The sequence below is a fragment of the Dipodomys merriami genome, unplaced genomic scaffold, assembly GCF_024711535.1.
Source record: "Dipodomys merriami isolate MVZ:Mamm:240054 unplaced genomic scaffold, mDipMer1.0.p SCAF_7, whole genome shotgun sequence".
In the NCBI taxonomy this organism is placed as follows: Eukaryota; Metazoa; Chordata; class Mammalia; order Rodentia; family Heteromyidae; genus Dipodomys; species Dipodomys merriami.
In genome coordinates this window covers 35125455-35195000 of record NW_027206290.1, presented here as the reverse complement: position 1 = coordinate 35195000, position 69546 = coordinate 35125455, and the positions used below count along the sequence as shown (strand labels likewise).

At 39.3% G+C, this 69546-nt stretch overlaps 1 protein-coding gene across 1 annotated transcript; it reads right to left on the bottom strand.

Annotated features, from left to right (window-relative positions):
- Positions 1–19625: 19625 nt before the first annotated feature.
- LOC138817094 (guanylate-binding protein 7-like) lies at positions 19626–54879 on the bottom strand. The gene is made up of 10 exons (XM_070007496.1): positions 54821–54879; positions 50102–50298; positions 49119–49246; positions 47159–47268; positions 46732–46958; positions 44593–44759; positions 43941–44153; positions 41816–41918; positions 41318–41511; positions 19626–19707 (listed from the first exon to the last, which is right to left on the bottom strand). The coding sequence occupies exons 2-10, from the start codon at positions 50226–50228 to the stop codon at positions 19639–19641; spliced, it is 1338 nt and encodes a 445-aa protein (XP_069863597.1). The 5' UTR covers positions 50229–50298; positions 54821–54879; the 3' UTR covers positions 19626–19638.
- Positions 54880–69546: the final 14667 nt, after the last annotated feature.

Here is a 69546-nt window from a genome sequence, read left to right as displayed (position 1 = left end):
ACAGAGTTTCAACAAAGAACTTGAAGCCATCAAAGCTGACCAATTAGAAGGAAATGAGATAAAAAACAAAGTAGAAAGTCTTGACAGCAGGTTGGACCATGCAGAAGATCGAATCTCAGGGATTGAAGACAGCCTAGACATTATAGAGAAAGAACATACAACCATCCAAGACAAGTCCAAGAAATATGACAGATCCATACAACACTTGGAAGACACCATCAGAAGGCCTAATCTAAGGATAATGTGTGTAGAGGAGCACCTAGAAACAGAAGTTAATGGTCTAGGAAATTTGTTTAACAGGATCCTAGCAGAGAACTTAACAAACATACAAAAAGATAGGCCTATCCAGATACAAGAAGCTTTTAGAACACCAAATAGACCAGACCAGAATAGGACATCCCACTGTCACATTATAATCCACACAGGATCAACTAAGACCAAGGATAAGATCCTTAAAGCTGTCTAGGAGAAAAGATTAATCACCTATAAAGGGAAACCAATTAGAATCACCTCAGATTTCTCAGCAGAGACAATCAAAGCAAGAAGAGCCTGGAATGATGTATGCCATGCCCTAAAAACAAACAACTATCAACCAAGAATACTGTACCCAGCTAAACTCTCCTTCATAATTGAAGGCAAAATAAAAACCCTTCCATAGCAAAGAAAAATTGAAACAATACATCTCCACCAAACCAGCCCTACAAAAGATTCTTAAAGATGTCCTACACATAGAAAACCAACAAGACCACAATAAAGGCTAAGAAACTGCACCCAAACTGAGAATCCAAGAACCATAGGAAGAACCCAGTTTTCGGAGCCCCCAAGAAAGTGGATAACATGGTAGGAACCCCCAAATACCTCTCAGTCCTATCTCTTAATGTTAATGGATTGAGCTCTCCAATTAAGAGACATAGACTGTCTAGTTGTATTAAAAAACAAATCCTTCTATCTATTGCCTTCAGGAATCACACCTTGCCCGTAAAAACCAACACATTTTCAATGTTAAAGACTGGAACAAAATCTACCAAGCAAAAGGCCCCCATAAACAGGCAGCAGTTGCAATCCTAATATCACATAAAATAGACTTCAAATTAAAATTCATGAGAAGAGATAAAGAAGGTCCCTACATAATAATTAAGGGATCTCCGCTTCAGGAGGATATTACAATTCTAAATACCTATTCACCAAACAATGGAGTGCCTAAATTTGTCTAAGAAACACTACCTTCCCTCAAATCCTACATAGATCCAAAGACATTAATTGTTGGGGATTTTAACACACCACTCTCCCCACTAGATAGATCAACTCAGCAAAAACTCAACAGAGAAACCGCAGATCTAAACAGCTGCATAGATCAACTAGACTTAGCGGATATCTAACGAACATTTCACCAAGCAGAACATGGAACATTTTCTAAAATAGAGCACATTTTAGGCCACAAAGCAAACTTGTCTAAATTTAGAAATATTGAAAAACCTTGCATTCTCTCTGACCACAAGGGAATAAAATTAGAACTCAACACCAAAAGCCACCAAAGAAAGTCTGGTATCACATGGAGGCTGAACCACATACTGCTGAATCACGAGTGGGTCATGGAAGAGATTAGAAAGGAAATTCAAATGTACTTGCTATTCAACAAAAATGAACACACAAATTACCAGCTCCTCTGGGACACAGCAAAGGCAGTACTCAGGGGCAAGTTTATAGCTCTGAGCTCCTACATCAACAAATTGGAGAGATCTAAAACCAACAATTTAATGACACATCTAAACCTCCTTGAAAAAGAGCATCAAGATAAACCCCAATCCAGTAGATGGAAAGAAATAATTAAAATTAAATCAGAATTAAATGAATTAGAATCCAAAAAAACTATAGAAAGAATGAACAAAACAAAGAGTTGGTTCTTCGAAAAACTTAACAAAATTGACAGACCCTTAGCAAATCTTATCAGAAAAAGGAGAGAACACACCCAAATTAATAAACTCAGAGATGAGAATGGAAACATCACCACGGAAACAACCAAGATTCAGAACATTATAAGGGAATACTTCTCAAAACTTTATGCTAATAAGTTTGAGAACTTGACAGAAATGGACCTTTTCCTAGCAAATATTGACATGCCAAAACTAAACTAAATGAGTTAAACAAGCTTAACATGCCCATATCAAGCTTTGAAATAGAAACAGCAATAAGAGACCTCCAAGCTAAGAAAAGTCCAGAAGCAGATGGTTTTACAGCAGAATTCTACCAGGCCTTCAAAGCAGAGCTCACGCCAATACTCCTCCAACTCTTCAATGAAATTGAAAGAGAACGTTCACTACCGAACACATTCTATGAAGCCATCATAACCCTCATCCCAAAAACAGGCAGGGACTCATCAAAGAAAGAAAACTATAGACCCATTTCTTTCATGAACACTGATACAAAACTTCTCAAGAAAATTTTGGCCAATCGACGTCAACAATTCATCCAAAAAATCATACACCACGATCAAACAGGATTCATTTCAGGGATGCAAAGCTGGTTCAATATACGCAAATCAATTAATATTATTCATCACATCAACAGTAGAAAGAATAAGAATCACATGGTTATCTCAATAGATGCAGAAAAAGCATTTGACAAGATCCAACATCCCTTTATGATGAAGGTTTGATGCAGAAAAAGCATTTGACAAGATCCAACATCCCTTTATGATGAAGGTTTTGGAAAAATTAGGATTCCATGGAACATTCCTCAATACAATAAAGGCTGTATATGACAAACCTACAGCCAGCATTACACTCAATGGTGAAAAACTAAAGCCATTTCCTCTTAACTCAGGAACAAGACAAGGACTTCCACTCTCTCCACTTCTCTTCAATCTAGTATTAGAATGCCTATCTATGGCAATAAGACAAGATGCAGACATAAAGGGGATCCAAATAGGGAAAGAAGAAATAAAACTCTCCCTCTTTGCAGATGACATGATCTTGTATTAAAAGAATCCCATAGACTCCACTCCCAAATTACTCAAGATGATTCAAAATTTTGGCAAAGTAGGAGGGTATAAAATTAACCCCCCAAAATCAATGGCTTTTCTGTATGCCAACAATGAGAAAAGTGTGGCTGAAATTAGGAAAGCAACACCATTTGTAATAGCCCCACAAAAAATAAAATACCTAGGAATTAACTTAACCAAAGAAGTGAAGGACCTCTATGATGAAAACTTTAAAATCTTGAAAAAGGAAATCAACACAGAACTTAAAAAATGGCAAAACCTCCCATGCTCCTGGAGTGGAAAGATTAACATCATGAAAATGGCAATACTTCCCAACACTATCTACAAATTCAACAAGATACCTATCAAAATTCCAACCTCATTCTTCAAGGAAATAGAAGAGGCAATCCAAAAATTCATATAGAACAATAAATGATCCCGAATAGCAAAAACACTCCTCAATGGAAAGAACACTGCTGGAGGAATATCAATACCAAATTTCAAACTCTACTATAAACCCATAGTAATCAAAACAGCTTGGTATTGGCATAAGAACATACCTCAGGACCAATGGAATAGAACTGAATACCCAGAAATGAACCTACAGACCTATAGCCATCTAATCTTCGATAAGGAAGCTAAAACAATAGAGTGGAAGAAAGACAGCCTCTTCAGTAAATGATGCTGGCAAAATTGGTTAACTACTTGTAGAAAACTAAAGCTAGATCCTTATATATCACCCTGCACCAGAATCAACTCCAAATGCATCAAAGACCTCGAAGTCAAACAGACACTCTGAAAACATTACAGGATGGAATAGGAGAAACCCTAGGTCTCCTTGGCTGAGGCCGAAAATTTCTGAATACAGACCCGGAAACACAACAAATCAAAGAAAGGTTGGACAAATGGGATTGCATGAAGTTGCAGAGCTTCTGCATGGCAAAGGACATAGCTAGCAAGATCAATAGAAAGATCTTCACTAGCCATACAACAGACAAGGGTCTCATATCTAAAATATACTTGAAACTCAAAAAATCAAATCCCCAACAACAAATCCTCAAAGAAACAACTGCCCAATAAATAAGTGGGCTAAAGACTTAAAGAGAAACTTCTCTGAAGAAGAAAGAAGGATGGCCAATAGAAACATGAAGAAATGCTCAACATCCCTTACCATAAAAGAAATGCAAATCAAAACAACATTGAGATATCACCTCACTCCAGTTAGAACAGCAAAAATCAAGAACTCTAATAACACCAGATACTGGAGGGGATGTGGACAGAAGGGAACCTTACTTCATTCTTGGTGGGAATGTAAACTTGTTCAACCACTTTGGAAAGCAGTATGGCGGTTCCTCAAAAGACTTCACGTAGAGCTCCCCTATGACCCAGCAATCCCACTTTTGGGCATTTACCCAAATGTTTACAAACAAGATCACACTAAAGATACCAGCACAACAATGTTTATTGCAGCATTATTTACCATAGCTAAGATATGGAACCAACCCAGATGCCCCTCAGTAGATGAATGGATCAAGAAAATGTGGTATATATACACAATGGAATTCTATGCCTCCATCAGAAAGAATGACATTGCCCCATTTGTTAGGAAATGGAAAGACTTGGAAAAAATTATATTAATTGAAGTAAGCCAGGCCCAAAGAAACATAGGTCCCATGGTTTCCCTTATTTGCAATATCTAATATATGTATGCATCAAGGGGAAAAGGTCAGATAAGGTGATGTTAGAAAAATGAACCTTTAGATATGTATTTTAATGTTGTTTTCTTTCATGCGATTGTTTCTAACGCATTTATAAGATTATTTCTTTGTTGCTTTGTATGTCCCTCCCCCACAGTATAACCCCTGCTTTCACTATATTTGATGTCAGTATAACTTGTGGAGGATATGGGGAAAAACAAGTCGTTTAAGGATACAGGTGGACCTGTTGCAACAATGAGCAGTACACGTTGTCATGTTGAAAACAAGCTTTACAACGTTGGTGGGAGGGGGGAAGGATTGGGTGGGGTGGGTAGGGGGGAGGCTGGGAAGGGATGTGAAGGGTAAACAAAGGAGGAGGCTACAATGCTTGGTAAGAAATGTATGCATTATCCTGCCCATATTATTGTAACCCCTCTCTACAGTATGCTCACAAATAAAATAAAATAAAATAAAATAAAAAGAAGTAAAACTATCTCTCTTTAAAGATATATTCTGTATATAAAGATTCTGTACTTGATTCGGTATAAAAAGAACCCCATAGTTTCCTCTCCCAAGTTACTTGAGCTGATCCAACACTTATGCAAAGTAGTGGGGTACAAAATTAACCCTTAAAATCTGTAGTGTAACCCATTTGGGGATAAGAACCACAGTAGTATGACAATAGGACAGACTTTTAGGACTGGAACCAACCCAGTGTTTTGTAGATGTATGGATCTTAGGGTTTCAGAGTTATGGGTAGGTGTTTTCCTATTTAGCTCTTTTTTTCTTTGCTTGGAGAGGGATATTGTGGCTTCTGGGTCAAGATTACGTATAGTTGTAACTTATGAGACAATCTGGGTTTAGCTGATAAGTAGTCTGTTCCTTAAAGTTAATGAGATAGATCCCTTGTACTCAAAATAATCAAATAGAGACAATTTTGTAGTAAAAATAGAACCAGCTGTACGTTTGTTGGGCCACATATAAACCGTTAAGGATCAATGGACTTGAGCAGATGGAGAAGAGAAGGGTTAGGATTGGAGAGATATGAATGTAAGTTCAGGGGAGAACTTGGGTATAATGATGGTAGAAGGGTAAGAACAGCTTAGGGGGAGTGGTATATGTAGGAGGAGGAGAATAAAGACCTTGTTTTTGAGTGTAAGAGGTAGAAAAGAATTCGAAGAAAGGTTATGTAGGGAATAGCTTAGAGATCTAGAGGAAGATAAGAAAAAGAAGTCATGTATAAGTGTATTTAGGAGACTTGCTGAGATTAGAAAAAGTTTATTCAGATATTATTGGAAAGTCATTTAATCTAAGATAATGCCTGTAATTATTGTTTACACACATAGAAGGAGGCCTTGCTTTGTGTAGAACTAGACAGGGTAGGTCTGATGGATTAGTAGTGTAATGTAGAGAGAAACTAGAAGGGGAGAGTGAGAAGAAAAGAAAAGAAAAACCTTTCAAATTAGGAAATTGGAAAGTGGAAGAAAAAAATGAAGAGTAATGAAAAATGGAAGATTTAAGTGGAATAGCAAAACCTAAATCAAAATACACATCAGTAATACACAACAAACAACAAATGATCAGACATAAAAACAAACAAAACAAAACAAAAACCAGAATAAAAAACTAAAGGATGGGTTTTTCGGGTTCTTTGGGGGAACGTTAGTCTCCCAGTCCTCCTCAAAGCAGATTCCTGATAGAACCTTGTATGCCTTGTGGCTTGGTTGGGAGTAGATGGCCTTTTGATGAGTGAGGCTCCCTGCTATTTAGAGTCCCACTCTCAGGCCTCGTGGCTGGGGATTTTGAGGGGTTTAGGTTTGTGGACTGCTATCATAGGCCTGGGGCTGTGTTCCCAGGCTTTCCTAGGTAGCCACAGGAGCCTTAGGAACAGAGCTTATGTCAGTGTTCTGTTCTGCTATGGTCCCTCCCTTTTGGAAAGGGGCTTGGGTCAAAGGGTTTTGGGATCCCGCAGGGAATTGCCACCCAGGGAGTGGACCCAGTTGGGTTACTCACGAGGTCTGTAACTGGTGGTGTGCTGGACCACAGAGCCTATTCTGTGATGGGTAGGATGGAGTTGGCAGGTTCTCAGTCAGAGAATCTGGGTGTTGGCACGTCCAGGCGTGTGTGTGTGTGGGGGGGGGTGGCTCTGCTGATGCTGAAAGGTCTGCTATGTGGCATGGGGTGTCCTGGCGCTGGGAGGACCGGTGGAGGCTAGTGTGGACAGGAGGAGGCCATGCTGGTCTGCAGCAGAGATGGTGGGAAGTGGAGGGAGGCAGCGGGCAGCCTTGGGGGTGGCTGGCTGCCTGTGGCTCTGAGCTGTGTCAGCAGAGATCCCTGTGGCAACATGACACTGCAGTGGCTTCAAGAGCCTGAGGTCTGCGCAGAGTGGCAGCAGGAAGGGAGCAGCTCCCTGTAGAGCTCACAGTGGGCAGGGTGGCCGGCCCATAGAGCCAGGGATTGGCTGCGGCTGTGGTTTCCTGGGGGCTGTGTGCAGGGTTGGAAGGGGCCCAAGGGGATCCTGCTGGCGCTGCAGGCACGGGCTGACTTTGGGAGCTTACTGGATGGTGCCAATTTCTGGCGATTGTAATGGTGGTATTGCTGAGTTTGCTTCTTCCCTGTAGCTTCCCTGGGTGGGAGGGGGCCGGTTCGGGGTGAGCTGTTTGGAGGTCTTCCTAACTTCCTAGATTCCTTCCTAACTTTCCATGGGTTTGGTGTTGAGTGCTTTCTTCAGTTTTTGGGTCCTCCTTGAGAGGTGTGGTGCAGCTGTTCCGCAGGGGTCCCCTTCACTGTTTCTCATTTCCCTTTCCTTCTTTGCCTGCTAGGATAGTCTTCTTGTAGTAGAAAAAGTCTTTAGATATTTAGAGTTTGAATGGAGTGGGTCTCTTGAGGGAAAGTGTGCCTGTGCCCCTAGATCTTCTTTTGGTCAGAAACATGTAGTGGGACTGCTTGTGAGAACGCGGCCATCTTCCTCCAATTACTACTGTCCATGGGAGACTCGGGACATTTGGGAGGAATGATGTTTCCACTTGATTCTTTGTGCTCTCTTCCACTTCATGTTCTAATATTGTAGTAAACACCAGTGATCCAGATACAACACAGACTTATGAGCCTTAAATTCTTATCCTTGGTCAAAACAAATGAGACCTGCCATCTGTAAATCTTGTGTTTTCCTAGAGATGACCTAAATCTTCTTTTAGTATGTCCTGATATGTCAACCACACTCATCTCTGACATGCTCTTGGCCTTTTCATTGCTTTTGGTTCTTCCCTCTTTGCATCCAGATGGAGAAAACTGAATTTTTCTCCAGCTTCACTTTTGAGACAGCCAACATTTCATTTTCTTGCTTGGACCAGATGAAAGTGTTGAAATGCTTGACACTTCACCCATTTCTCCACTGCAAAAAAACAGGAGTTATTAATAGTCCACTATAGGAAAATTTTTCTACATTCACCTGTGTGTGACACTAGCTTTCTACTATAGAACCAGTAAACATATCTCCAGACAGGGATGGGGTGGGTTCCTGAGACATTGCCACTTCAAGGCAGACGTTTAGGAGTGAAACTCTGTCAAACTATGTTGAATAATGTACTAGACATGCGGTGTGGAGGCCCAGCAGTCCTGCAGAGAAACTCTCTCCTGGTAGATTCAGTGAGCCATGGTTGTGGTAAAGGTGGCTTTGGCAGGGAAGTAGGTGGAGAACCGGGAAGGTGTGCAATGGTGACCCCTGTGGCAGCCAAAGCTTCCAGACCACTTCCTTCCTCCCCAGTCCATCTTCCTTTCTAATCTCTACTCTCTGGGCTTCTTGACTGAGATAAATCCTAGCTTGCCAGGTGGCTCTTTGTGTTGTCTAACCTCTTACTTGGGTTGATGGCATTGAGTCCTTCAATTGTTTACTCGAGCTCTTAGCACTGACTCAGTCTTCACTCTTGCTTCTGAATTTCTTTTTGAGGAAATTGCCAGGAATTCCCATTTCTTGTAGCATCCTAGCCTGTCTTTTCTAAGTGATGGGGACTGACTCACAATCTCACTAGTGTTCATCCCTGTCTGCACTGACTGCACTCTTGGGGCTCTTGAACCAAGGTAAGTTCTGATTATGACTGTTCCTCACTCCACCCACAGAAGATCTCCCACTTCACCTTGGTCCTTTGAACCCAGTTGTGCTGAAAAATTCAAACTGCAAGTTGAAAGATTTGGGGATCTTTGGTTCACGTTATTAGCTCTGGTTATCAGATACCATGCCAAAGATTTGACCAAGGTTTTATGTTACAATGATAAAATCCTCACATTACACTCTGTCATTCACGAGGCAATTAACTTTTTGAAAACCTACCTGCAGCCATGGGAAGTACTTCATGAAATAGTGGGAATGGGACCTTGGGGTTCTATCGAAGGCCACTGGCACAGTGAGAAAAGGGCAGAATACTCTCTAGAGTTGTCCCAAGGAGGGCAACAGTTCCAGTCCTAGAACAAGGACCAGGGGTCCTAAGCTACTTGGCTTAGGATCCCTTGCTCACCTCTACCTTCTCCTGATTGTCATACTCTAAAGGCACTGAAGATACTGTTTCTAACTATTCTCATGCTAATCAACTCTCACTTTGTGTCTACTCAGAGATTAGGGCTTCCTGTACTAGATCATTAACTGTACAAGTGACTCTTCCAAATAGTTATCATGTTTTTTTTCAAATTCTTTATTGTGATTAAGTGATTACATAATTTCCCAAATTTCACAATAGTGATGCTTAAAGTAACAAACACATTGTAACTTTCCTGGGGCAAATTGTCTATCGTGGTCTATAACATTTATGAGTTCTATGAGCTTTTCGACACAGTTATTTCTTCCACATTGGGTGGTATGTATATTTCTTTTGTTTTGCATAGCATGAGCTGTTCCCTCTTTTCCACCTGCTTCCTCCCTCCCATCGCTGCCATTGAGTTGCTTAGTTTGTTTTTATCCATGTCCAGTGCAGCTGATAGGTCCTGCTGTTGTATGTTTTTCCCTGATTCCCTCTAGTTCTTTGTGGTCCTCCTCGTTTCCCTCCTGTGTGCACATATTTACCATATATGAGATCAGCAGCATGGGGTTTTTTAGTAGTGATTCGACCAGATTGAGTGGAAGACCTTTGTTTCTTAAGACTTGTTAATTTTGTCATATCACTTAACATTTTGGATTTAACATCCACTTATCAGGGAGACCATGTGCTATTTGTTTCTTTGCTCTTGGCTTTCCTCACTCAACATGATTTCTTCTAGCTCCATCTAGTTCTCCATTTGTAATAGCCCCACAAAAATAAAATACCTAGGAATTAACCAAAGAAGTGAAGGACCTCTATGATGAAAACTTTAAAAACCTGAAAAAGGATATGAAAACAGAACTTAGAAAATAGCAATAACTCCCATGCTCCTGGATTGGAAAGATCAACATTATGAAAATGGCAATAATTCCCAACACTATCTACAAATTCAACAAGATACCTATCAAAATTCTAACCTCATTCTTCAAGGAAATAGAAGAGGCAATCCAAAAATTCATATGGAACAATAAAAGACCCCGAATAGCAAAAACGTTCCTCAATGGAAAGAACACTGCTGGAGGAATATCAATACCAAATTTCAAACTCTACTATAAACCCATAGTAATCAAAACAGCTTGGTACTGGCGCAAGAACAAGCCTCAGGACCAATTGAATAGAAGTGAAAACCCAGAAATGAACCTACAGACTTATAGCTATCTAATCTTCGATAAGGGAGCGAAAAACAATAGAATGGAAGAAAGACAGCCTCTTCAGTAAATGGTGCTGGCAAAATTGGTTAACTACTTGTAGAAAACTAAAGCTAGATCCTTATATATCACCCTGCACCAGAATCAACTCCAAATGGCTCAAAGCCCTCGAAGTCAAAGCAGACACTCTGAAAACATTACAGGATGGAATAGGAGAAACCCTAGGTCTCCTTGGCTCAGGCCGAAAATTTCTGAATACAGACCCGGAAACACAACAAATCAAAGAAAGGTTGGACAAATGGGATTGCATGAAGTTGCAGAGCTTCTGCATGGCAAAGGACATAGCTAGCAAGATCAATAGAAAGCCCACAGATTGGGAGAAGACCTTCACTAGCCATACAACAGACAAGGGTTTCCTATCTAAAATATACTTGGAACTCAAAAAATCAAATCCCCAACAACAAATCCTCAAAGAAACAACTGCCCAATAAATAAGTGGGCTAAAGACTTAAAGAGAAACTTCTCTGAAGAGGAAAGAAGGATGACCAATAGACACATGAAGAAATGCTCAACCTCCCTAGCCATAAAGAAAATGCAAATCAAAACAACATTAAGATACCACCTCACAGCAGTTAGAATGGCAAAAATCAAGAACTCTAATAACAACAGATGCTGAAGGGGATGTGGACAGAAGGGAACCTTACTGCATTGTTGGTGGGAGTGTAAACTTGTTCAACCACTTTGGAAAGTAGTATGGAGGTTCCTCAAAAGACTCCACATAGAACTCCCCTATGACCCAGCAATCCCACTTTTGGGCATTTACCCAAATGTTTACAAACAAGACCACACTAAAGCTACCAGTACAACTGTTTATTGCAGCACTATTTATTATAGGTAAGATATGGAACCAACCCAGATGCCCTTCAGTAGATGAATGGATCAAGAAAATGTGGTATATATACACAATGGAATTCTATGCCTCCATCAGAAAGAATGACATTGCCCCATTTGTTAGGGAATGGAAAAGCTTGGAAAAAATTATATTAAGTGAAGTAAGCTAAGCCCAAAGAACATAAGTCCCATGGTTTCCCTTATTTGCAATATCTATTATATGTCTGAGTCAAGCAGAAAAGGTCAGATAAATTGATGTTAGGGAAATGAACCCTAAGATATGTACTCAGTTTTTTTTCTTTCATGCGATTGTTTCTAATGCTTTTATAAGATTATTTCTTTGTTTCTTTGTATATCCCTCCCCAACAGTATAACCCGTACTTTCACTGTATTTGATGTCGGTATAATTTGTGGAGGGGAAGGGGAAAAACCAGTCATTTAAATAAAGATTCAAGTGGACCTGTTGCAACAATGAGAAGTACAAGTTGTTATGTCGAAAAGGAACTTTACAACTTTGGTGGAGGGTGGGCGGGGAGGATTGGGTGAGAGGGCAGGGGGAGGATGGGAAGGGGAAACAAAGGAGGAGGCAATAATGCTTGATAAGAAATGTACTCATTATCTTGCCCATGTAATTGTAACCCCTCTGTACAGTATTTTCACAATTAAAAATATATAAGAATAAAAAATAAATACTTAAAAAAAAGAAGGTCAATAGTTAGCTTTCTGAGGACCCTCCAGACTGCTTGCCAAAGTGGTTGTATAAGTGTACATTCCCCACGAGCAGTGTAGTAGGGTTATTCTTTCTCTGCATCCCTTCCAGCATTTGTCACTGGCTGACTTTAGGATGTGTGCCATTCTGACTGGTATAAGGTGGTATCTCAGGGCTGTCTTAATTTACATTTCCTTTGTAATAAGGGATGATGAAAATTTCCTCTTGTGTTTCTTTGCCATTTTTATCTCTTCTTCAAAGAAGTCTCTCTTTAGTTCCCTTGCCCATTTACTAATTGGTTTGTTAAGTTTGGCAGGGATTAGTTTCTTGAGTTCCCTGTATATACTTGATATTAAACCCTTGTCTGATATATTGCTGGTAAATATTTTTTCCCAGTTAGTTGGTTGTCTTTCTAGCTTGGTTGCTATAACTTTAGCTGTGCAGAAACTTCTTAGTTTAAGGTAGTCCCATTTGTCGAGTCTCTCTCCAATTTGTTATGACCCTGGGACTCTGTTCAGGAAGTTCCTGCCTGTGCCTATAAGTTCAAGTGTCTCTCCTACTCTGTCCTGCAGTAGTTTCAGAGATTCAGGTTTAATGTTAAGGTCTTTAATCCATTTTGAGTTGATGTTGGTGCATGGTGATAGGCTTGGGTCCACTTTTAGGTTTCTGCATATGGCCTCCTAGCACCAGTAGTTGAAGAGGATGTGTTTCCTCCACTGCATGTCTTTGGCTCCTTTGTAGGCTGACTGTAAGTGTGTGGTTTTATTTCTGGATTTTCTATTCTATTCTATTCCATTGGTCTTCCGGTCTGTTTTTGTGCCAGTACCATGCTGTCTTTGTTATTATGGCTCTGTAGTAGAGTTTGAAGTCCGTCATCAAGATCCCTCCCATGTTGTCTTTTCTGCCAGTATTGTTTTGGCTATTCTAAGTCTTTTGTTGTTCCATATGAATTTTTGGACTGTTTTCTGTATTTCAGTGATGTATATCATTGGGATTTTAATAGGAATTGCATTGGATTTGTATATTAATTTTGGCAGTATTGCCATTTTCACTATATTAAGTCAGCCTACCCCAGAGCATGGAAGGTCTTTTCATTTACTGGTGTCTTCTGCAATTTCTTTCTTTATGTTTTTATAGTTTTCATTAAATAGTTCTTTTACATCTTTGGTTAGGTTAATTACTAAATATTTTATTTAGGGGGGAGTTATTGTGAGTGGGGTTGCTTCCTTTATTTCCCTCTCTGCTTGTATATTGTTGGTATACAGGAAGGCCACTGATTTTTGTGGCTTGATTTTGTATCCTGCTACTTTGCTGAAGTGGTTTATAATTTCTAAGAGTTTGGGGATGGAGTTTTTGGGATTGTGAAGGCATAGCATCATGTCATCTGCAAAAACGGATAGTTTAACTTCTTCTTTCCCTATGTTGATCCCTTTAATGTCTTTTCCTTCCTTATTTTCCTGGCTAAGGGTTCCAAAACTATATCAAAGAGGTGTGTAGACAGTGGGTATCCTTGCCTTGTTCCTGGTTTTAGGAGAATTAGTTGTCCTTTTTCCCCATTAAGTATAATACTGGCTATTGGTCTGTCGTATATGGCTTTTAATGTTGTAAGGAATGTTTCTTCTATTCCTATTTTCTCCAAACCTTTTAAAATGAATGAATGTTGTATCTTATGAAAAGCCTTTTCTGTGTCAGTGGAGATAATCATGTGGTTCTTGACCTTGGATCTGTTGATGTGTTGGATTACATTTACTGATTTATGTATGTTAAACCATCCCTGCATCTCTGGGATGAACCCAACCTGGCCGTAGTGTATGTTTCTTTTTATGTGTTTTTGGATTCTGTTAGCTAGAATTTTGCATCTGTGTTCATCAAGGAGATTGGTCGGTAGTTCTCTTTTTTTGTTGGGTCTTTGCCTGGTTTGGGGATGAGTGTGATATTGGCATCTTAGAATGTGTTTGGGATAGCTCCCTCTTTTTCTACTTCTCCAAAGAGCTTGAGGAGTATAGGTATTCATTCTTTTTTAAAGGTTTTATAGAATTCTGTTGTGAATCCATCTGGTCCTGGACTTTTCCTTGTTGGAAGACTTCTTATTGCTTCCTATATCTCGTTGTAAGGTGTCGGCTTATTTATTTGATTTACTTCTTCTTTGCTCAGTCTGGGCAACTTGTATTTCTCTAAAAGTGCATCGATTTCTACTAGGATTTCTTTTTAGGGAGTATAACGTTTGAAAATAGTTCTTTATAATTGTACGGATGTCTTGGGTATTTGTTGTGATTTTTCCCATGGCATCCATGATCTTGTTAATTTGGGTTTCCTCTCTTTTCTTAATTAATCTTGCCAGAGGTCCATCAATTTTATTTATTTTTTCAAAGAACCAGCTTTTTATTTTATTAATTTTATTTATAATTTTCAAATGGTTATCATTTAACAAAACAGGAAATTGAGAATATTTGGGCAGACAAAAGAAGCTCACATAATTAGTGATTTTTTTCCAACTTTTCTCAGAATTGGGTTCAATTTTGCCAGAGCCCCACTTACACACTGAGTAGCAGTTTTACAATCTGAGCAGCTGCTTTTTGGAACTTATGTAAGAATCTTATCTTAGGAGCAACCGATTCCACAAAAGAACAAAAATTCTGTCATTATTATGATGTTTATCTATGTCTTATGGCAGTAATTTCTACTCAAGACTCAATTTCCTATCATCAGTGATCAAAAAAGAGGCAACACCAAACAAAATACAAAACAAAACTCGACACAAAACTTTTGCCAACACGAAACAGAATTTAACCAACAGAATCTCCATGCTTAAACATTGATTAACAGGAGCAGAAAAGCTTTAAAACAATTTTCGTAAAGTGACACCGTAGCATACAAATTGACCTTTGAACACATGGGTGAATGTAGAAGGAGAAACCACGGTAAAACAGTGGGGGGGTCACATGAAAACCCTATGGTCATTGTCTTTTCCTAGATGGATATCAGTCTCCAGAGCCTACAAAAATAATTGGGGGACGTTACGAAACCAGATTTTCAAGAGGAGGAGATGGCCCTTCTAAATTCTTGTAGACTACACTTTTTTGTTTGTTTCCAGAGTGAAGGTACAGAAAGAAAAACTAATTTTTCCTTCTATTTTTAATATATTTTTTATTGTCCAGAGGGGTTACAGTTACTGCCTCCTATTTTTGTTCACATAATTTTCTGGCCTTGGGTTTGACATTCTCTTTCTAGCTCTGTACTTGACTTTTATCTCCCCCTCCCTTTACCTCATCTGCCAGGAACATTGTGATCTCTTCTTAACTAAAAGCTATGTACATATGACCAGATAAGATGATGTTAAGTGAAATGAACCTCAAGACAGGGACATAATGCTTTTTTCTTTCTTGCTTTGTTTTTTTAAATACTTCTAATGTACTATGTGATTTTTTTGTTTCTTTTGTATGTTCTTCCCCCATGGTATAACCCCTGTTTTCACTGTATTTGATTTGGGTGCCCTGCATCTTGTATATACACTTTTCTAATTTGGACAGGGGAAGGGAAAAAACAAAATGCTTAAATAAGGATACATTGTAACCATGAGATGTGCAAGACACTATGTTGAAAACAAACTTTACAACTTATGGGAGGGAGGGAGGATTTGGGGAGGTGGGGAGGAAAGGGATGGTAGGGGAAAAACAAAGGGAAAGTAACAATGCTTGATAGGAAATGTACTCATTACCTTACTCATGTAACTGTAACCCTCTGTGCACTATTTTTACAATAAAAACATATTAAGAAAAAAAGAGTTCCCTGACAAACAGAGAAGGAGTATCTGCTTCCCTATCTGCCTAATGTTTAATTGCCTTACATCAAAACTAGGGAGAAACGGGAAAAAGAGAAAAGTTTCTTGTTCCCACACAGGAAATGGGAAATAAATACTATTCTGGCCTGATTTCTGAATTCCAAAGGAACACAATGTGGAGATCTAACATTCTATGTAGAGAAAAAAAATATCTACTAATGCACTGTGCCAAATAGTTTTTCTAATAATGAGGAATTCAGTGTATTATATATTAATGTTTCAGCAAAGAAATTAAAAACCATGTGATCTCTATTGATTTCAGTAAAAATGGAGTAGCTTTTAATAATGCACTTGAAAATACATTACAAATGCTAAAAGTGATTTTTTTGTAGGAAAGTGCTATTAAATGACTAAACTTCCTTATTTGATGCTATGTTTCATTTAGTTTGGTTTAGTTTTGTTTTTGCTGGCTAAGCTTACTTGATCAGCTAGTGCAGTACCACTTGACAATGTCTCCAGCTTGGCTTTTTAATACTCAATTAGAGATAGAGTCTCACAGACTTTGCTTCCCAGGATAGCTTCAAATTGTGATCTTCTGGATCTCAGCCTTCTGAGTAGCGAGGCTGACATGCATGAGCCACTGAAGCCCATGTTTTAGATCTTAAATAGCCTTCAATGCCTCATATGTTGAAGGCTGAAAGTGTTGTTGACATATGGAAACAGCTTAATGTGGTGGAGCCTAAAGGAAGGAAGGAAGATCACTAGGGAAATGCTCTTAAAGGGACCTGGGATTCTTTACCTTTTTTTTTCTTTCCTTACTGGCCACCATGGAGTAAACAGTCTTCTATCATGTGCTGCCAGAGGCCCATGAGTATGTGTTCAACCAACCACAAACTGAAATCTCTGAACTGAGCCCAAATAAATCTTTCTTCTTTAATTCATTATCTTGGGTATTTTGTCACAGCAGTAAACTGACTAATGCAAAAGAGGATGTGGATAAGGTGTTTCCCCAAGAAACTTGTTTTGTTGGTTCCCAGTGTTTACTACTATCACTTAAAGTTTCTTTATGTGGGATAGTTGGCTTGACCCATTGGGCCATTATTTTCAGGCCCATTGTTGGTTCTCAAAGTACATCATGACTTGTTGTAAAGCCTGTGAAGACCAATACATTGTAATGCTGGTAGGTACAAAATGACTCCTACTTTACTCCTAAGCTCCTAGAATCAACAAAGTTTCCCAGATCAGGCTTTATTGTTCTCTGATTCTGGGTCTATGTTGATAAAGGCTCAGTATTTCATCACCTCTTTAATTTACACCTTGATCTGTTTCAGAAAAGCCTATATCTAAGGGGCTCGAGTCCTGGACCATGAACTAAATGTCAAAGAAAGAAGGCTCAAAAGTCCAAGAGCTGCTACAATGCTTGATTACTTTGATTAGGTAGTCTCTTCTGAACTAACTGTTAACTTGTCTAAAATACTAGTGTCTAAAAGGTACTATCATAATTCCTTGACTTGTTCATTAAAGAAAACTATACTTCCTTTCTAACCCTGCCAGCCTTTTCCTTTTATTCCCTTCTAGTGGCTATTTTTTAATATATTTTTTATTGTAAAAATAGTGAACAGAGGGGTTACAGTTACATGAGTAAAGTAATTAGTACATTTCCTATTGAGCGTTGTTACCTCCTCCTTTGTTTATCCCTACCATCCCTTCCCTCCCCACCTTTCCAGTGGCTATTGTTTTGTGCTTCAGCAAAAATCATCTGGCCTTCAATATAATGATCACAATTTATAAATGGCTTTTTTATTAAATATCATTCTGCTGCTTGAATGAATGTCTAAGGAATAATATTTGAGATATTCAGTACCTCAGTAGATGTGTTTTAAGATGAGGTATTTTAAAAGAAAACATGGAAATGCTTTTGTGACTTTTTTGATTATGAAGCAAGCACTCTTATTGTTAAAAGTATACATAACATTTAGAAAATGATAAAGTAAATCTAATTTCAATGAGTAGCATTATAGTCACCATTTAGTTTATTTTTCTGCTCTTATTTCTGCTCTTATAGAATTAGGAAAATAAGACTCTAAGCTAGGTTTTATGAGACTATTTGTCAGGAGCTAATTCAGATAAATGGAAACAGAAAATAATCTAGCCTTATTATAGTTAAAATGAACAACAACAACGATAATGACAAGAGTGAAGCCTGATTTTTATTTTGGAATAACTTTTCAGACAAAAGATTTTTTTATATATGCTTTTTATTGTAAAATGCTGTACAAAGGGGTTACAGTTACATGAGCAAGGTGATGAGTACATTTCCTATTGAACATTGCTACCTCCTCCTTTGTTTTTCACCTACCATCCCTTCCCTCCCAACCTCCCTAACACCTCTCTTCCCCACCCCAAGTTGTAAAGTTCATTTTCAACATAGTGTCTTGTACATCTCATTATTACAATGGGTCAACCTGTATCCTTATTTCAGCATTTTGTTATTTCCCAAATTTGGAAAATGTATATACAAGATGCAGGGCACCGACATCAAATACAATGAAAACAAGGGTTATACCATGGGGGAAGAACATACAGAAGAAACAAAAACATCATATAGCAGACTCCACTGCTGAATGCATCGAGGTGGGTCATTACCAGGTTCTCTAGACCTTCAAATAGGAAACAAACTTTGATTTGCTTTAGATACAGAAGAGAAAAAAAGTTATACTGTGGAATTCTAAACATGTCCACAAACTGCAGTTTGCCTCATATATAACATGGGCATCACTGGAAGCCTGATACAAATACACAGTCTCAGGACTCCCCTCTGACTCAGGAAGCAGAGCCTTCTCTTTGGCAAGAGATCTCTGTGACATATATGCATACTTAAGGCTGGGAAAACACCTTCTCAGACAAAGTAGAACTGTGTGTATTAATTATGTGTCCATTTATTTTTCAGGCCCATTCACTTTTTTGTAAATGTGTTCTTCAACACTCTTCTTAATGAATAATACAGTCCCAATCAAATGAAGCCAGTTATTTAATCTAGTTCAGTGTTCTAATAGAACTTGGGGGTGAATGAGATTTTCTGTCTGTGTTTTTCACTGTGGTAGGTATCAGCTTTATATAACAATTGAGCCCTCCATATATATTCATATGGTCTGAATTTTAAACATTCTTTAATCAACTTACATTCAAATTAAGCAGATATGTATGTGACTTTCAATACTAAATCAGGTCATGGGAGATTAGATTTGTAGGGAAGTATTAAGAGGTTCTTATCTTTGATCTTTTCCCAACCAAATCCATTATGCACAAAAATATTAGGAATTTTTTGAGACTATATAGAACTTATTAAAAATCATGAAAAAAATCATTGCAATAGGTTGTACACTTATCAAAACTAAAATGAGGTGGAATTTTTACCCTCTAAAGAGAGGAAGAACTGGGAAGGGGACTCATGAGGTCCATTGACTCCTGGAAGAGTTTTGGTCTTGGAATGCCTGAAGATGTAAGAACAGAATTCTACTTGTTGCATAAATCTGGTTGCAGAATGTAGTGCATTACCAAACAGTTGTCCACTTGAGTAAATTTCTTTTAATAATCATTTCTCCTTGGAAAAATCTTTGAAAAACATTCAGAACAGATAGTACTTTTCATCCTCCTTACTAGTAACTGGATCATTGGGAAGGTGGAGAAAGAGGAGTACCTGGTAGATTATTAATGTATTATTTAAAAGTTTCTTGAAGTAGTTGAGCACTCACGACTCATGCATGCAATCATAGCTGTATTTGGGAGGTAGAATAGAGAAGAACTGAAAACAGAAGCCCAGGCAGAAATATCTGCAAGTCTGTATCTCCCAAATAGCCATCAAACAACATGGTAGCATGGCTCAGTAGTAGAGTCAAATGGAGTGTGAGATGAGACCCTGTAGTCAAACTGCAAAAAGAAGAAAAATTATTCAAATAAATGTTCCTTGTCCTCTTCATATTTGCTCTATGCAGCCTTAAAATACTTAAGTAGGAGGATGGAAACAGTTTCATTTTTAAAAAGCAACAAAAACTTCATTCTAGTACAGAGAATATTTCAATTAAAATTAAATGTATTGCTGGAAGGCAGTGGCTCACTACTATAAATCTAGCTACTCAGGAGCTGAGATCTGAATATCATGGTTCAAAACCAACCTGGGCTGGAAGGTTCTTGAGACTCTTATCTCCAATTTAGCTCCAAACAAAGCTGGAAGTAGAGTTGTGGCTCAATTGGTAGAGGATTAACTTTGAACAAAAAAGCTCAGGGACAGTGCTCATGCCCTGAGTTCAAGCCCCAGTACTGCGATACAAAAATCAAAAATTAAATGTATTGAGGAAGTTACTAAACAAGAATTATTTCTTAGGAACAAACCAGAAAATAGAAATAAGAAACTGAATGTAAGCACCTGCACAAAAGTATTAATTCTCAGTCTTTATCCTCCCTGTTTCATATTCAGCAGTTCATTTACTTTGGTTGGGATACAAGGAATTCTTCAGGTACTCATCTGCTGTGAGAGGTTGTCTATCCACCTCCAGCTAAATGTACCGATTGGCCATTCTTAGTTCTATGTATTTTAAATTTTTATTATTTTTAAGTAGTTTGACAAAGGAGTTATAATTCAACAAAGCATTGTATGAGAAAATGCATCTTGGTCAATGCCACAGTTGTTTTCTTTTTCTTTTGTCAGTTGTGGGGCCTGAACTCTGGGCCTGGGTGCTCTCCTTCAGCTCTTCAGCTCAAGGCTAGCACTCTACCACTTGAGTTACAGCAACACTTCTCGCCTTTTCTGCTTATGTGGTGATGAGAAATTGAACCCAGGGCCTCATGCATGCAAGGCAAGCCCTCTACCACTGAGCCACATTTCCAGCAAATGTCACAGTTTTGACCATTCTCACTTCTCCCTGTCAACCCTCCGCTTCACTCATTTTCTTAATTTTGTACAATATACATTGACTTTTATATGGTTATGCACTGTCATTTTACCCCCTTTCTAACCTTCATTCATACACACACACACACACACACACACACACACACACACACACACACACACACACACACACACACACACACATACACACTGTATTATGAGGAGAAAATGCATCAAAATTAGCCAGATGCTGGAGGCTCATGCCTGCAATCCTAGCTAGTCATGAGGTCATAATCTGAGGATCCCAGTTCAAAGCCAACCCAGGAGGAAAGTCTGTGAGACTCTTAACTCCAATTAACCACCAGAAAACCAAATGGCTCAAAGTGGTAGAGCACTAGCCTTGAGCAAAAAGGGACACTGCCCAGGCCTTGAGTTCAAGCTCCACTACTGACCAAAAATATAAAGCATTTGTGTGCTTGAAATGAATATGTAACTTGGGCAAACAAGACAGGAAAAAGGAAGTACTTGCTAGAATTAATCTTCTGAGCAGGTGAGAGTAGATGGGACCAGGAAGAACAGTGGGGAGAATCTTTGGACTTTAGTTGATACTGTGTATAAATTTGAGATTAGATATTTGGCAATGAAAATTGGTAATATTCTTCAAGGAATGAATTAGGCCCTTAAAAGAAGGCTTTTTTCACTTGTCCTATTATTACTTCTATACAAATGGTCTTTGTCCGAAAAGAAAACTTACCAGTGTTCTGTCCCACAAGACAATTCATGAGATAGGAATTTCCTGTACAATATAACCCAACAATGTCTACCACCACCAAAGGTTGAGATATCTTTTCCAGAATGCTCAAAGCTTCTGGATTCACTATCAGCTGTTTTTTTCATAGTTTCAGTTAGAAAAATGGGAGCCTGTATGGCAGACACAGAACACAAAAACCTGAAACTCAAAAAGCCACAGGTACATGATTTTGAAGTCATTTCCCATTATGGAAGGTACATATCAGCTTTCTGCTTGTGAATCATGATCCTAACTTTCCAAGTTTTGGATGCTTCTAGAGGATAAATAAAGCGAAGCATGTCAAGACCCGGTAAAGATGCTTTATCTTATAACTAAAAATACTTCCAAAATCATTGTTGAATATTTGAAAAATAGATTAAAATAGCAAATCATTGATGACAGGGCTCTGAGAACACATATATTTTGGGGTTAGTAGTGGGAGAATGTACCATGATAAAGTTGAAAATTGGTGAAAGAAGGTTCCAAACATTCCATAAGAACTTAATGTGTCATTAATTCAGTGACTATTGATGGAATATGAACCATGGGCAGGACACTGGCTTAAGTGTCTTTTATCAAGGAATGATGGAGTGGATATTAATTGAAGTGAGGGAAACAGATATAAAGCTGTATACATATATATATATATGTATTTGTCTATGTGTATGCATTATAATAATTTTCTTATCTTTAAGAAGCTGTACTTTAGGAAGTGGCACTGTGGCTCAAGTGGTAGGGTGCTCGCCTTGAGCTGAAAGCTGAGGGACAGTGCCCAGGTCCAGAGTTCAAGCCCACGACCAAACAAAAAAAAAAAGAAGCTGTACTTTATACTGCCTTAAAACCCCCTTAGGGTTTATGTAACATGTCAGTTTATGAGTACAATGGATCTTGTGCAATGTCACGCCTTTCATCATTCTCCCCAACTTTCCTAATTCTACCTGTATCCTCAATTTTCAGTTCCATTGTCACATGTAAACACTAAATATTATCACTGTATTCTTCTATGTTTTTCTCCCTTCCTCTTATATCCCCAACACCTCAAATTCCAGTTTCCTGGTAATCATTTTGTTAGTCTATGAGTTAGTTGTTCAAAAGACTTCCACCAGACAATGGCAATTTTTAGAAGAAAATAAGCATAAACTAGGGTAGACAGGGGCTGGGAAGGTGGCTCAGTGGTAGAGCGCTTGCCTTGCATGCATGAGGCCCTGGGTTCGATTCCTCAGCACCACATAAGCAAAAAGAAAAAAGCCGTACGTGGCACTGTGGCTCAAGTGGTAGAGTGCTAGCCTTGAGCTGAAGAACCGAGGGACAGCGCCCAAGCCCAGAGTTCAGGCCCCATGACTGGACCCTCCCCCCCAAAAAAAATAGGGTAAGATGATGGGACTTGAATTATATTTACCACAGTAAGAAAAACCTCCATGACAATGAGAGATAATGAAGACTCTCCTTGACTGATGAGAATAGATGTCTGCAATTAGTCAGGAAAGCAATGAGGACAGGAGGAGGGATGATAGAAAAAGCTACTCCACAGATGAGCCTCTACAAGGATATCAAGGTTTGGAATCTCTATCTTAGAAAGGGCTTTCTCTTTGGGTTCCCATGGATGAGGGCTGGAAGAACTCATGAACTTCTCAGTATTCCTGCTGGGCCCTGCGGTAGCTGAGGGTGGATGCCGATAGACCAAGCAGCACACCCTGGGGAATCAAGACAAATGCTTTTTGTCTTATAGCCATAGAGGCATCATTCATACTGAGCCTTCCCAGGTACTGTGTTTGTCAACAAACAAGATAACACCACCAAAAAGCAATTTGTTTTTCATGGACTGTCGCTGCACAATTTCTGTTGTTTTTCTGTCGCTGTTCCTGGAATAGAATTTGTGGTATAAAACAACCTATAATGACTATTGTAGTTATAAATTATTTCAAGAGAGTGGTAAAGAAAGCTTACAATTTTTTTTTATGTTTTCTCTATTTTGCCTTTCTATCGTTCTCTCTCCATCTCCCTCTCCTCTCTTTCTCCCTCTCCTACACCCCCCCCTTTTTTTTTGCTGGTCCACTGGCTTGAACTCTGGGCCTGGATGGTTTCTGAGCTTCTTTTCCTCAAGGGTAGCAACCCTAACACTTGAGCCACTGATGCAATCCTGGCTTTTTCTCAAGTTTATTGGATATAAGAGTCTCATGGATTTTCCTTACTGTGCTAGCTTTGAACTGTGGTCCTTGGATCTCAGTAGCTAGGATTTCAGGCATGAGCCACCAGAACCCAGCATCTCTCCCTTTCTCTCTCTTCTCATTAGCTACTGACTGTAAGGCAGGGCTCAGGTACTCAAGCCAAGAATCTCTCAAATCTAAACTACAGAATTAGAACCAGGTACCTGTATTAGATAGCCAACACGGTAAAAGAGTTTGCAAAAGTGAATGCCCATAAATAAGGCCCAGGGATGGCTAAAAATGCTCAACCTAAATTTCCTCCAAGTTCTGCAAGCTATTTTGATGCCCTCCTTGGCGAACAACACATTTAAAATGTCTATACGCTGACACCTTATACTTATTTTTTAGCATTTAGCTTAGTTAGGGTGAGCATGAAATACTCCATGTAATTCATCTGTGCAGAATCCATGGAAGACTGCAAGGAGTCACCAGGAACTTGAGAGAGGCATATATTTAGCATTCAAACTGACTGAGGTGAGGACTCTCTCTGTTTCCCAATTAAACACAAGGGACAATCAGGAAATAACTGTGGGAGAAGGTCGAGAAGGTCAAGAAGGAGGTACTCTGCAGTAGTGCCTCTGTGAGGCAGCTGGGGTTTGGTTTATAAGTACCAGAGGAATTTCATCTCTTTTCCTGAGGACTAGGGTGGTGTAGACCCATCTATGTCCCACACAGGGTTCTTTGCTGATGTCCTGAGGGGGATGTAAAAGGAGGAACTGTGCATACAGGGGACAGAGGGTTCTGGTTCCCACAACACAGCTGAAGCTTTACAGAAAAAGGCTCTGAGCTGCCTGATACACAGGCCTGGGCAGACACCCTTTGGTCTTTCTCTGCCTTGGCCCACCTGCCAGAGTGAGTTTACATCCTTCATGAGGCATGTCACTCTTTGTTACCGTTACCTAACGGAAATGAGTAACAGAAACTCAGTTTGACAAACTTACCTGGTCCAGGATTTGCAAGCAGGAGGCAATTTCTCAGCTATCTGAGCTTTGAATGTCCTTCTGATTCTAGTTGGTTAGTAAATGTCTGTTCTTAGAAGCTGACAATCTAACTGACTGTCACAGACCTGTCAATAAGGGCTGAACCAAAGAAAAACCAAACTTAAAAGTCCATGCATTCCTTTCTTGTACTATTAACTGTTAGGTCCACCGAGGAAAACAGCCCCACCCCTCTTTCTCTTCCTGAAAGACAGTGCATAGCCTTGCACAAAAGTAACTAACAGTTAATCAACTGGGTGTGAGTCAGCAAAAGGTCCTCAGGCTCTAAGGCAACTTCCTTGTTTAATGCAGCCACATTTACTCTTGCCATACCTGATATAACTGCACACAGTAACTAAGTTAGGTTGTTATACCCTTCCCTAGAATGTAGCCTGGTGGTTTGTTTCTCCAAATAAATTCGCTTCTACCTCAACTGCCTAGTGGTCTCCTTTCACCAACTCTGACATCTGGTGCCAAAACCCAGGAGAGGTTAATGTCAGGATTCCGTGGATCTCCTCCTCTTCTCTTTCTGAGGGTCCATTGCCTCATGGCCACCTCTCCTAGCACCCACACTGCTGAAGAAAAGAATACCACATTGGACCTCCTATCTGTACCACTGCTGGCCGACATCCACTATACCGTATCCTCTCTACATTTGATGAGTGACTTCTATCTACAGATCCCTCGGTCTCTCTCTCTTTCTCTCTCTCTCTCTTTCTTGATGTGGTACTATGGCAGAAGGATTCTCTAAGCCTTTTGGCCATCTTCTCATTTCAGGGATGCCTAAGTTGAGAATTTGACTCTCAGTTGGAGATACCTCGGTGGGACTGGGATGCCTTCCATCCGTGCCTCTTTTTCCTCTTCATCCTTACTGGACTTTTAGTTGGGACATGCCCTTCCCTGGGAGTATCTCCTATGTTCCTTAACTACCCTCCTACTAATGGATTCCATAAAGCCAAATTGATCCTCTTTTTAACAGTATAAATCATTACAATATTCTCAGACAATTTCTGCCAACTCAAAGGTAAGTGGCTAGAGGTTCCATGTGTTCAGCCTTACTTTGCCCTCCACGCAAGTCCTTCTCCTTTACTCTTTCCTGAGTCTACTCACTTTAGAATCTAGACTCTTAATTTCTCCCTTAAAGTGAAACTCTTCCAGGAAGCTACAAAAGGCCCCCATGAGGAAACCCATACTCTTACCTCATCCCTACTAATGCTATCTAATCACTCAGTCACCCTTTAAGTTTTTCTTTCTGTAGATTCATTCTGGAAACAAACAAAAAAGTATGGTCTAAAAAAATTTAGAAGGGGGGGCTGGGAAGGTACTCAGTGGTAGAACACTTGCCTTGCATGCCTGAGGTCCTGGGTTCGATTCCTCAGCACCACATAAGCAAAAAGAAAAAATCCGGAAGTAGCACTGTGGCTCAAGTGGTAGACTGCTAGCCTTGAGCTGAAGAGCTGAGGGACAACACATAGGCCCAGAGTTCAGGCCCCACGACCGGACCCGCCCCGCCCAAAAAAAAAGAATTTAGAAGGGCCACCTCTTCCTCTTGAAAATCTGGTTTGGCAACATCCCCCAATTAGTTTTGTAGGCTCTGGAGACTGATATCCATCTAGGAAAAGACAATGACCATAGGGTGGGTTTTCTTGTTACCTCCCACTTTTGTAACAAGGTTAATCCTTCTACATTCACCTATGTGTTCAAAGGTCAATTTGTATGCTAAGGTGTCACTTTACGAAAATTGTTTTAAAGCTTTTCTGCTCCTGTTAATCAATGTTTAAGCATGGAGATTCTGTTGGTTAAATTGTTTCATGTCTTGAGTTTTGTTTTGTATTTTGTTTGGTGTTGCCTCTTTTTTGATCACTGATGATAGGAAATTGAGTCTTGAGTAGAAATTACTGCCATAAGACATAGATAAACATCATAATAATGACAGAATTTTTGTTCTTTTGTGGAATCGGTTGCTCCTAAGATAAGATTCTTACATAAGTTCCAAAAAGCAGCTGCTCAGATTGTAAAACTGCCACTCAGTGTGTAAGTGGGGCTTTGGCATAATTGAACACAATTCTGAGAAAACTTGGAAAGGAATCACTAATTATGCCAGTTTCTTTTGTCAGCCCAAATTTTCTCAATTTCCGGTTTTGTTAAATGATAACCATTTGAAAATTATAAATAAGCTGGTTCCTTGAAAAAATAAATAAAATTGATGGACCTCTGGCAAGATTAATTAAGAAAAGAGAGGAAACCCAAATTAACAAGATCAGTGATGCCATGGGAAAAATCACAACAAATACCCAAGATATCCAAACAATTATAAAGAACTATTTTCAAATATTATACTCCCTAAAAAAAAAGAAAACCTAGAAGAAATGGAGGCACTTTTAGAGAAATAAAAGATGCCCAGACTGAGCAAAGAAGAAGTAAATCAATTAAATAAGCCGACACCTTACAACGAGATATAGGAAGCAATCAGAAATCTTCCAACAAGGAAAAGTCCAGGACCAGATGGATTCACAACAGAATTCTATAAGACCTTGAAAGAAGAACGAATACCCATACACTTCAAGCTCTTTAGAGAAGTAGAAAAAGAGAGAGCTATCCCAAACACATTCTAAGATGCCAATATCACACTAATCCCCAAACCAGGCAAAGACCCAACAAAAAAAGAGAACTACTGACCAATCTCCTTGATGAACACAGATGCAAAATTCTAGCTAACGGAATCCAAAAACACATTAAAAAAAAAAACATACACTATGGCCAGGTTGGGTTCATCCCAGAGATGCAGGGATGGTTTAACATACATAAATCAGTAAATGTAATCTAACACATCAACAGATCCAAGGTCAAGAACCACATAATTTTCTCCACTGACACAGAATAGGCTTTTGATAAGATACAACATTCATTCATGTTAAAAGTTTGGAGAAAATAGGAATAGAAGGAACATTCATTACAACATTAAAAGCCATATACAACAGACCAATAGCCAATATTATACTTAATGGGAAAAACTACAACCAATTCTTTTAAAATCAGGAACAAGGTAAGGATGCCCACTATCCCCACTCCTCTTCAATATAGTTTTGGAACCCTTAGCCAGGACAATAAGGCAAGAAAAAGACACTCAAGGGATCTGCATAGGGAAGGAAGAAGTTAAACTATCCTTTTTTGCAGATGATATGATATTATGCCTTCACAATCTCAAAAACTCCATCCCCAAACTCTTAGAAATTATAAACCACTTCAGCAAAGTAGCAGGCTACATAATCAACCCACCAAAATCAGTCGCCTTCCTGTATACTGACAATGTACAAGCAGAGAGCGAAATAAAGGAAGCAATCCCACTCACAATAACTACCCCCTAAATAAAATATTTAGGAATTAACCTATCCAAAGATGTAAAAGAAATATTTAACAAAAATTATAAGAACATAAAGAAAGAAATTGCAGAAGAAACCAGGAAATGGAAAGACCTTCCATGCTCTGGGATAGGCAGACTTAATATAGTGAAAATGGCAATACTGCCAAAATTAATTCAATGCAATTCCTAATGAAATGATGTACATTTCTGAAATACAGAAAACAGTCCAAAAATTCATATGGAATAACAAAAGACCTAGAATAGCCAAAACAATTCTGGCAAAAAAGACAACATGGGAGGGATCTTGATGACAGACTTCAAACTCTACTATAGAGCCATAATAACAAACACAGCATATTACTGGCACAAAAACAGACCCAAAGACCAATGGAATAGGATAGAATAGAATATCCAGAAATAAAACCAAACACTAACAGTCAGCTGATATTTGACAAAGGAGCTAAAGAAATACAGTGGAAGATACACAGCCTCTTCAACTACTGGTGCTGGGAAAACTGGGAGGCCACATGCAGAAAACTAAAAGTGGACCCCAACCTATCACCATGCACCAACACCAACTCAAAATGGATCAAAGACCTTAACATTAAACCTGAATCTCTGAAACTACTGCAGGACAGAGTAGGAGAGACACTTGTACGTATAGGCACAGGAAGGAACTTCCTGAACAGAGTCCCAGGGTCATAACAAATTGCAGACTCAACAAATGGGACTACCTTAAATAAAAAGTTTCTGCACAGCTAAAGCTATACAATGAAGCTAGAAAGTCAACCAACTAACTGGTAAAAAATATTTACCAGCAATATATCAGACAAGGGGTTAATATCCAGTATATACAGGGAACTCAAGAAACTAATCCCTCCCAAACTTAACAAACCAATTAGTAAATGGGCAAGGAAACTAAAGAGAGACTTCTCAGAAGAAGAGATAAAAATGGCAAAGAAACACATGAGGAAATGTTCACCATCCCCGGTTGTGATGGAAATGCAAATAAAGACAACCCTGAGATACCACCTTACCCCAGTCATTATGGTCCCCATCCTAAATTCAGCCAATGACAAACAGTGGAGGGGATGAAGAGAAAGAGGAACCCACACTGCTGGTGGGAATGTACACTTATAAACCACTTTGGAAGGCAGTCTGGAGGGTCCTCAGAAAGCTAAATATTGATCTCCCTTATGACCCAGTCATACAACTTCTAGGTATATATCCTGAACAACAGGAACCAGTATACCAGGACACATGCACCTGCATGTTTATTGCAGCACTGTTCACAATAGCCAGGATATGGAAACAACCCAGATGTCCCACCACAGATGAATGGATCCAAAAATTGTGGTATCTATACACAATGAAATATTATGCAGCCATTTGAAAGGACAAAATAATGGCATTTGCAGGGAAATGGATGGAGCTAGAAAAAATCATGTTGAGCGAGGTAAGCCAAGAGCAAAGAGACAAACGGTTCATGGTCTCCCTGAGAAGTGGATGTTAAGTCCAAAAATTAAGGTGATATGACAAAATTAACAAGGCTTAAGAAACAAAGGACTTCTACTCATCTGGTCGAATCACGACTAAATAACCCCATGCTGCTGATCTCATATATGGTATATATGTGCACACAGGAGGTAAACAAGGAGGGCAACACTGAACTAGAGGGAATCAGGGAAAAACATACACCAGCAGGAACCATCAGCTGCAGTGGACATTGACCAAAATGAACTAAGTAACTCAATGGCAATGATGGGAGGGAGGGAATAAGTAGGAAAAAGGGAACAGCTGATGCTATGCAAAACAAAAGAAATGTACTTATCACCCAATGTGGAAGAAATAGCTATTTCAAAGCCGTCGAACCCATAAATGTTATAGACCACGATAGACAATTTGCACTAGGAAATTTAGAAAGTGTTTGCGACTTTAACTAAGCATCACTATTGCACAATACTGTGAAATTTGGGAAATTATGTAATCAGTTAATCACAACAAAGAATTTGAAAAAAACATGATAACTATTTGGAAGAGACACTTGAATAGTTAATGATCTAGTACAGGAAGCCCTAACCTCTGAGCAGACACAAAGTGAGAGTTGATTAGCATAGGAATAATTAGAAGCAGTATCTTCAGTGCCTTTAGAGCATGACATTTCAGGAGAAGGAAGAGGTGAGCAAGGGATAGGAAATTTCAGGCCAAGTAGCTTAGGTCAGCTGGGCCTTGTTCTAGGACTGGAACTGTTGCCCTCCTTGGGACAACTCTAGAGAGTATTCTGCCCTTTTCTCACTGTGCCAGTGGCCTTTGATAGAACCCCAAGGTCCCATTCCCACTATTTCATGAAGTACTTCCCATGGCTGCAGGTAGGTTTTCAAAAAGTTAATTGCCTCGTGAATGACAGAGTGTAATGTGAGGATTTTATCATTGTAACATAAAACCTTGGTCGAATCTTTGGCATTTGTAATTGAAAATTCATGGTATCTGATAACCAGAGCTAATAACGTGAACCAAAGATCCCCAAATCTTTCAACTTGCAGTTTGAATTTTTTAGCACAACTGGGTTCAAAGGACCGAGGTGAAGTGGGAGATCCTCTGTGGGTGGAGTGAGGAACAGTCATAATCAGAACCTACCTTGGTTCAAGAGCCCCAAGAGTCCAGTCAGTGCGGACAGGGATGAACACTAGTAAGATTGTGAGTTAGTCCCCATCACTTAGAAAAGACAGGCTAGGATGCTACAAGAAATGGGAATTCCTGGCAATTTCCTCAAAAAGAAATTCAGAAGCAAGAGTGAAGACTGAGTCAGTGCTAAGAGCTCAAGTAAACAATGGAAGGACTCAATGCCATCAACCCAAGTAAGAGGTTAGACAACCAAAGAGCCACCAGGCAAGCTAGGATTTATCTCAGTCAAGAAGTCTAGAAAGTGGAGATTGGAAAGGAAGATCGACTGGGGAGGAAGGAAGCGGTCTGGCAGAGTTGGCTGCCACAGGGGTCACCATTGTACCCCTTCCCGCTTCTCCACCTACTTCCCTGCCAAAGCCACCTTTACCACAACCATGGCTACCTGAATCTACCAGGGGGGAGCCTCTGTGCAGGACTGCAGGCCTCCACAACACATGTCTGGTACATTATTCAACATGGTTTGACAGAGTTTCACTCCTAAACATCTGCCTTGAAGTGGCAATGTCTCAGGAACCCACCCCATCCCTGTCCGGAGATATGTCTACTGGTTCTATAGTAGAAAGCTAGTCTCACACACAGTGGACCATTAATAACTCCTGTTTTTTGCAGTGGAGAAATGGGTGAAGCGTCAAACATTTCAACATTTTCATCTGGTCCAAGCAACAAAATGAAATGTTGGCTGTCTCAAAAGTGAAGCTGGAGAAAAATTCAGTTTTCTCCATCTGGATGCGAAGAGGGAAGAAACAAAAGCAATGAAAAGGCGAAGAGCATGTCAGAGATGAGTGTGATTGAAGGTTCATCAGACATACCAGGACATACTAATAGAAGATTTAGGTCATTTTTAGGTCAAGATTTACAGATGGCAGGTCTCATTTGTTTGGGTTTTGTCTGAGGATAAGAATTTAAGGCTCATAAATCTGTGTTGCATCTGGATCACTGGTGTTTACTACAATATTAGAATATGAAGTGGAAGGGAGCACAAAGAATCAAGTGGAAACATCATTCCTCCCAAATGTCCCGAGTCTCCCATGGACAGTTGTAATTGGAGGAAGATGGCCGCGTTCTCACAAGCAGTCCCACTACATGTTTCTGACCAAAAGAAGATCTAGGGGCACAGGCACACTTTCCCTCAAGAGACCCACTCCAATCAAACTCTAAATATCTAAAGACTTCTTCTACTACAAGAAGACTATCCTAGCAGGCAAAGAAGGAAAGGGAAATGAGAAAAAGTAAAGGGGACTCCTGCGGAGCAGCTGCACCACACCTCTCAGGGAGGACCCAAAAACTGAAGAAAGTGCTCAACACCAGACCCATGGAAAGTTAGGAGGAAATCTGGTGAAGACCTCCAAACAGCCCCACCCCGCCCGTCCCCCTCCCACCCAGGGCAGCTACAGGGAAGAAGCAAACTCAGCAATACTACCATTACAATCACCAGAAATTGGTACCATCCAGTAAGTTCCCAAAGTCAGCCCGTGCCTGCAGCGCCAGCAGGATCCCCTTGGGCCCCTTCCAACCCTGCACTCAGCCCCCAGGAAACCACAGCCGCAGCTAATCCCTGGCTCTATGGGCCGGCCACCCTGCCCACTGGGAGCTCTACAGGGAGCTGCTCCCTTCCTGCTGCCACTCTGCGCAGACCTCAGGCTCTTGAAGCCACTGCGGTGTCAAGCTGCCACAGGGATCTCTGCTGACACAGCTCAGAGCCACAGGCAGCCAGCCACCCCCAAGGCTGCCCGCTGCCACCCTCCACTTCCCACCATCTCTGCTGCAGACCAGCATGGCCTCCTCCTGTCCACACTAGCCTCCACCGGTCCTCCCAGCGCCAGGACACCCCATGCCACAGACGAGACCCTTCAGCATCAGCAAAGCCACCCCCCCACACACACAACTGGACGTGACAACACCCAGACCCTCTGACTGAGAACCTGCCAACTCCATCCTACCCATCACAGAACAGGCTCTGAATTCCAGAGCACCACCAGCTACAGACCTCGTGAATAACCCAACAGGGTCCACTCCCTGGGTGGCAATTTCCTGTGGGATCCCAAAGTCCTCTGACCCAAACCCCCATCCAAATGGGAGGGATCATACCAGAACAGAACACCGACATAAGCTCTGTTCCTAAGGCTCCTATGGCTACCTGGGAAAGCCTGGGAACACAGCCCCAGCCTATGGTAGCAGTCTACACACCGAAAACCTCCCAAAACCCCCAGCCACCTAGGCCTGAGAGTGACAATGTAGACAGCAGGCACCCTCCCCCATCAAAAGGCCATCTGCTCCCAACCAAGCCACAAGGAAAGTGACTACAGCCAGGCATACAATTTTCCATCAGAAATCTGCTCTGAGGACGACTGAGAGACTAAAGTTCCCTCAAAGAACCCGAAAAACCCACTCTTTAGTTTTTTATTGTGTTTCTGTTTTATTCTGTTTGTTTGTTTTTTATGTCTGATCATTTGTTGTTTGTTTTTATTTCTCTGTGTTTTGTGTATTGTGATTTTGGATTTGCTATTCCACTTAAATCTTCCATTTTTCATTACTCTTCATTTTTTTCTTCCACTTTCCAATTTCCTAATTTGAAAGGTTTTTCTTTTCTTTTCTTCTCACTCTCCCCTTCTAGTTTCTCTCTACATTACACTACTAATCCATCAGACCTACCCTGTCTAGTTCTACACAAAGCAAGGCCTCCTTCTATGTGTGTAAACAATAATTACAGGCATTATCTTAGATTAAATGACTTTCCAATAATATCTGAATAAACTTTTTCTAATCTCAGCAAGTCTCCTAAATACACTTATACATGACTTCTTTTTCTTATCTTCCTCTAGATCTCTAAGCTATTCCCTACATAACCTTTCTTCGAATTCTTTTCTACCTCTTACACTCAAAAACAAGGTCTTTATTCTCCTCCTCCTACATATACCACTCCCCCTAAGCTGTTCTTACCCTTCTACCATCATTATACCCAAGTTCTCCCCTGAACTTACATTCATATCTCTCCAATCCTAACCCTTCTCTTCTCCATCTGCTCAAGTCCATTGATCCTTAACGGTTTATATGTGGCCCAACGAACGTACAGCTGGTTCTATTTTTACTACAAAATTGTCTCTATTTGATTATTTTGAGTACAAGGGATCTATCTCATTAACTTTAAGGAACAGACTACTTATCAGCTAAACCCAGATTATCTCACAAGTTACAACTATACATAATCTTGACCCAGAAGCCACAATATCCCTCTCCAAGCAAAGAAAAAGAGCTAAATAGGAAAACACCTACCCATAACTCTGAAACCCTACGATCCATACATCTACAAAACACTGGGTTGGTTCCAGTCCTAAAAGTCTGTCCTATTGTCATACCAGTGTGGTTCTTGTCCCAAAATGGGTAGTACTACTGATTTTTAAGGGTTAATTTTGTACCTCGCTACTTTGCAAAAGTGTTGGATCAGCTCAAGTAACTTGGGAGAGGAATCTATGGGGTTCTTTTTATACAGAATCAAGTACAGAATTTTTATATACAGAATATCTCTTCAAAGAGAGATAGTTTTACTTCTTCTTTCCCTATTTGTGTCCCCTTCATGTTTGCCTATTACCTTTTTTCCCTTGCTAGGAATTCCAGTACTATACCAAAGAAAAGTAGGGAACTCCTTCCTGATTTTAGAGGAAATGGCCAATAGACACAAGAAGAGATGTTCAACTTCTCTGGTCATAAAAGAAATGCAAATCAAAACAACATTGATGGGGCTGGGAAGGTGGCTCAGTGGTAGAGTGCTTGCCTTGCATGCCTGAGGCCCTGGGTTCGATTCCTCAGCACCACATTAAGCAAAAAGAAAAAAGCCGGAAGTGGCGCTGTGGCTCAAGTGGTAGAGCGCTAGCCTTGAGCTGAAGAGCTGAGGGACAGCGCCCAGGCCCAGAGTTCAGGCCCCACGACCGGACCCAAAAAAAAAAAAAAAAAAAAAAAAAAAAAAAAAAACATTGATATCTACCTCACTCCATTTTAAATGGCCATGATCAAGAAAACTAACAATAACAGATGCTGGCAGGGATGTGGAAAAAAAGGGAAGGCTACTACATTGTTGGTGGGAATGTAAACTTATTTAATCACTCTGGAAAGCAGTGTGGAGGTTCCTCAAAAGACTAAACATAGAGCTTCCTTAGGACCCAGGAATCCACACCTGATCATTTATCTAGATGACCCCAAAACCCGGTGTCACTAAAGCCAGCATTGTTTATCATTGCTAAGATACGGAATCAACCCAGATGCCCCTCAGTGGACAAATTCACATTCACACAGTGCGAACAAAAGAAGGATATTTTTAGAAGTTCACAAGGGCCCAATATTTATGTGTATATGATCATATGAAATGATACTTATTGTGGGGGAGGAATATACAAAGAAACAAAAAGTAGTACATTATAAATACGTTAAAAACAATAGCAAGAGTAAACCAGGCCCAAAGAAACATAGGTCCCATGGTTTCCCTTATTTGTAATATCTAGTATATGTATGAGTCAAGCGGAAAAGGTCAGATAATGTAATGTCAGGAAAATGAACCCTTAGATGTGAATTTTAATGATTTTTTCTTTCATGCATGTGTTTCTAACGCATTTATAAGATTATCTCTTTGTTGCTTTGTATGTCCCTCCCCCACAGTATAACCCCTGCTTTCACTATATTTGATGTCAGTATAACTTGTGGAGGAGATGGGGGAAAAACCAGTTGTTTAAGGATACAGGTGGACTTGTTGCAACAATGAGAAGTACAAGTTGTCATGTCCAAAACGAGCTTTACAACGTCGGTGCAGGGGGGGGGGAAGGGGGGGGAAGGAGAAGGATTGGGATGGGGGGAGGGGGGAGGCTGGGAAGGGATGTGAAGGGTAAACAAAGGAGGAGGCTGCAATGCTTGGTAAGAAATGTACGCATTATCCTGCCCATGTAATTGTAACTCCTCTGTACAGTATGTTCACAAATAAAATAAAATTAAATTAAAAAAAAATTGTAAGTAAAGCTGTGGCTCAAAGTGGCAGAGCACTAGCCTTGAACAAAAGAACTCAGGGACAGTACCCAGGTCCTGAGTTCAAGTCCCATGACCACCATCAACAAAAGCTGGGCAGCTGGGAATATGGCTTGGTGGTAGAGTGTTTGCCTAGCATGCATGAAGCCCTGGGTTCAATTACTCAGTACTATATAAACAGAAAAGGCCAGAAGTGGCACTATGGCTCAAGTGGTAGAGTGCTAGCCTTCAGTGAAAGAAGCTTAGGGACAGGCCCAGGCCCTGAGTTCAGGCCCCCCCCCAAAAAAAAACAATAGCAAGAAAGGAAAAACAATTGTGTCCCATAACCCCCATTTTCACTGTATTTGATTCCGGTGTCCTGCATCTTGTATATAGAATTCTCTAATTTGGGGAGGGGAAGGGGAAAAACCAAAATGCTTAAATGGGGATACAGGTTGACCCATTATAACAATGAGATGTACAAGACACTATGTTGAAAATGAATTTTACAACTTCCACAGGGTGGGGGACGGGGGAGGAGAGGGAGGAGAAGTTGTGGAGGTGGGAAGGAAAGGATAGTAGGGGAAGTACAAAGGAGGAGACAACAATGTTCAATAGGAAATATACTCATTACCTTACTCATGTAACTGTAACCACTTTGTACAGTATTTTTACAATGAAAAACGTATTAAAAATTAAAAAATGATACTTATCAAAATGAACTCCAAGAAATGGAAACAGAGGTTTTCTATTACATTGTTTGTGGTTTGTTTTTCCCGCTTTGGTTTATTCCTTTTTGTCACTGTTCTTGATTTCTGTACCCTTTGTTTTGTATATAAGTATATCTGATTTAGGGAGGGGAAAGGGAAGCACAGAATTGTTGGGACAAAGGGTGAAGCAATTCAGCAGTGATGTTCAGTAGACACTGTTGAAAATGCAGTAGACAACTTGGGAAGACAGGTTTGGAAGGAGAGAAACTGGGGAAAATGAGGGAGGAGGTGACACTGTTCAAAAAGAAATGTACTCATTACCTGACTTAGTAACTGTAACCCCTCTGCAAATCATCTTTACAATAATTTTTTAAAATTGTGCATAAATATAAAGTCTTAGGAGAAGTCCTGCTGGGTAAAATATTAAATATATTCCTGAAAAGGAGGTGGGTGGGTGAGTGGAATTATTTAGTGTTCCTAGACTACGAAGAGAGCACACATGAGAGTATTTTGTAAACTTTTAATATACACAGGATGAGCTCTACTTTAAGTTTTCATGGGATGATATAAATTTGAGGTTCACATGTAAAAATATTAAGTGCTTACCATATACAAGACTTCAGTGTCTTCTTTTTGTACTATGTATGTTTTACATTTAAAAGGGAATTCTTACATTTAAATATTTTTCTGTTATTAAAATTTATCATTGTGTACTGTAGTCCAGTTACTTTTGTGCTTGTTCAGCTTTAATAATGAAAATATGATTGAATTGATTCACATTTTCACACCTGAACATTAAGCATTTGACCACATTTACTATCCTTCCTTCTCGGTGTGCACCTACTCACTTTCTCTGACATCTCAGACTGAACAAATTTCAACTTACTAATATTCCTTTTGTGAAATAACATGTTAATTGTTCAAAGGAGCTTCACAAATTCTGTGAGAGATATGTATAGTGATTAAAGGGTGTATGTGTATATATAATCAGAATTTACATTTTTATCATCTTTATGTGTTTACATGTATATTTATCTTTTAAGCTTAGCATCCACATATAAAACTAAACATGTCTATTTTTTCCTACTTTGCTTAATATGACATTTTTCCAATCTATTCACTTCTTTACAAATTATGTAATTTTATTCTACATTATAACTGAATTGTGTATCCATTTTCTTAATTCATTCACACAATAGCATCAGCCTTTCTCTACATCCACATACCATCCAATCACACTTCTTATACCCAGTCATAGCTGACACTGGGATCCAAGGTTCCCACCATGTGGAGGCTTTAGAATCCTTTGGTATAATATTATATGATCTTCAAACAGACATGATATGGCATCTTCTTTCCCTATTTTGATCCCTTTTTATCTCTTTCTCTTTTCTTATTCTTCTAGCTTAGAATTCTTATTATAGTAATTAATGTGGAGAGATGGACACTTTTGTTTCACTCTTGATTTTATAAGAAATAGGTTAAGTTCAAGCCCCATGACCAACCAAAAAGAAAGGGAGAAATAGGTTAATTTTTCACTATTTACTATAACATTGGCTGTTGTTTGTCACATAAAACCTTTATTATGGTAAAGAATACTACTATTACTACTTCTTCTTGCATAGCTGGAACCAAGTTGAGCATGGTGTATGATGTTTTGGATGCATTGTTGAATTTGTTTAGCAAGTACTTTATTGGTCTATGGTTGTCTTTTATTGTCAAGTTCTTTTCTGGTTTTTCAGTGAGTACTTGCCTCAAAAGGTTTTCTGGAATACCTGGTGTCTATGTTCTGAATAGTATCTAGGCATTAAAAATAAATAGTGATCAAGACCAAGACCAAATACATGGGATGAAGAGATAGAAGGGGAGATAGCAATGCATGTGTAGTATCATTTTTTATAGTTCCAAGAATGAATTTGTGATACCATACTTTAAGGATCACACAAGGAGGACACCCAATCCATTTCAAGAAGGTTTGAAATAGGAGAACATATAGAGGAACAATCTCTGGAAAAGACACAATTTAGATGTGAAAATTGGGTTATTTAAAGAAGTGGATAGATTGTGTGAAAAATCCTAGAATCCAAAAATAACATATATAACTGACACAAGTGATATTCTTTCAGTTTTGTTTGTCAGAGTCCTCAGCAAAACATCTGAGAGGGATCAAAAATCTCTGAGTTGGACCTGAAGAGAAGGATTTCTTCTAATACACTAACTTTATACAAATGGGGTTGGAATTTGAAAACCATTTGTAGTCATCATCCCAGGCTTTATAGAGAATACATATGGAAAGAAAGATCAGGATGCAGGCCTGTGCTTCTTCGGTTTTTGTGATAGCCACATTCTTTCTGTTGAACTGACTGGCGCCATTTTCCACAGCATTAATAGTCCATATTGTAGTGGGATCATTTTAATCCTGCAAATGTTTGCTAATTTTTGTTTTCCGTTCTCATCTTTATTTCTTTTTGACTAAGTAATCAGTTAGTATCATACTAAACATATACATGGCAGGAGAACCGTACTAATACCAGACAGGCAGGTATATCCAATAGTCTGCCAGAAAACGTATGCCTTTGTATATATTTTGGCACAGGGGCAATCTACCACATAATTCTGAAATGGAGCACAGGCTTCTGCATTTAACCCTTTGATATACAAGTGTACATCACATTACCACTTTCACCGGCAATGAGACAGTAATTCCTGTTCCCCCAAATCTTTGCCAACCCAGGGTCAAATCAAAACCAAAATTTGATATTCTTGCCTGATCTATAGTGGGCACTGGCATCTCAGAAATATGTTTTGCACAACTCATTTGCAATGAAGCTTCAGTTCCTTCTGACGTATTTGCTCCATTATTTCAAGGTGGATGTTCTTTATAGCACTGATTTTTAAAATTACTATCCTTATTTTATCATCTAATGACATAACACTCTAGATTTCTTTTTTGAAGCCTCTCCGTAGTGTGGTTATTTATAGATACACACACACACACACACACACACACACACACACACACACACACACACACACACACACACACATACACGTACTAATATAGAGAGATTTTTAAATTTGTTTTGGCCAAATAAAATTTGAAATTCATTGCATACATGATTCTACAATACCCGTACTCCTAGATTTTGTTTTTTACTCCTTTGAAAATGTTCAGAAGCTGGTGTCACTATGCTATTTATGTGTTGGACTCTACAACATGGTTGGAACTTTTGCTCTCTAATTGATCCATCTTTTCATTTTCTAGAATTTCCTTGGTTGTTTTGTTCACACTTTTTCTTTTTATTATTATGTGTAAGTAGTTGTACAAAGGAGCAGTTTCTGAACAAAATATATATTGATCAAACTCACTCTCCTTTTTCTTATCATTTTGTCATCCTCATTTTTTATTCCCCCTTCTCTTATTCTTTTTAATTTTGTAGGTTATACATTACATTCTTGACTGCATTCTCCCTCTCTTCTCCTGTTCATTAATCTACCCCACGTCCCCTTCACCTCACCTCTTTTGAGTACACAGTTCTTGGGGTTTATTTTGAATTTTGGTTTTTGCCTCTCAAGGGAATTTTAATATTTGTAATCTGATCTATAAATATTGAAATATAGTTACAGAAAAATTGTGTTACATAATTCTTTGAATTGCAGTATATTGACATATTGACTTAGGAATCATCTACATTTTGATCTTATCAATCTAAATTAATATTTCATAATAATCTAAAGAGTTTTTCTGATTTTTAGTCTACAGTACTTCATGTACCTTTTTAGGAACAACTTTTTACTTAAAAATTTTTATTATCATTAACTTTGATACATTATAGAGGCTAGTATTTTCCTTCAATATGTCTTCTAATCAGCTGATTAGTTACACAAATATGACTGATATTAAATTCAGGTTTTGTACAGCAGGCCCTGATATATTCAAGTTACTTTTTTATTTCAATTGAGATAATTAATAGCCTATATATTTTTGTTTTTAATATTTATAAACTCAATTTTTATTGTTGTTATTAAGGAACTGCACAAATGTGTCACAGTTCATAACTCAGGTTATGAGTACAAGGGTTCTTGGGTAATGTTCTCCCTTACTCCACTTTCCCCCTATTTTTTCCTCTGGTCCCTACCCAAGATTACATTGTTCATTTTTAATATAATGTATGTTAAATGTAATGACTGTATTTGCTCATCATCCCTCCATTCCTGTGTCCCCTTGTTGTATTGAACTTTTACAAAAAGCATGAAATCAACTTAAAAATTAAGATTCAGACAAAAGAATGGCCTTCTTTATTAACTCTTAAAAGAAATTTGGAGTCTATTTCATTGTGTAGGGTACCCCTTTCAAAAAGGCACCAATTAATTTAAGATAAGGATGTGGGGCTGATATGAGAAGCACATCACCCAGCCCACCCAATAATTTTCCACCCCATAGCTTCTTTTTCTTGGTTGTTTCAATCTCCTTTTTCAGTTGATATATTTCTTTACCAATATCTTCATATTTATTTTTAAATCCTTCTGTAAGCATTTCTTCTTGAATCAACAAATGAAAAAGTAAACCTTGAAAATAAAACTTACTGAATATCAAGAGTTTTCCCTTAACAACCCTAGGAGATAAAGATCTCTCTCTCTCTCTCTCTCTCTCTCTCTCTCTCTCTCTCTCTCTCTCTCTCTCTCTCTCTCTCTCTCTCTCTCTCTCTCTCTCTCTCTCTCTCTCTCTCTCTCTCTCTCTCTCTTACCCCACACTCAACCACAGTGTTCTTTGACACAATTTGTCTAATGTTTCCTCCTGATTCATGGGTAGTAAGAACATATGTGCTCCTAGCTCCCTGTGATTCTCTCAGGAAGGTGGGAGGAGCTGGCAAAGGCAGGCTCACAAGTATCCTAGTGATATATCCCAGGCCCCATCCAGACTCACCTTCAGCTTGTGTTCCAGCTTCTTTTCCTGATCTCTTATCAGATTCTCTCTTTCCCTTTCCATCTTTTCCTGTAGTAGGGCCATATTTTCCTTGTAGCTTTTCTCTTGGGCCTCCATCTTTTGCTGCTGCTCCTTCTGTTCCTGTCTTAGCATCTCCTTCTCCTTCTCAACTGATTCCTTTGCAGCCCGCTCAGCTATTCCACATTGGTTTTAGAGAAGAAAAACAACAAGAATCAAGCATTAACCCTAACCTCCTGGGATAAGAACCCAAACTGTCTCTGAATTTTTCCAGCGATCAAACCCAGGCACATGTGAGAATGACATGGAAATGTGCTGCCACACTGACTATGATTAGACCTGACCTCTTGTTTTTCAGATTTAGCACCTTGTACATTCCAGTGTAGAACAGGAAGCTCCTTTCATAAAGATCTTCATGTCCACCAGTTAAGGTTTTCAGGAACCAACCCCCTCTTCTGAAAGCGTTACCTTGCCCAGTACCTGCTCTGGCCTTCTCTGCATCAGTGAGAGCTTTGTCTGACTGTAGGATCAATTTTTCTATAGCACTGTGGGACTGTAGGAAGGCTTGGAGAACCTCATTTGCCTAGGAAACCAATAAACAAGTGGAATATGTCAAAAAACAAAAGTCTATTCTCTTGTTGCAAAAATTATTTCCCTCTAAATCCTGTAAAATTTCACTTGTCTTCAAGATTCCTCTGTGTCTGTTCCTTCTTGAGCCATAATAGCAAAGCCAATCTCTCTTGCAGTGGTTAGAAACAGTTTATAGCAACCTCTGCCCTAGCTCTCCAGTCTCTTTTTCATTCATTGTGGGGCTTGAACTAACAGCCTGGCTGTTGTTGCTGATCTTTGTGCTCAAAACTAGCACTCTACCGTTTTGAACCACAGTGCTATTTCTAGTATTCTGGTGGTTAATTGTAGATAACAGTACCACATATTTTCTTGGTGGCTATGAACTGCAATCCTCAAATCTCAACCTACTGAGATTCTATATGTGTGTGTGTGTGTGTGTGTGTATGTGTGTGTGTGTGTGTGTGTATGTATATATATGTATATATGTATAAACACACACATACATACACACACATATATATGTATACTAGCTAGGATTATAGGGATGAGACACCAGCACCCAGATTCAAGCCTTTTTTTTTGTTTTGCAACAGAGAAATCTATTGCTATTCCACAATATCAATGAGATTTATATGTACTTAAAGCATATACTCTCTATCTGGGCACTGGTGGCTCATGCCTACAAATCATAACTAGTCAGATACTGAGATACAGAGGATCCTCATTTGAAACAAGCCCAGACAGAAAAATCCATGAGTCACTATCTCTGAAATAACCAGCAGAGAGCCAAACTGAAAGCGTGGGTCCAATGACAGCACACTACCTGAGCAAGTAGGAATCCTTAGGTTCAAAACTCAGTATCACAAAAATAAACAATATGTCCTTACATTCTACTCTTCTACCAAGATACCTTTATTCTTTTATTTAAAATACAAGGAATCCTCTGATAATTCTTCTTGACCTTCATTCTACTCTTGGAGAAATTTTTCCTGAGCTAACTCCAGAGTTCTGTATGGCTATCCTATGAACTGTATACCAGTTTTCCCGAGTACAGGCTCTAGGAATTTACAACTTATTAGCTTCCTATGCCTCATATTTCTCAACTACAAAACTTGGATAACATTACTTGTAATTTATTGGATATTTCTGAAATTTAAATTATAGGTGTGCAAGTAGCCTGAAACTACAGGTTACTGAGTATTTATGATACAAATTAGGGTGTCAAAATTGAGACATAGTGGTGCATACTTCTAATCATAGCATTGTGGAGGTTGAAGTGGAAATGATATGAGTTGGAACCAGCCTTAAGCTACATGAAACACCTACAGTTAAATCAAACAAAAAGGAAAAACAAAATGAAACACAAAATATGATTTTGAATATGTGTGAGCATTATTAACACTAATATTGTTACCATTTAATCCCACCATTATTTTGTACTTGGTATTCATGCCAGCATGACATACCTCATCTTGTTAAATTCAATTTACTATTTGTATCTGAGGCAAGACTATAAGTTCTTGTGAATAGAACAAAGGGTATCATTAATTTTTAAATCTCATCAACTTAACTAAGAAACAATTGCACGCTTTGATCTATGAAAAAATTCTACTCTCTCCAGAAGTTTCTGGAAGTATCTGGAAGAATAATTAATTGTAGATATAGAAGGAAAAATGCAGATTTTCTTCTGAGAAATGATTCTGTGTTCTTTAATAATGAGATTATCATGCAGGTGCCAATGGCTCACGCCTGTAATACAAGGTACCCAGGAGGTTGAAATCTGAGGATCACAGTTCCAAAGCCTGCCATGGCAGGAAAGTCCATGAGACCCTTATCTCCAAACACCCACTAGAAAACTAGAAGTGGCGCTGTGGTTCAAGCGGTAGAGAACTTGCCTTGAGCTGAAGATCACAGGGACAGAGACCAAACCCAGAGATCAAGCCTCACAACTAACAAAATATAAATAAATAAAGAAACAAATAAATACATAAATGAGATTCTCTGACTAACTGCAATTCATCCCCTTATTCCTCACCTTTACCCCTTTCCTGGGCACTAACTTGTAATCCTGTTCAACCTTCTTCTTGCTTTCCAAGTAGTAATTATGCCCTCCACGTATAGAGAAAGTGCCATTGGAAATGCTTAACATTAAAGACTGAGAAATTATGCTCAGCTCCTTCTGGCAGTATTTGTCAGATACATCTTCATTCTGCAGAATGAAATCTTCCTTCATTCTCTCTATGGTGTTCTGTTAAGACAATAGGAAAACAGTACAATGAAGGCATTAGAAAGAAATTCTATGGTGATCTTCATGGAAGAAATAAAGTGAAGGCCTCGGAGCACATAGGGACAGGGGAATGAGCCATTACCACTTCTGAAAACAGTCTGAGTAATATTGGTAAGTCCCTGAACATTCTAAGAGCCTGGCTCATTCTCTGTAAAGTGATGGGATTCAGTAACAGGCCCCATACAATTCTTTCAACAGCCCAGTGATGAACAACAATAAAGCCATAAAAGAAGCTAAAATGTCTGGTACCCATCAGCCTGTAGGAATCCTCACAGTCATAAAATTCCAGGCTCCGAAATGTACAGATAGGAATTGATCCATAGGATTAAAACGATGCGCATAAGCATGGTGTCAAAAGGGGAAGACGTCATGAAAGACAGACCAGGAGCAGATATTGTACCATTAGATCTTTCTGAAACTCCCACTTGTCATCCTTGAATGATAACTCCATGAAGACTGCGATGGCTTCTCTCTCACAGGCCGCATGCACATCCAACAGCTCCTGGAGGTCCTCAGTGGGGAGCCTCAATTGCTGAGCCATGTGCTGGTTGTAGGCTTGAACTCGGCCTGGGCGCTGTCCCTGAGCTCTTCAGCTCAAGTGGAGTGCTCTACCACTTAAGCCACAGCTCTACTTCCTAGTAAGTTTTTAAAGTCAGTGCTTCATGGAACAAAATTTAAATTTGGTTAGTATAGAATTACATGTAATAAAATTGGTCAATTTTAAATCAAATTGTTTACCACATTGTATTTTACCAGTATCTGGCTCATTGATGTTCCTCAGAAGAATATTGTACAGTGAATACTTAAGAAAATGTCCTGATATTTCTTTTGAATAAGGCTGTCAATCTTTTAGTTATGTTCCCTATAATATCACTATCTTCATTTGTCACGCTTATACTCAATGAATTATATATTTCACAGTTGTTAAATGTACATATTATCAAAGTAGACTGTTTGGGGCACTTGAAAAGACTAACAATATTTTTAGATATTATTTTTTTCAGTCTTCCAACATTTATTGATCAATTCTTTTTAATTTTTATACGTTATTGTTTGTACAAATACTGTGTAGAGCAATTATAGTTACATGAGTAATGAGTATATTTCCTATCAAGCATTGTTGGCTCCTCCTTTTTTTTCCCCCTACAATCCCTTCCCTCCCACCTCTACAACTACACTCCTCTATCTACCTACTCCCCCCACTCTGCCTGTATTGTAAAGTTTGCTTTCCAACATAGTGTCTTGTACAAAGTGGTGTTTATTTTCTTGCTATCGGGGCTGGGAAGGTGGCTCAGTGGTAGAGCTCTTGCCTTGCATGCCTGAGGCCCTGGGTTTGATTCCTCAGCACCACATAAGCAAAAAGAAAAAAAGCTGGAAATGATGCTGTGGCTCAAGTGGTAGAGCGCTAGCATTGAGCTGAAGAGCTAAGAGAGAGCTCCCAGGCCCAGAGTTCAGGCCCCATGACCAAACCCAAAAAATGAAAAACTATTTTCTTGCTATTGTACCATGTGAATTTTTGTTTGTTTGTTTCTTTGTTTTGCATGTTCCTGCCCCACAGTGTATGGCTGTTCTCACTGTATTTGATGTCCGTGCTCATCATCTTGTATGTACACTTCTCTAATTTGGGCAGGGGATGGGAAAAAAATGCTTATTGATCAATGCTCTAGTTGTTCACATTGTCTCTGTAAAGCCTCATAGAGTAATTTAGAGAATGAAGAGATATCCATTATACATCTAAGTTAATTTTACTCTTCAAAATTTTTAGTGAAAATAGTCTTTAAGCAATTTGTGGTATGAACTTATACTTGTGAGTGTGTATACATATATACAAATGTATGTATTTGTATATTTCTAACAGCTTTTCTGTTCTGACTTGAATATTATGCATCTTCTTTCTAGCATTTTTTTCCAGTAGCATCTTACCCTTTGCTGGTGTAATTTTATTTTATGTCTTAGATTTCATTTCTGACAAAGACACAATAGAATCAGAAAACTGCTTCTAACCATTTTGCTTCACTACTCACTAGTTAAATTCTTAACTCAGGAGAGTTTTGCCAGAACTAGGGTTACTAATCAATTTCCTCCTTTTGTGGACAGATAGATGCCTAATCTTCAATTACTTGTTTCCTTTTGCCTGTGTGCACAAGGTTGGTTTGCAATGAAGTATCATTTTAAGGGGATTTTAAGACAGTGATGTAAAAATCTTTGGCAATGAAAATACTCAGCCTCTTGCGTGATGGCTGCCCTTCCAATGATCAATTTTTCCCCTTTAATTTTTTTACTGTAAATGTTCAAAATGTGTTATTGAATTTGTGTGTCGTCTATAGACAAGTATCTTAATTTTTCTTAGAGATCAACTTTCATTTATAACTGTTACAATTAGGGCTCGCTACTATATATTATTAATATATTTTTAAAAAACTAATCAGTAGCCTTTCAAAAATTAGTGTAGCATATTGTAGCACAATCCAATCTCAAATAAGCATACACATCCAATGTGGATTAAAAGGGCTTAGTATATACCATAAACCTACTCAACTCTTCCCCTTCCCGAACCTCCCTCTGGTACCTGGAATAAGCTTTAAGGCATTCTCTAGATATTCATCCTCTGTGATGGGCTGATCATCTAACTTCAGCTCCAGAATGAAATCCCGAACAACCCAAACAAAGTCTGGAAAGAAACTCACAAATTCATCAGAGTCATCCATTTCATCAGACTTCTTAGTGGACTTTGCCCTGATTAGCTCTGTTAGTTCAGTTACATAGCTGGGATCTTAGCTAAGGAATGAAAAGCATCGTACATCATAAACAAGTTTCAGATCTCACCTACAAACCCATTGATAACATTCCATTTGGTGTAATGTACTCTTTCTCAACCAGGAAAACTGAGTCACTTGTAGAAACAGGGTTAGTTGCCATTTTCCTAAACTCAACACAGCATGACTGTTCTTTTCCAGGAAGGATACTGCAGCTGCTCCAGGGCTTGCTGGTTGATGGTTCCCATGCTGTTGTAGACAAAGGTGCTGCTGAGTAGAATGGACAAGGTAAAGATCCACGAGTCATTCTTAGAATCACCCTAGAAAGCACATGAGAGCAAGGGACAGAGGAGTCTACTTGTTTCATTCTTTCATTTATTGTTCATTTAGGACTACAGTTGAAATAGAGAATACAAAGAAGAAAAGTTTATGAAAATATCCTAAGTTTTGGGGGGTGGGGGGAGGCTGGGAAGGGATGTGATGGGTAAATAAAGGAGGAGGCTGCAATGCTTGGTAAGAAATGTACGCATTATCCTGCCCAAGTAATTGTAACTCCTCTGTACAGTATGTTCACAAATACAATAAAATTTAATTAAAAAAAAAGAAAATATCCTAAGTTTATACTTGCTTTTCATTAACAGTGACATTCCTCAGGCCTTGGTTTCCTTAGAGTGAATGATATTGTCAGTGTGCATAAAATATTCTCTACAGCAACTATATATGATCATATATATTGTATATAAACAAATGCAACATATATGCATCTATATGCATCTATGTATAACAGATGATCATCTTTGACAATAATTCACTAAAATTTTATTGTGTGAGAAAAAATTGACCATTTAGTAAATAGGAAAAAATATTTTGCAGCTTCACACATGTGAATGTCTCACTGGAATAATAGCTGTTGTTTCAATGTGCTTCATTTATTTTAAAAGCTGAGAGAATGTGTAAGTAGAGATTAAAAGAACACACACATTGTAAAACCAATAGTAGACAAATGAGAAATGTTATAAAGTATAAGTCATACATATGTATCACATAGTCATATCATTTGGCTGAAGCAGTGAGCATGTGTAAAGGGCTGAAAGATAAAGCAGAAACAAGATTAAGGATGAGATGGACAATGAAGTATAGAAAAATACAATTGTGTACTACTCAACTCTCACCAAATTACAGAGGAAATGAGTAATTCTAGACCAAAGCAATTTATACTATGGTATTAGATTTAAAGTCCTCTTGGCCTCATAAGTGAGTGCTGAGAGTCCATACCCCTAGGAAATAGTTTCTGACTTATAGAGCTGGGTTTTATGGCCACTTCTGGACATCTATAGCACCTGTACTGGTTATACAAAACATGTGTTGGCTCCTGAACTAGGTCCTTACCTTTTACTAATGGATCTACAGAATATAGGATAGGGACCTAGAATTGGTATATTTAGTGAGTATTTATGACATTGTATCATACTCTCAGCTGCAGAGAATATTTCACCATAACATGGACAACAAAATGAAAGAACTCTCAATATCCAAAGATGCAACAAAGCAAAAACAAGGTATAGGGACCAGACTCCAGCTCAGTGGTAAGCATATAACAAGTATGTATGCAAGGCGTTACTTTGTCCAATCCCCAATACCTTCCAGAAAAGCATAAATCAAAGCATAAATAGACTTTCTTTTATGCAGATATGAATAATTGAGTAAATGAGCAGCTGACAAAGTAGAGGAAAATTCTTCCTTACAGAAGATCTCTGATAGCACATGTACATGCTCCCTATGTCTGAGGTAGAATTTAATGTCACTACTATCTCACATTAAGATGTCAATTCTAGAGTAAGGTTGTAGCACATTGGTAGAACACTGTCTAGGATGTACAAAAGACTGATTTGATGCCCTGGACTAATAATAGAACAAAATGGGTAGACTTAGTGACACACTTCCAAAAAACAGAATCAGAAAAACAGGGAAAGTTTTTAAAAAGAATAACCTATTCTTTTTAATTTTTTATTAGAGTTTATCAGAGTAATGCAAAGAGACAATTTAGCATTAATTCATAACTTGATTTGTAGTTGTAGGAATTGAATTAAGCAGTGGAAATTGAATTAAGGTGACATATGGTAAGTTAAGAAATGCAACCAAAGGAGAATTCTCCATGATTTTGATTTACCTTCTCCACATCACCCAGACCCTCAGTGTCCAGAAGGACCAAGGTGAAATTTGGTTTCCTTGGGTGAGTCACACACCACATCCAGATACCTTTTGTTTGAGGTCTCACTGTACTGCCCAGCTGGAAAACTGCAACCAAAGAGAAAAATATTAATATAGGTGTGGTTTAAGTTCTTAGAATATCTTACTGTGAGAGTCTGTCCTTCAAAATAATGAGCTAGAAGAGAAGATATAAAATAAAATGAAGGGAGCCTTCATAGGCAAAGAGTTGATAGAACTAGCGACAGATTTTCTGGAAACCAAGAAGGAGCAAATAAAATGACCTTATTTAAGGAAATCACCCACACTGATCAAGATACACTGCAATCGAGAACTACTCTATTGAATGATAATGCTTTTGTGCAATGACTTGAAGATATTAAAATTTAAAAATCAGTAAAAGTATCACAAAAATCACCCGGCATTTAAAAAATTAAGAAATACACATGACAGTATGGGAAACAATTTTTCTACATTATTTATATTGTTTATAGGCCCTATAAGTTAGTAAAAATTATAAAGCATCATTTTTTTCTAGAAAATGCAATTCTTACTGCTCTCCTTATATCTCACAATCTTTCTTTATTTCACTATTATAAACAAAGCATACTGAGTGATATCTGCATTGATTCTATAGTCCTAATGAAATTATGTCAGTGGTAGGAAGGAAATAATCAAAGGAACTGAGTAGGTAAGATTGGATTGCACCAGAATACTATTCTTGTAGGTCACTAAACAGAATAAGGAAAATTCCTGTTTTGTAAAGGAGTAGGGTGAGATCTTATGAGTATAGATTTAAAATTATAAGTTTTCATGTCAACCTTAATAAAGATTTAAAGTTTTTCCCTTAGCAGGAGTCAGATTCTTCTTGATGGTACAACAAGCATGATTACCTTGCATTATCAAAGATCCCAGCAAATGGCTCCTGTCCTAGAAAACACTCACCTTGGTTGTGTCCTGCCAAGCGGTTCATCAGGTAGGATTTTCCTGTATGATACATTCCTACAATGGCCACCACCACCACAGGCTGTGTAATCGCTTCAAGAACCTTGACTGCCTTGGGGTTCACCATCAACTGCTCTTTCTCATTTTCCACTAGGCCCCCATTTGGCCATCACAGTGTATCCTGATGACATGTTAAACTGCACCTCCCCCCCCAAAAAAAGTAGAAGAAAGAATAAAAGATTAATAGAATACAGATCTAGTGGCAACCCTAGGAACAAGTACAATCTCTCTTGGAGAATGTGTGTTAAGTTCTTTTTACAAAATTAATTTATTTTGGATACATTTTTATTATCTTTCAATTACTGTACAGAGGAGTTTCAATTCAACATGTCAGTTTGTGGGGTCAATGTATCTTGATCAACATCACCCTCCCTTCATTCTTCTCCATGTCTCCCAGCCCCACTCATCCCCTCAATTGTGAACAAAACAACTCCTGGCCAAACAGCTCATTGTCAGAGGTACCATCCTATCAGTAAAGGAAAGGATAGGCTACCTTTTTTTCAAGGACATCTCTTAGATGAATCATTATTGCATAATAACTCTGCTGACACTCTTCTTGATAAAATTGTCTCTCCACTCACAAAGAAGACTAAAAACATTTAGTCTTTCTAGTAGCCTGTTATTTGTCTAGATGAATACAAGTGTTTTATTACAGTAGAAAAAAGAGCAGAAATTGGAAGATGAAAGGTGTTCTCAGAGTAACTCTGAGGATCTCAAACATCTTATAATATGCTGGTATAAATAGAGAGAATACCATTATGATAGCATAAGAATGGAAATACCATGATAGTTACAAGAACAAGATACTGGTAGAATGAAACAAGGATGGACTAAGATAGAATATAACATGAGTCAAGATAATTCTAAGAAAATGATGCTCTTTCCAATAAAATGATGCAAATGTGAGTACCAGTATTTCAGACAGTAAAGGATTTTATGCAGTGTATCACACTCATTACTCACTCTTGTCATTAGAAATTCTACAGTTGATTTTGAAGGATTTAAATGCTACATAATATTTGGGGATGTGTCAAATCATGCCTATCACATAAACTTCAGGATGTACCAGAGTAAGAAGAGTGAAATTCTAAATGAGTAAGGTACTGGCTTTGGGTAGAATCAGTTCCATGGCTCCCAGCCAAGAGTCACTTTGAATATGAAGGAAACAAGGATCCATGGAAATAAAGAAAGGGGTTTCCTGTGAGGAGGAAGAGTAGGCAGGAGAGGAGCAGTGGAAAGATGCTGCAAGCAGGACCCATGAAGGATGAATGGGGAAACAAGAATCCAGAGCCAACGGAGATGACACAGCAAAGATTCAAAAGACAGTCTTCCATGGGTTCCCATCATTTACTCACTATCAGATCTGGAAAGAGAATCTGCCTCTGTACACCTTCATTATCTTGTCAACAGTATAAATAAAACTAGTCCTGCCTGATTCACTACAGTACAGGTTAAGGAAATCAATAGTTAAAAAAAAAATTGCAGTAGGATGATCCTGTTACCTCCAGTGAACAAATGAGACCGTGAGTTAATAAGTGTCACTATGTCCTGAAAATTATAAACTACCAAGGAAACTAGGCTAAAGAAGAACATTTCTGTTAAAAAAAAAAAAAAAACAAACCAAAAACCTGCCTTCCAACTAGCTTCTTCTTCCAACTAGCTCTGTAAAACTTCCTTTCTTCTGTAGCTGTTAGAGAACACAAAAAAATTGGGTCAACCATGACCTTTCAACTACTGTGCTAGACACAAGAGAAACTCAAGATTGCTTTTCTTCAGATTTGAATTTTAAGAAAGCACTGGGAAGCTGGGCGCGGGTGGCTGGCTAATGCCTATAATTCTAGCTACTCTGGAGGCTGAGTTCTGAGGATCGTGGTTCAAGCCTGGGCAGGAATACTGTGAGAATCTTACCTCCAATTAACCCCCAGAAAACTGGAAGTGGTTCTATGGATCAGAATGGAAATTAGGCTTGAGTAAAAGAACTCAGACAGGCCCTGAGTTCAATCCCCATGACAAAAATAAAAATAAAATCACTGGGAAAAGGAAGATAAAATTGTAAATATTTGTTTATTTCCTGGTCTTCACTTTTTTTCCTGCCTTTCTTCCTTTATTCTTTCTTGTTCTTTCTCTCTTTACTTCTTTCTTTCTTTCCTTTCTTCCTTACTTCTTTCTTTCCTTCTTTCTGCTTTGTTTTTCTTTTGTTCCTTCTTCATTGCTTTCTTTCCTTCTTCCCTTTCTTTTTCTCTCCCCTCCATCCCCTCTTTCATTTTCTTTCTCTCTTCTATCTTTCCCTTCCTAACTTTTTTTCTACTCCCTTCTCTCTCTCTTCTCTCCTTTTGTTTTACTTCCCATGCTCCTCTTCTTCCTCTGTCTTTTCCCTATCTTTCCCCTGACTTCCTCTCTCTCACTCGTCCCTTTTCATCAATCTCTCTCTGCCACTTCCCTTTTCTCCCTATCTCTGCCAGTCCTTCCCATTCTTACTTCCCCTACTTTTTCTCCCCCTCTCTTCTCTCTTTTTCTCCTTCTTTCTCCTTCTCCCCCATGTCTGATTGCAGTGCAGGACTAAGATGGTGAGCATAGACGCTTTCAAATCCAAATTAAACAGGAGAAAAAGGACATATACTGGATTAGTAGTTTCCAAAAGCTATTGCCTTAGTTATACTAACATACAATTAAATTAAAACTATCCCAAACTGATTTTCTCTTAATAACACAAGCACACTGGGGTCTTACTATGGAGCTCACACATTTAAAAATTATCTTTCAGAAGTTTCACAAAGGAGTTTCAATTTCACATGTCAATTTCTGAGTACAATCATCTCGATCGAAGACACCCCTTTCATGCTTCTCCTCAACCCACCCATCTCCTTAGTTTACATGGTTTCATTTTCACATATAAAAATCGAATATTATGACTGCATTTGCCCACCCTCCTCTCTCCACCCACCCCCCTCCCAACATCTTGACCTCATGTTCAGCTTCAACATAGTAAATTGTTTAAGGGAGTTAAACAGTTCAAAATAGACCCCAGGCTGAGACCTTACTGTTGTTTGTTACATTTGACCTTTCTTTGTTTGTAACATTCAACAAATGTTGAAATACATTGTTGGTGGGAGTGTAAACTTGTTCAACCACTTTGGAAAGTAGTATGGAGGTTCCTCAAAAGACTCCATATAGACCTCCTCTATGACCCCGCAATCCAAATTTTGGGCATTTACCCAAATGTTTACAAACAAGACCACACTAAATCTACCAGCACAACTATGTTTATTGCAGCACTATTTACTATAGCTAAGATATGGAACCAACCCAGATGGCCCTCAGTAGATGAATGGATCAAGAAAATGTGGTATATATACACAATGGAATTCTATGCCTCCATCAGAAAGAATGACATTGCCCCATTTTTTAGGAAATGGAAAGGCCTGGAAAAAATTATATTAAGGGAAGTAAGCCAGGCCCAAAGAAGCATAGGTCCCATGGTTTCCCTTATTTGCAATATCTAGTATATGTTTGAGTCAAGCAGAAAATGTCAAATAAGGTGATGCTAGGGAAATGAACCCTAAGATATGTATTCAAATGTTTGATTTCTTTCATGTGATTGTTTCTAACACGTTTATGAGATTATTTTTTTTTTTGCTTTGTATGTCCCTCCCCCACAGTATAACACCTGCCTTCACTGTATTTGATGTTGATATAATTTGTGGAGGGGAAGGGGAAAAACAAATCCTTTAAATAGGGATACAGGTGGACTCATTGCAACACTGAGATGTAAAAGTTGTTATGTCAAAAACGAGCTTTACAACTTTGGGGAAAGAGGAGAAGGTTGGGTGGGGGGGCGGGGAGGGACAGGAAGGGATGGGAAGGGGAAACAAAGGAGGAGGCTACAATGCTTGAAAAGAGATGTACTCATTATCTTGCCCATGTAATTGTAACCCCTCTGTACAGTATTTTCACAAATAAATAAATAAATGAATGAATAAATAAATAAAAGATAATGGAAAATGTTAAAATAAAGAAATGAGAAAAGAAAGTCATCTAAGCGGCTCAGCTGCAGGGAATCCATGAACTAGTGCACATGGACAGCATGAAGATGGGCAAGCCGTGCACTGAGGTTTCAAATGGACTAGTGAAGACTACTTTTGCTCTCAGCTTTTCCAATTCCAGGCAGCTACCCTCGGGGAAACATCTGAGAACTGAGGGTAATGGTGAAGTTGGGGCAAGAGAGAGCTGGAAGGAGCGACCCTCCAGCAGTGACTCTGCTGGGGTTTGGGGCTAGGGTTTGGTCCCTCAGTGCCAGCAGGGAATTAAGGTCCCTTGAGTCACAGGAGGGTAGGTGTCCCATGCAGGGCTCTCTGCTGCAGCCCCAGCTGGACAACTGAGGAACAGCAGATCTTCCTGTGTATGCTTTGGTAGGGTTCAAGACCCCATGATTGCCTGGGGACTGAAGGAGCCTTAGGAGCTGAATTACAAGAAGCATTCGGGAGGGTTACACACCATGGAGCTTCCCATGTCCTCCCACTCCACTGCTGTCTTAACCTCTGACCTCTCCCCAACCCGCCTCCCGGACCCCCAGCTAGTAAAATTGCTATGGACCTCGTTCCCTGTTGCTGATCCTCCCTGAATAGCACACCAAAGACCATGTTTCTACACAGAACTCACCTGTGTGTGTGCTCTGTAGTCAGGAGACAAGTTCTCAGCTGCCTTAGCTCTGATTTCTTCTGTCTGGCTTGTCAGGAAAGCACTGCTCTTAAAGCTGAGCATCAAATCGCATAAGGCAGCCTGCCAAGTAAGTGTTGTGCAAGAGAAACAGTGAAAATGAAACTGTATTCATGTGTTGCTGAGGTAATCAGAGAGTTTTAGCACAGTTCTTAGTTAGTCAGAGGATCAACTTTGTGAGCAAAGGGAGGAAAGTTCCAAGGTTCTGCAACAACTTCACAAGTGAAAACTAAGCAAAGAATAAAAACAAAACAGAATAGTCAAAGATCACTGGTATTTACTCAGAAATAGCATGGTATCATAATAGAAATATACCTGCTATGTAAAGCACAAGAGTAGTCAAAGAACTGGAGGAACAATGAGATTTGGTTTTGAGCCAACAAACAAAAATGTTTTCTTTTACCCACATAAAGTGGCATAATATTTGCTGTATAATTTGAGTAACATATGATGTTTGTTATTGGTTTAGATTCCAGTTGAAATTGAAAGGTTATTATGGTATACACTGGAAAGTGGCATTCATTATTAAGATCATCTACCAAGCTGAATAATGCTCTTTGAGGGGTCCACTAATTCCTAACAGATGGGAACGTGGTCGTGTGCATGAAAACATGTAGAGAATAACCCTAGAAAGAATATTTATTGAAATTATCTATACTAAAAATATTCAAGTGTTAACACCAAATATAATGGGGCATTTTGGAAATTCCTTCAGCAGTAAAAGTTAGCAACAACATCTTACTCTAAGCAACAAGATCAGCATCACGATCACAATGTAGAATAGTATGAGCTGGACATAGTAGGATACATATTGTACACTGTTTGTATATGGCAATCTAATATCTAATATTAGAAGTCAGAACTGTTGGATATCTAGGCCTCAAGCCAACATAGATAGAACTATAAGCCTAAAAACAAGACTCTTACTCATGTTCTCACAACAGATGCTCAGATCCTGAAATTACTTGTCATTGTATCCAACAGGGGTTTAAACTCAGTTTAACCCTAAATAGAAAAACTAGAAAGGATTCTTCCATTTTGCATCTCTTCTCTAGTGCTCTACCTTTCTCAGCCTGCCAGCTGGTGTTTTGATAAATGCTATCCCATGAGTTTTAATAAAAAGTGTATTTCAGGGCTTATTTCTCAACACAGATTGAGTCTCCGCTTGCCTCTAATAAAAGCAACTGAAAGTAAAAGCAGAACAGTGTTTCCTGGAAATAGGAGTAATATACAGAAGTCAGCTGTGTTCCTTCTCACTAAGAATAGCCACTGTGTACATCAAGAAACAAAACACTATTTCAAGGACAGTTGAAATCTTTTGTGAATTTTACTGACACAAGAATGAGATTTCTACCTACTCAAGAAGCTTTCCCAAGTCAATTTATTTATTGTCTAAAGGTAACTATGGAGATATTCACTAAGAATGAATTTATTTTTAGTGTGATTTCAGTGATGAACAGTTTATAAATCCACAATGATTGAATTATAGATATATATACTTTAAATTTTGCAATATTGCTAGCTCATTGAAGGAATTAATGATTGTTTTTATTTCACTGGTTTTGCATCTTTTAACTATTTTCTATGAAGTGGTTTATAGTCATAGAAATAAACCTTCCTTCATTTTCAAAAGGCAATGATTAGCTGAGTGGTGATGTCTCATGATGAATACTTCCTAAGTGCTCAGGAGGCCGAGATCTAAGGACAATGGTTCAAAGCTGGCCCAGGCAGAAAAGTCCCTATGAGACTCTTATCTCCAATTAACCACTCAAAAACTGGAAGTGGCCCTGTGGTTCAATTGGTAGAGGGCTAGCCTGCAGTACAAACTCAGGGACAATGCCCAACCCTGAATTCAAGTCCCACAAATGACCCAATAAAGAGTAATTATTGATTTCAAGAAGCAATTTCTTGGTAACTTCTATGTATTGAAAAATACTGTGTATGAATGTGTGTGTATATATTTTGAGTGTCAGACTGGGAATCTTCTCTTTCCAGGAAGTCATGTATATCACAAAAGCCATGCCTCCAGCTTGATTTCTTTCTTCTTCTTTTTGACTATTTTGATTATCTTTGCATAGTTGTATAAAGGTGCTGCCCTTCACTGAAGTGGTTGATGAATACAGGTCATCTTCATCAATGTCACCCCTTTCAAGACTCTCACCCAAGCCTTTCACCTCACCCCTTCCCTCGCTCATCTTCAGTTTAGGCCATGTGTTGAATTTGTGGCCACGTAATACAAATGTATGTGTACAATGTATCTTCATCTGGGTCATCACTTCAACATCTTCATCCTCCTTCATCCGACCCCTTCTCTTTCATTTCTCAATTCTATGGAGCCTCTGGCCCCCAGAGCCAGCCTGACTAGCAATCCTACTGTTGGGCCACTTTCAGGACCCCCAAAGACCACCAGAGACCTTAATCCTTGCAAAAGCAAAAGAGTCCTTTATTGTAAGCTGGAGCTAGACCTCCCTGCACACAGTCCCAGCTGGTTAAGCAGGAAGGCCCTCACCTCTGTTTTCTCATACTTTTATGATACAAAGTGAGCAATCAAGGGGTCTTTCTTCTGCTTATCTCAGATTCTTTGCAACTATTCCTGTTTTCCTTGAAATTGGCTAACTCATACTGTGGTTCTCCGCAAGCTCCAGGCTTTTCAAAGACTCAAGGTCTATCTTAAGTTTAGAGTCACTCTGTCTGGAAGTCACTCTGTCTGACACTTCACTACCTAAATGAACACCTAATGAAAGATTGAAATTGGGGCTATGTCCATTCTACAATTTACTAACTGCTGATTCTGCTTCTGTAAACTTGCTTGCGCTAGCACAGACCCTCCCGGGAAATAAGTAAAAAGTTTCAGAGTCCAGATACAGGCCCTGGGACAAGGTCTGCAAACATAGATAAAGAACAAAAGAGTATGTTTTTCTAAATTCCTGTTTAGAAACTCTCAGCAAGGGACTCAAGATAAAGACCATCTGGCGAGCCCAGCACACTAGGTCAAATGTCAACCAATCATGAGCCTGTAACTATGTAGACTCCCCTCCAGGGAAGCCTCCCCCTAGAGAGCCAACCAGTTTACGAGGAGTGTTACAAGACCTCCCGTGCAACAAAATGATTGCTGGAGTATATGATGATTTTTAAATTGAGCCAATCCTGGGGCGCCCGGTGTCTTATGCTAATCCTGTGGTTTTTGCCTTTAAAAGTGCCTGTAACCGCTGCTCGGGGCTCCCTGTCTGCCCGGGACAGAGAGCCCGTTTGCGCAAACACCAAATAAACTCCTCTTGCTTGTTGCATCTGCTGGTTTAGAGTCTTGGTTCCTGGGGTGCCCTCCCGTTGAAGAAAGTATCCCAGTGAGTCTGGGGTCTTTCAGTTGGGGGCTCGTCCCGGATAAGGCGCCCCCAGACCCAAAATTTCGAGACCAGTTGGTGGTAAGACAGAGCTCTAATTTTCTGTGTTCTCCGTGTTTGTCGTTTTTTTTTTTTTTTTTTTTTTTTTTTTTTTTTTTTTTTTATGTTTTGGGGATCCAAAAGCACCTGTACAGGACTTGTAATTTGTATTGGGCCAGAGGGAGAAGCAGACGTGCCCACTACCCTGGTCCCACTCTTGAGTCCTGCTCCAGGGTCGTTTGGAGGAAGGATGAGATCCGAGTGTCTCTTTGTTCTAGGGAGCTAAGGCGCAGAAGGCCACTCCCATTTGTAATTTCCTTTCTTATTTGTACTCACTCAGTTGCCTCACGGTGTTTGTCTGTTTTTGTTCAGTGTTAAGTATCTTTGTTGTCTGTTTCGTTGTCCTTAGAGGGATGGGGCAACAACTAACAACCCCCTTAAGTCTTACTTTAGACCACTTGAAGGAAGTTGCGGCCCAAGCCCACAACTTGTCATTGGAGGTCCGGAAAAAGAAATGGATTACTTTCTGTTCTTCAGAATGGCCCGCCCTTAACGTAGGGTGGCCTTTTCTCTCCCTCGTTGTTCCTCTCCCTTCAGTCCCCCCCCCCCCCGTCCTCATCCTCCCTCTACCCCTTAAAAAAAATTGTCAGGTTTTAGGAACTTGCTTGTTTGTCAATTATAAAATTGCCACTGACCACCTGTGAGTGGCCCCAATTAGATCTCAGCCTAAGGCCTTGACTCAGGGGGTCTGAGCATGGGGGAAATCCTGTCAGTCTGAGGGGATGGCTGCTAGGGACTTTTGTCCCTTGCCCCAAGATGACTGGGGATTCTCCTCCACCTTGGAAGGCCTCGAGGTCAACGTTTGCAGGAATCTAAAAGAAAACAAAACAAAACAAAATCCTCCGGAGGTGAGTAGGGGGTGTTGAATCCCCTGGTAAGTGAATGGTGGTAAAATGTCACCCCATTCACTGAGACCTGATTTTGACTTTGTGTCCACTTGTCTGTCTTGTTTACTTCGGTGTCTTTTCTATTCTGTTTCCAGAGGTAGGGAAACTTTGGGTGAGCATTACAGGCTCATTCAGCAGACTCTGGATTCATCTTGCTGAGTGGGAGCTGCACAGAGTTCCGGTAGGGATAAAACTGGGTCCCATTAGTCCCCAACTCAGCCTTCAGTTCTTGTCTAGTTCTGTTTTAGAATTGGTACCAGTTTTAAATGTGGGTCTTTGGTTTTTGTGTTTATTTGTGTTTGTGTTTTTTTATTTAAATATCTCTGGGGGAATAAAAGTTCCAGCCTCCCACTGGGCTTGGTCACAGACCTGCTAAGTCCCCCCCTTGTGTTACAGCATCCAAGAGGCAGGGCATGGACAAGCCTCAGGCTGCACCTTCTCCCAGTGGAGGCTGCTGGCAGGGAGGGTGTAGAAGGCTGTGTGCCTGGTTTGGACTTTTTCAGCTAGTCCTGACAATGTAACAATTTGTAAAGGGCTTTTGTCAAAATTGAAAAAAAAATCAGGCCCGTTTAATTTTAGGTGACCCCCTCCCCCAGCCCTCCTCCAACAGAAGGGATTCAAAAGACTAATTAGTAAATTGCCTTGTTAGACAAGCAAGCTCCGGAAAAATAAAGCCCAATAAAGGTACCTAGTTTAAAATAAAAAATAGTGTCTTAAATTTTTGTTTAAAAACTTTAAAAGGTGTACGTATGACTGATTTTGATTTTTGCACTCTTTAAAATCTGTGTAAGTGTTTTGTGTATGTCTGTAAATGTGTTCAAAGATAAAAATTGTCAGCATGCTGTAACAATTGGGTGAGTTTTAATTTTAAAAAATTCAAAAGGTTAATTTAACACTGTCAAAGACAGTACCTGTTTTGTTTAAAACTGTGTATTTCATTCAAGAACCAAGGGAAGAGACAAAGGAAAAACTTAGAAACCAACAGAAGACCTGTCTTTAGGGGTAAGGGTTAAACAGGCAGAAGTGCACTTCTGCTGGTCATGCATGGTGGGACAGGCCCTGGGAGGAGTCCACGCACGGTAAAAGAGGGCAAGCTGGCACAAACGCAGTTCATCTAACCCTAAAGTGTCGGATTGGGTGTGTGCCCATTCTATAGAAGGGGCTGAGTGGCCCATCTTTGTTCTCTCTTTTCCCTGCAGATAGACACTGAAAACATGATGGTTAAAATAAGTGATGTGATGATCTGATTAGTATTGCTAAAACTTCCCCTTGGATGTGTTAACATTAAAATTCAAAAGGCCTTAAAAAAGTGTTAAAAAGTTATTTGTATAATGTGACTTGCTTTGAATGTTTTACAATTAAGATGATTTTAAAGGTCATAAAGACGCTAAGTCTAGCTTTTTGGTTCAGTTATGATAATTGTTATTTTCACATTAAGGAAAATTTTCATTTGAGTTTAAAAATCTTAATGTGTATCTGTTTTAAAACAAGCAGCCAAGAGGCAATGAGTGACACTTGGCCTCAAGATTTCAAGGGATCTTTTCAAAATGCAAATAAAAACTAAAGTATAAAATATTAAAGGTAATTAATAGGAGGTTTTAAAAAAATTAGGATTATCAAAATGATTTCCATTCTAGTTTGCTCTTATAGGTTTTTTTTAAGTTTCCAGCAAAGTCCAGAGCAAAGCACAGAGGATTCTTAAAAGTTTGTCAGATGTAACTTTGACTCTTAATAAGTTTCAGGTAAGCTCATGCTTAAAAGCTACTTCTATGTTGACCACCTTGTTGCTTTTAATTGGAATAAAATGGCCTTTTATAAGACTCATTGATCTGAAACTGGTTCGAAGCCAGCCCGGGCAGAAAAAGGTTCCTGTGAGACTGTCACTTCTATTCAGCCAGCAGAGTACTAGCCCTGGACTAAAGAGTCAGGGGACAGCATTCAAGCCCTGAGTCTGGGACTCAAAGAGGCAGAGTGCTAGCCTTGAGCTGAAGAGCTGAGGGACAGTGCTCAGGCCCCGAGTTCAAGTCCAGCAAGGAAAATGCCAATGAGGCATTTATCCAGTGTAAAAAAGACACTCCTGGGAAAAAAAATAAAAAAGCATCGAGAGGCAGTAAGCCACTGCTTGGATGGCAAAAATGTCAGATCCTAGAGTCATTTGTGTGTGGCCCTTCAAAACTGGTCAGAGCCAGGAGGTCATGGGGAGAGTTTATAAGCATGCCTAATGTCCATGACTATCTACCTTGTAAGGGACAGGAACTTGCCAGTCCTCTGTGATAGTAAAAAGCCAATGTTATAAAATGTGGGGGATAGTTTAAATCTCAACCCCTTTATGTGCCAAAAGCTCAAATTGGCAGCTCTAATTGAGCTGACACTAGTTACATGAAGTTCATCTGCTCAGAAAAAAAAAAGTTTATAAACCTAAGAGTGTGTTTCTATTGATATCTGTCTAGAGGCTTGCAAAGGTAACTTGGGCATTGTTGGGATCATTAGAGATCACATTCCTAAGCCATCTAGAAAGATGCTTTTGCAAACTAGAGCGCTAAATAAGCTACACTGCTGTAGCCGTAAAAAAGGTCTGTAAAGTTGTCAAAAGTTAAATATTGTTCTTAATGACATCTAACCCTGATAGTCTCTTTGTAAAATAGGCTAAGGTTATAGGTTCCTGGCTAGGTAGGATCAACGCCCCTAAAGTCAGCTTGAAGAAATTACAAAAGATGGACCTTTGCCCTTCTACCCCCTTTTTAAGATCAAGGGTCCAGAGTCAGTTTTTTAAAAAATGAGGCAAAATAAATAAAATAAATTTTTTAAAAAGGCATAAAAAATAATGTTAACTGTTGTAGGTGTTCAAGGTGCGGAGACTATATCTGTCAGAGATGGCTACAAGACTAAGCCTTCTGAGCCTTCTGTGTCTATTTACAAAAATATCTGGTTAGTAAAAAAGTTGTGATTTTGGTAAATTGTCCTGGGCTATTATTTAAAGATCTTAAAAACCAGCAGGATCAAAGCCTGCCAAGCCTATGCAATGTATCCTTAACCAGTCTGTGTAGAAATTTACAGCCCAGCATGAGATGTGACAGTCCCTTGGAGTCACTGAGAGATCCTGCTGCTGCTGCTGCTGCATACCCTAATAGATAAAGTTCAACGTCAGCCTGACAGCCACCTGGAGGAACTCCTGCCTAATTCCGTCACCCGAGTCTGCTTCCTGGTTGACTGCTGCTAAATCTAAGATCTTGTGGGACATTCTTTTGGGTGATATCCAGAAACCCTCTCTTCCCACAGTGGAAATTGGGGACAAGGATATCACTGGCTTGCTTGCCTTAGGCAATTCAGTGCATAGTGACTGGAAATCCACTCTATGGTCACAGCCTAGTTTGGCTCTGGTATGGTAATAACCTGAGTGTGTTATCAATGCAGGTAGTAAATGAGACCCAGCCCTACACTTAGCCTTAAAATCTAGCAAGCTTCTACATCACAGTGGTGCCTTAAGGCTGTTCTAAGATAATTTGGTTCCACAAGCCAAAGAAAAATTGGGCAGTCTTAAACTCTAGCCACAAAGATGTTCAAAAAACTTAAAAAAAAGAGGATGGTGGTTTGTGTGCAGCCCTAAAAGAAGAATGCTGTTTTTATGCTGATCACACTGGGGTAGTGCGCAATTCCATGGCCAAGCTCCGTGAGCATCTGGAGGAGCGAAATTAAAAAAAGATTGATCATGGCAGTTGGTTCGAAAGTTGGTGCTCTAAATCCCCCTGGCTCACTACGTTGTTGTCTTCAATAGCAGGACCTGTTGTCATCCTACTATTGCTTCTTAGTTTTGGCCCTTGCATCCTCAACAAGCTGTTACAGTTTATCTGGGAGAGGCTATCCTTTATACAGGCCATGGTATTAGCCCAACAATACCAAGCAGTACAGACAATTGACACCCCCGTAAACGATATGGAGGCTCCCTAAATTATAAGATTAAAATTAGTCCAAAGACAAAAGGAGGGAATGAAAGATTGAAATTGGGGTTATGTCCATTTTACAATTTACTAACTGCTGATTCTGCTTCTGTAAACTTGCTTGCGCTAGCACAGACCCTCCCGGGAAATAAGTAAAAAGTTTCAGAGTCCAGATACAGGCCCTGGGACAAGGTCTGCAAACATAGATAAAGAACAAAAGAGTATGTTCTTCTAAATTCCTGTTTAGAAACTCTCAGCAAGGGACTCAAGATAAAGACCATCTGGCGAGCCCAGCACACTAGGTCAAATGTCAACCAATCATGAGCCTGTAACTATGTAGACTCCCCTCCAGGGAAGCCTCCCCCTAGAGAGCCAACCAGTTTACGAGGAGTGTTACAAGACCTCCCGTGCAACAAAATGATTGCTGGAGTATATGATGATTTTTAAATTGAGCCAATCCTGGGGCGCCCGGTGTCTTATGCTAATCCTGTGGTTTTTGCCTTTAAAAGTGCCTGTAACCGCTGCTCGGGGCTCCCTGTCTGCCCGGGACAGAGAGCCCGTTTGCACAAACCAAATAAACTCCTCTTGCTTGTTGCATCTGCTGGTTTGGAGTCTTGGTTCCTGGGGTGCCCTCCCATTGAAGAAAGAATCCCAGTGAGTCTGGGGTCTTTCACTACCAGGGACACAGGGACGCAGCATATGTCACCATGCCCAGTTTATTGTTGGAGATGGAGTTTAATCATGAACTCTTTGCTCAGGTTGAAGGGGCTAGAATCTTTTCTATCAAAGTACTTGCTTGACATAAACACTGCCTCCATCTTACAAGAAAATACAGTCCAAGATTTGAACCTATTGTCAGAGGAGTTTTTTTATTTTGAATATAATTTTATTGTTATTATTAAGGCTATACAGAACAGTTACCACTTCATAGGTCAGGTAATGAGTACATTTCTTTCTTTCTTTTATACTTTGGACAATGTATCATTCCTCTTAGAAAATGAGAGTTACCAAGTTTGGCACAGTTCATTCAAGTCTGTAATACTAGCTACTCAGAAGGCTGAAATCTGAGGATCACAGTTTAAAGCCAGCCTAGGCAGGAGAGTCTATGAGACTTATCTCCAAATAACTATAAAAACTGAGAAGCAAAGGTATGGCTTCAGTAGTAGAGTGCCAGTCTTGAGTGAAAAAGCTATGGGATAGTAACCAGTCTCTAGGTCTAAGCACACACACACACACACACACACACACACACACACACACACACACACACACACACACACACACACAAATATTTTAAGCTAGGGAGTTTATCAGTGTTACAGGCTTGCCTGGCTTTGCAAAGATCACAGTTTGAACTCAGCACAGGGGGAAATAATTACTGTACTTTCTACTAAAGTTTTCATATTTAAATCATAAGACAGTAAATAAAATATCAGAAAGAACAGAGAGTTTAGGGACACAAGTTTTGAAAACTAATGTGTATGAAGATTTAGTTGATTGCAGTGGCTTGAGCTTTTGTAAATCTGAAGTGTTCTGAGAATGTTTCCTTTCTTTTTTTGGTGTGTGTGGGGTTAATACTAGATATTAAATACAGGTTCTCTACTTGAATGGCTAGAATTCTACCATCTGAGTTATCACTGTCCCCCAGCGTTGATAAAAGATCTTTTCAATACTTGAAAAAAGCAGGTAACAGTGGCTCGTACCAGTAATCCTAGGTACTAAAGAGGCAGAGATTGGTTGGTTACGGTTTGAAGCCAGCCTGGGTAGGAAAGTCCTTGAGACTTTTATCTCTAATTAAATAAGCAAAAGCTAAAACATAGGACATGTTCATCAAGTAGAGCTCTACGCTTGAGGAACAAATCCTCAAGGACATTACCCAGGCCTAAGTTCATGCCCTGGAATTGGCACAGGCACACACACACACACACACACACACACACACACACACACACACACACACACACACACACGAAAATAAAACTTACAAATTCCACTATTATTTTATCTATCATACATGCAAATATTCTGTTTTAGATCTGGACTATAGTTTTAGACTCTGATAATATATTATCTTACTGTTTATATCATCTTTAAACTAGACGAGTTCCTACTGCCTTGTAGGAGGTGCTCAGTTTAAGCATGATTTTTATCTCTGAAGATTTGGAGGCTGATACCTGGCTTTTACCAAGCCAGTAACGGTAGAGAAAATATGAAAATTTACGGTTTGAACAAGCTGGCACTGATGGCTCACACTTGCAATTCTAGCTACTCAAGAGCCTGAAATCTGGAAGATTAGGGTTCCAGCCCAGGCAAAATGTCTGTGAGACCTTACCTCCAATTAACCAGCAAAATGGTGACTACAAGCTTGGCTCAGTGATAAAGCACCAGCTGTGAGGATAAGATCTGAGCAAACATAAGGATCTGTGTTCAAGCAACATTACCTTGGCGTTGGGACATGTGAAAATGTTTAACATCATTTGTTGATGAGAAACAAGACACTATGAGAGGCTCAGAGAAATATTGATGGTTTTCACAAATGGAGATAAGAATGATGATTTCAAGATGCCACTTGATCTTTGTTTTCAACACCTTTAGGAATAGTTTTATCAGAGTGCCAACTCTAAGGTGAGCTTTGAATCAACTTTATCACAAACCCACAAATACAACACAAAATATAATGTACTCACAGTGTTACATGACAATTCTTTAAAGTTTCTAACCTGGATTCAGAGGTTGTGCCAGACAAATTAAGGGAAGCAAAATAGCTCATGGGCAGGTAATTTTAATATGAACTGAGGATTAACTTCAGGTCCTGTCACACTTCAGAAGCACAGGCCCAGAGATATTGGAGCCCTTGTCTTTGCTTGTCAAGCCAGAATAGTCTCCAGTTCCCTTCTTTCTAATTTCCCTTGCAAAGTGTTTATTGAACAAGTGAAAGCCACTCAGTAGAGTGAGCAGGGAGACCAACAAACTGGTTGTCCCTAAATGTATTATTTTTTCCCCAGGTGAACCCAGAGAATTACAGGAAGGAAAACTGGGACAGGGAAACAGGTCATTTGTTGCATCTTTTATGTTTCTGTGTTATATATTGTAAATCATATACAAAGAAAAGATAAACAATCAAAAAAGAATACTCCTACCACTGTAAGAAGTTCAGAAAAAAACACATTCCCCAAGCAAGAACATTTCCAAGTATTTGCAGATATCAGAGACAAATCCACTAATTAGGCAATGGTCAGTTCTCAAGGCCATGCAAAGTAGTGCTGTGAATTTCCACCTGATACTAGGAAAGAAGAACACAAGGGAAGACATTTTGTTGCTCATGACAACATTGAAGCAGCTCAACACCTCCATACTCCCACAGATTTCTGGTACACCTTTTCTATCCTTAAATGAAAGACAAGTGTGTGTGTGCAAATGCCCAGACTGTGATCCTCTGCCCAAGTTCTTTGGGAATAGGCAGGAAGGAAGCAGCCTGAAGAGGGGATGACCATGTAGAGGATGAGACAGAGGTATCAACAAATAATTCTACCCTGATCAGTGGCTAAAGCAAGGACTGGAGCAACCAAGTGAACTTTCCAGAACACCTTTCTTTGCCTTTCTGAGAGTCCTCTTTATTGGGCTTCAAGCTTCCCGCATTCCCTCAAGCAAGTATGCATCCTGTTGCCATGCTTTTGCCTGAAGCTTGAAGCTTGCACAACTTCTGGAGTGGGTTATGCTCAATAAATGAAGAATGTCTCCCAGGGATTTAATCTGAGTTAAACCCAACAATATGTCAGTTGTTTAGCTCAGCACCTGGGCCTTGTTGAACAGAAACAATGTTGCCTTTTGCTGTAACCACCATTTCACTTTAGTGGGAATTTGCAAATATATTTTTAATTTTAATTTTTGTTGCCTATTTTTTAACCAGTTCTGGGGCTTGAACTCAGAGGACTCTGTAGTCTGTTTGCCTTTTTCCCTGAAGGCTGGTTCTATCACTTGAACCATTCTTCAACTTTTAGCATTGTGCTGGTTGAGATAAGAATCTTTACTGACTTTTCTACCTGGAATGACTTCAAACCCCATTTCTTGAATTTTAGTCTTCTGAGTAGCTAGGATCACAGGTATGAGCCACCAGTGCCAAGTCATTATTTTGGAATTTTTAAGATAAACTCTAGCTATGTATTCCAGGTTTGCTTGGAACTCACAATTCTACCTGCTGAGATTACAGGCATGTACCACTACAGGTAGATTCCTTATATGTTTTAACTTGATATATTCATAATCAAATGAAATTACCGCAGCATCTGGCCCCACCCCATCCCCACTTATCACTATCTACAGGCACCAGGGCCAAAGCCTCCCTCCTGCAACAGCTGGATCCTGCCATTGCAGCTCCCACACCTCAAGCTAACTTACCTAGTTGAAGGGTGGCTTCACTTGTCCACATTAAAATCTGATTTGTGACAATATGTTACCTGCAGAAAGTTCACTTAGGAGGAATGACTGACGAGAGCCCATCCCAGTGGAGGAAAAGTTACCTTCAACTGTAGCCACAATGGTCATTGGCTTCCTCATCTGTGTCTTCCGTGAAAGCCTGTCTCACAAGGGCAGGGCAACTGCTGTCAGACATTCAGATACTTTACTGGGTCAGGGAAAGCTATAGGTGATCTGCTGAGCTAATCCTCTATTCTTTTACACCCTATTTTCACTGATGCACACATTCAACTCAAAGCCGTAAGTGAATTATAGCCTCAGCCTCAATCAGGTAGGCATCTCCTATTTTAAGACCTTGAGTGACTGTGAATAATCTCAGGGATGGTCAGGGCTGTAAGAGGGAAGTCTGAAGTTGCTTGAAAGCACATACAAATGATACTTAGTGGAATGAGGGGGGATGTGGAAGGCCCACCTGGGGTATCAAAGCTGTTCATGGAGAGACTAGAGCATGTGGGACAAGGTGTTCTCCATTTCATATAGAGAGTTTCCTTAAGATTGGTATCATTGAGCCATGCAGAACAACATTGTGACAAATATAAGATTTTTCTGGGTTTCTTAAAGGAACAATAGCTTTTCCCAGCAGAGAGTAGAATCCAGCTCTCAAGATGAAGTTGGGGGATTACTACTCAGTACCCACTAGGCCTTGCTTGATTTAGGAGTTAGAATTTTTTCTATCACAGAGGTTACTTGGCATAAGCACTGTTATTTTAAGGATAGCCTCTATCTTACAAGAAGGTATTATAATTTAGCCACATTGTATTGTAAGAATTGTTTTCCTAAGTGTTGGAGATGTTGTTCAGTTCTTACACAGCTGACTAAGAATGGTTTTTCTGAATTTTTCTTTGTTACAGGTATCCTGGGTTTAGTTACTTTAGCTAATTACACAGATTGTGAAACTAAGTTCTGACCAATCAGAACACAGGGAAGTGACACCTTAGGAATAAAATGCAGATGGCTTTCTGGCACGGGGTACTTGCTTACTTGGCTTCCTGTCTAAGTGAATTTTGTGTTGCTGAGTTCAAGTTTGTGTCTTTATTCCTAAGTGTGTGACACCCCCATCTCTCAACATATTTCCAACAATTTTGGGACCCATCTGGGGTTTTTTGGCATTGACTAAGAGGACCAAAGGAAACTTCTGTATAGGAGGAGACATGTTCTACTGCCCAACCTCAGCAGCCTCCAGGTCTGGCTGACATTCGACCTGCAATTCAGGAATGTGAGGAAGGAGACAGTACAGGGACTTCAATAACACTTGACCCCATGTATGCCAAGACAGGAATAATGAGAGTACAAGAACTGAGCTTTTCAGTGGTCAAGTGTATGTATGACTGAGCATATGTCCAAGGAAAGAAGCTACACAAGACACTGTCTCATGATCTGATTTTCCAATTAGGGAAAACAAAATGTTGGAGGTTGAGGCAGCAGTCTCATTCCAGATGAGAAATCTCATCGGTATGAAAGGGGCACACAAGAAACTTCCAATTAGGAAAGTTGAATATGGACATGCTCAAAATGAAGCAGGGAACAGATAACTTGCCTTACCTGTATGTTTGGCCAAAGGTGGTATTGATTCACAATCTGCAGTATGATTCTGAATTGTTGCCTTGAGCCACCATGGTAGGCTGCCTCCTGCCTATTGCCACTGGATCAGGCTCTTGTCCTTCCAGACAAGGTCACTGAGTAAAATTCTGAGTTTTCTGTTTCTTTTTCTTTTTTTCTTATTCTTCTTGTTTCTGAATTTAGGTCTTAGTTATGTTCCCTCTCTTCCTTTCGCTTCCTACATTCCTCTAGTATTATATCCAGACCTTAGCTCCTTTAATTGTAGTATTATTTCTTTTTGCATACATAACTATTTTGTTTTTCACTTTTTAATTATTTGTTTCTTTTTCTATTTGTTTCTGAATTTAGGACTTAGTTATATTCCCTCT

Excerpts from the sequence above, each read along its gene's own strand:
- LOC138817094 (XM_070007496.1), bottom strand. The coding sequence starts at position 50,228 with ATGGTGAACCCCAAGGCAGTCAAGGTTCTTGAAGCGATTACACAGCCT. Across the intron at positions 49,247-50,101 it reads CTTGGCAGGACACAACCAAG|TTTTCCAGCTGGGCAGTACA; the intron begins GTGAGTGTTTTC and ends CTTTGGTTGCAG. Across the intron at positions 47,269-49,118 it reads GTCTGGGTGATGTGGAGAAG|GGTGATTCTAAGAATGACTC; the intron begins GTAAATCAAAAT and ends TGTGCTTTCTAG.